This window comes from Populus trichocarpa, chromosome 11 (genome assembly GCF_000002775.5).
Source record: "Populus trichocarpa isolate Nisqually-1 chromosome 11, P.trichocarpa_v4.1, whole genome shotgun sequence".
NCBI lineage: Eukaryota > Viridiplantae > Streptophyta > Magnoliopsida > Malpighiales > Salicaceae > Populus > Populus trichocarpa.
Window position 1 is genome coordinate 13,985,369 of NC_037295.2, and position 72,089 is coordinate 14,057,457.

Consider the following 72,089-nt stretch of genomic DNA (forward strand, 5'->3'; position numbering starts at 1 on the left):
GTCAATGGGAATAGCTGGGGGAGAGCACAATATTATATTCTATATTAATTGAACAAATTCTATGTTAATTTTTAATTTAATATACTCTTTTTATATATATAACCCGGGGTGTCCGGGTCAGCTTACGCGCACCACGACTAATCCTCAGATCCACTGATCACCCTGCAAGTCCAGTAGGTAGGTAAGGCACCGTGAGAGTAACAGACATACACAGAGAGAATCGAACCCGGATACAGAGAAAGGAACAAGTTCCTTCCCCTACGATCTCAAGTGCTAATATACTCTATTTTGAATCTAAAAAGAAGTTGAGAAAAAAGTATATAGTAGATATAAATACATGGATTTAAATGACACAAAGCAGCCGGGAAAGCCATCGGGCCTGGTTTCCCGAGGCGAAGCATGTGACCATCGTATTGATAAAAATCAACGTTGATCACAGTTGTTGTGTGGTCCCTGAAATAAAACCACCAATGTCAATAATTCTAAGGGAATAATGACATCTAACCAACATTTGTGTGAAGCTTTTTAAGAATAAAATATGCATCGACATCATAGTCCATCTACATAATTAACCTCAGTAAAGTTTGTATCAAGTTTTTTAAGGATAAAATGCATCAAAATCATGATCCGATAGTCTAATGGAGCATATATAAATTGTTTTTTTCTTGGTAGTGAAAGATTAAAATATTCAGGTGCTGGATCCAAGGGTAATAGAAAGGCAATCTGCCTTTAGTATCGAATCCAGGAAAGATACGAGATTGGCTTAAAATATAAAAATTCGTACCATAAAGGTTGATGTATATAATTATTGGGATTATCAGATATGGTCAACAATCAACTCATGGTGTTTTCCGACTTGTGATTTCATTTCTTAGTTTAGTGTGAATCTTTTCACCAACAATTCCCAAATTATATATATGTTTTAAAACTAGTTTGATTACGCTTGCCATACTATGAGATGAAGCATTCTTTTTCTCAACATCACAAAAACAAAAAATAATGCAGGCGTTGTTCAGGTTTTTTTATCGTTCATAAAATTTTTAATTAATTTTTTTTTTTAAAAGAGAATAACTACTGCAACCCATAAGAAAACAATATTTTTATCGTATTTTTAATATTTTTTTCATATTGTTTTGGTTCACATATTTATTATTCCAAATACGTTTGGTTTACTGAGGATTAATTTTGCAAAACTAAACTATAATTTTTAAATGAAAAGTAAAAGGAACCTATAGAAAAAAGGAAGGAGGAAATGGTAAAAAAAAACTTGACGTGGTTAATTATATATATATAAACACTATTTTCACCGCCAAGTTCTTTACTATATAGTACAATTTCTATCAAATAAGGTTTAACTTTTCAAATTTGGAAGAAATGGCCTGTTCATTTGTTCATTTAGAGGGTGTTTGGGAGTGTGGTAGTGGTTGCTTTTCAAATAGCTTTTCGTGCCGAAATACATGCCAATGATGTTTTTTTATTTTTTAAAAATCATTTTTGATATCAGCATATCAAAACGATCCAAAAGGTACAAACCGCACTCAATTTTAGCAAAAACAAAAAAAAATTGAAATTCGCTGAAAAGCAGGTTGAACAGCAGAGCCAAACGCTCCCTTAATGTAGTAGCTAGAGGTGGATGCTATTATTCCATTTATACATTCTTTTCCTTTTTAATTTCTAACTTTTCCAAAATCTATGTTTTAGTTTCTTTTCAATTTTGAAAAATCTTTAATTCAGAACTTTTCTTACTTACAATAGTTATGTTAAGTGTTAAAATGTTGTTGATCCTTAAAAATTTATTTTAGTTATGGATTCCCATCTTGTCTTTGTTCATTTAATGTAGTAGCTAGAGGTGGATGCTATTATTCCATTTACATATTCTTTTCCTTTTTAATTTCTAACTTTTCCAAAATCTATGTTTTAGTTTCTTTTCAATTTTGAAAAATCTTTAATTCAGAACTTTTCTTACTTACAATAGTTATGTTAAGTGTGAAAATGTTGTCGATCCTTAAAAATTTATTTGAGTTATGGATTCCTCTCTTGTCCTTCTTTTTTAAATTCTAGCTTTTCAAGATTTAGAAAGGAGTTATGGATTCCTCTCTTGTCCTCCTTTTTTAAATTCTAACTTTTCAAGATTTAGAAAGCAGCGTCAATCAAATTTTAAGGTTGTTAGTTATAATTAATTGGTTTTTCTGCAATTTATATCAAAAATAAATATTTACATGTAGACTAAGTAAAAAAATAGTTGTTCACTGTCAAATAGAAAAATAAAAGCTCAAATAAATCAATAACAATGATTGATTAGAATTAATTAAGATTCCATAATGATAAGAGATGATAAGAAATAATTGATAAAGGAAGATAAAAGTCATTATTGATCATAAGAGTTAGACGTCATAATCGACTAGGATATGGTAATTTACCATAAAGTTAAGAGTTGATGTGATTGACCAGAAGATAAAGTTACACTCTAAATAAAAGTCTGTTAAAGATTGCACTAGCATAAATTATAAATTAGCTAGGAAATATATGATTGCTAGGAAGAAGACTTATTGATTGGGATATAAATTGTATCATGATTCATGTTGTGAGCTCCCAGTTTGCTATAAACAATTTGTATAGGGTTATGAAAAGTAGTTCAAATAATATTCCATCTTTATAACAATATAAAAAGGCTATCCAGATACTGAAAATGATGGTCAACACATATACATAATTTATTTATGCAATTTACCTTTATTTTGCAATTTATCATTAATTTATCGCTTTCTTTGATTCCATTTACAACTTTTATCTTTATTTTTTATTGCTTTATTTTTTATTTTTTTCCACACTATTTCAATTGTATTTTTTTTTCCAATCTGTTAAAATCAAGTAAGTTTCCTTACATTCTGTTTAATTTGCGAGGTTGCTATCTTTTTCTGCTCGAGATTCAATTATTAATTATAGTTTCTTTTCATTGGAAGGAAAAAATGAAGAACATACATTATTATTATTGATGAACAATCAATATAAGCAACTGATAAAGGCCAATTACATGTCCATGAAGAATTTGACAACCAATCATCAGCTTAGGGGGGCAATTGAACAAGCCTAATTAGACATTCCACGATATGATTTTTCATCATCTAACTCTCTTAAGTAGCAAAGAGTTACATATGGAAAAAGTCATACTGCACCTATATACCTATATAATTTATATGTTTGCCATTATTTTCAACATCATTTACTTCACTAGTTTCTAGAGGATATGATACTTCATCAACACAACAATATGCTTACCCTCTTTTAAGGATTGATATTGTAGTTAAGTGGATATAACCATTATGGATAAATTCAAATCAGCAACCTATGACTTCTCTTGAAAGATCATTTTTTATCACTAAACACATTTATCTAATCCTAATTTAAAACCATGTACTCTATGGTTGATCAACTCAATCAAATTTAGAATGAGTTGAGAAATAATTGATCTCTTTGGAAGACAACCAAAAGGTAAGTTTAGGGTATCTTCCAATAACAAATGCTTTAATAGGGATGTATAAGAGTTCTTAACCACATCATGGGTATTACATGTCAGTGTAACAAATACAATTGCAACCTATAATATGGGTGTACATGTAGTTTTAGGCCAAATATATGGCTTAACAACCTTATTTGCAGAGAACCCAACCTTTTTTTGGATAATATAATGCCTCACTTGTTACCTTCCAACAAGGCAATATCAATCATTATCTACCTCAATGACATTTTATTGAATAATAATTAAGAGGAAGGATTTATAGGATTGAATTAGCCCAATACTTATGAGAAATGGGACTAGATAGTTGACATACAGCAAGGCTTGCATACCATCATCATTTATTTAAGTAGGCAAATTGACTCCATTCAATTCTCATAAGAATAAAAATTGTTGATTTTAAACAATTCTTTAGGAAAGATAATGAGTCAATGAGAGGACATGTTACTAAATTTAAAAATTAATATAGAGATGGTATTGTTAATTTCTTTATGAAATTAAAGCTATTTGGTTCTTCATTAAAGGAGTAGACTTAGAAGGCAAAGTTAAATAAGTCACAACTCAATAATAGGCTAAGACCGTTAAGCCTAAAAGACTTGTTGTTATTGATGGCATAAGAATCAACCACACTTTAAATGACCCTAACCTAGTAATGAAGGTAATGGTTTGGTTACTAACCACTAACATCTCTTGTACTTAGAAATAAGGTGGAAGACAAGTCAATTATCCAAAATCTAGTTTAAGAGAATATAATGACTAAACATATTAGGTTAAAGGATAATTCAAAATCATACATCTTACCAAGAAAATAGGTTTTGGATATAGTTAAAAATAGTCATGTGGTCAATGACTAATAACTTTAAACACCTTTTAGGTTGCTAAAACAAGGCAAATAAGATCATCACTAATTAATTCTGGATAGGATGGCCAAGCTTACATAAACTAGTAGTGTTATGCAATAATTATTTTTTACTAAAAGTAGGATAATACTATAAAAAAAAAACCTTTATGGAAAGAATGAAGAAAGTTCCTACAAAAACATTATCTTCATTCACTCAAAATGTTGTTTTAGATATTAAGCAGTTGAGACAAATATCTAAAGAAGTTTTAAGAAAGTAGACAATGGTATCATTAAGATAGTTGATAAATTTGTAAAAAACAACCAACCATCTAATGACAACACTAAGGTTAGTGTTAGTGTCAATTATAACCTAGAAGTCATCCAAAATAACAAACAAAACAAAGTTGTCCAACGTATTAAGCTTACATTTGAGGAACTTGAATATAACAAACAAGTAATACAATATCGGTTTATGAGACTAATCTATTTTTTTCTTAAAAAAACTTAATTGAATAAATAATTTATAAATTTTCTTATAATAAATAATTTTAATAAATTTGGTTAACCATGTGTAGACAAAAAAAACATTAGTAACATTTAAATATATTATTAACAATAACCAAATAAGTTTAAAAATTAATAAAAAGTATTTTTAAAACATATTCCTTCATAAAATAAAGTGTTCCAACACGTTACTAACAAAAAATTATGGTATGTGAGAATTTATATGCAATGAAAAAATTATAATTACAAAATACTTGATATGTTTATAAGTTACAAATTTACCATTACATATACTGTATGTATGTAACATATGACACTACCAGAAAATTGGAAAATATAAATGGAATCACTGAAAAAAAATTTAATCGGTAGATTACGGTGAATTGTACTGATAGAATATTTCCTCGTTGTATCCATTTGTGTTTACCAAGGGAATTATTATGGGAAAAAAATGAATGAATTATAGTGGGAAATTTTTGAATATTCCTTCCTACTACAAATTCAGTCACCCTAACACTTAATTTGTCAGCATCCTTATTATGATTCAAATTTTATTGAGGATTCTCCACTTCAAGTAAGCAAAACTATCCATTTATTTATTTAAACTCAATTTCAAAATGTTAATTTTTATTGTAAATTTTTGTAATGTATTTATTTTGTTTGGGGTGTTTACTTGTTTTAAAGCTTTTTCCCATCGAAATTTATTGTATGAATGTATGATTTATACATGTTAGGGTTTGTTTGAGATTTTGTAAAATTGCTTTAGTTTGTAAATTGATGAAATTTATTTCGAACTTGTGACTTGGGTGTTTTGTGATAAAATGAATAATGACTTATTTAACGGGTCCGTTTTATATTTTGTCAATTTTATTATTGAGTTAAAATGTATAGAAATTTAAATTCATGTAGATAATTGATAATGAATCAAGAGTACTATTAAAATAGATTGAGTAAATTTGAGTTAAATCAATGTTTGCAAATTTATTTAGTTTACATAATTATTTAATACATGTTGTTATCAATATTTTATATAGATTTGTTATAAATAATGGATGATCGTTCATGGATGTATCGAGATTTACCCGAAGGGTTGCATATGATGGATTATTATAATGAAACCTATTGGGCTACGATACCAGAAAATTGACATGTGTCCAAACTTCTGCATGTTGTACTCCATTGAAAATACATAGTTAACTAAGTATAGAATATATGGGCATGCCCATTATAAACCCAGAACTGGCAAGGAAAGGACTCTTGTCGCACATAGAAAACTTAGATACTTTTCAATCACACTTAGACTGCAAAGGTTATTCATGTCATCAAAGACTATTGAGTACATGACATGGCATCATTCACATGATACAGTAGATAGAGTGATAGTGTACCCTTTTGATGGTGAAGCCTATAAACATTTTAATAGGGTGCATCCTCAGTTTTTTTAATGGAATCAAGAAATGTGCATCTTGGGTTATATATAGACAAACTCAATCCATTTAAGTTATTTGTTGCTCTTTATTCTAGTTGGTTGGTGATACTCATGGTTTACAACTTGCCACCGGGAATGTGTATAAGATTAAAGTTCATATTTTTATCTACGATCATACCCGATCCTAATAGTTTGAGTCAAAATATAGATGTTTGTCTTCGACTGATGATTAATGAATTGAAGCAGTTTTGGTCATCCAAGGTTTTGACTTATGATGTATTGACGAAACAAAATTTTTAAATGAAGGTAGCTTTGATGTGGAATATCAATAATTTTCCTGCATATGGAATGGTTTTTGGTTAGAGCATGCATGAAAAACTAGCATGTTTATACTGTATGAAAAATAATAATGTCTTCAAGTTAACAAATGGCGATAAAGCATTTTTTTTTATTGCCACCAACAGTTTTTACCAACAGATCACAAACACATAAAGGACTTCTTTGTTGGCAGAGTTGAAAGGAATGTTGCACCGCTATTATAGTCAGGTGAAGAATTGTATAATATGATGTTGAATTACATTGACATTGTGTTTGGTTTTCAATCCGGTAAGTAGAAGTTTTTTGATTTTGGTTTGACCCATAATTAAGTAAAGCAAGATATTTTCTAGGAGCTTCCTTTTTGGAAGAGCAATCTCCTATGTTATAATCTTGATGTTATGCACATTGAAAAAAACATGTTTGAAAATATTTTCAACACGCTTATGGACGTGAAAGGGAAGACAAATAACAACACCAAGACTAAAATGAATATATCTTTGTTTTGTCACTATAAAAATATGGAGTTGGTTTATGATGGCTCACGGATCGCAAAGCCCAAAGCCAATTTTTCCTTAGACAAGAATACACAATTATATGTCGACCAATGACTTAAGAGTCTACGTTTTCCTTATGGACATACTTCGAACATATCAAGGCTAGTGAATTTGGAGAATTACAGATTGTATGAAATGAAGAGTCATGACTGCCACATGTTTATGCAAACACTCATTCCACTAGCTTACCAGGATTTATTGCCAAATAGGATATGAGATGCATTCACAAAGATCAGTCACTTCATTAAAGATATATGCTCCAACAAGTTACGGACACAACATATGAAAAGGTTTGAAATGAATATCGTCTAGACAATCTGCAAACTTAAGATGATATTTTCTCCATAATTTTTCAACTCAATAGAGCATTTACCTATACATTTACTGTCCGAGGAAAACGTTGGAGGCCTAATCCAATATAGATAAATGTATTCATTCAAGAGATTTACACATGCATCGTAATTAAAATTCTATTATCTTTTTCTTAAAATTCAAAACATTCATTTAATTCCATGAAGGTACTTGTTCAACCTTAGGAAAAAAGTAAAAAATAAGGTGCATGTTGAGGCTTCGATATGTGAGGCTTCTATTGTTGAAGAGATCTCAACATTTATCTCGTACGATTTTGAGTCTCACTTGAAAACAAGCATGACGATAGGAGGAACTTGTCAATATTCTCCCATCCTGAATAACCCGTACCAAAAATTATTGTGTGGGGAAGATATTTGATAGAAATAGAATTAAGACAAGCACATAATTATGTACTATTTAACTGCAATGAACGGAGACCTTTTATTTAGTAAGAATAATACTTAACATGTTGTTACTATTGAACAATTTATATCTTATAATATCATAAACTAATAGATTGTTGAATTCCTCATAGGCAACATCTTCAGTTTTTATTGTTCCAAAACTCACAGCTGACTGAATCTCAAATCTTTCGATTACAAGATGAATAATTTATCATATGGTTTAGAACACATGTAAGGAAGGTTTAATTAATTATTATGATCTATCATGATACTTAATCTCATTACACATTTCTCATGAACTATTAATGGTTGTAATTCATATACCAAGTTTATCAATTAGGAGGGAATGATAATGTTACTTTGTATTTACTATGTTTGGGTCCTGAAAGAAAGGTGAAGTGCTATAACAAATATTTCATCAATGAACATGTGTTTCATACTAAAAAAGTATGGTCAAGGTAGAAAGATATATAATAATGGAGTTTGTGTTAAGGGATCAACTTCTAATGAGTATGAAGTTGACTACTATAAGAAATTAGAAGAGGTTATTAAATTGTAATATCATAGCGAGCATAATAAAGTCTTTTTATTCAAATGATATTGATATGATACCACTAACAGAGGAATCAGAGTAGATCTCTATCATGGTTTGATCGAAATTAATACAAAAGCTAGACTCTGCAACGTTAACGATGTCTTTGTTTTCACCAAGGAATGCCAACAAGTTTATTACACCTACATTCCATCTTTTAGAAAGGATCGTTTAAGAGTTGATTGGTTATCTATAGTGAAAACCAAACCCACGGGTCGTGTCGAGGTTATTCAGGATTACAATAATGAGTTAACTTTAGGAGATTATGTCTTTCAACTTGATGAGTTAGTTGATCCATATCAATTCGACTGTTCATGATGTCATTTTCAGATGGTAGCACCGATAGATTAAGTCTGTAATTATATTCTAGAGAGCTTTGGAAATATTCATTTTTCAATTACATGTTCATGGTGTCATTTTCAGATGGTATAACCGATGGATAAAGTTTGTCGGTATATTACAAAGAGCTTTGGAATTGTTCACTTCTTAATTGCACTGTTAATTAATGTTATTTACAGATAGAATCACCAACATATTAAAAAGTCATCAATAATATTTGGGGGGTTTCTGAAAATGTTTCGATTAAATTGAAATTTTCAACTAGATGTTTCAGATGGAAACACCACAGAAAAATTTAAAATATTAATATTTTATTGGTCGTAGGAACATCCGTTAGTAAAGTTCCCCCAAATTAAAATACTATAATCCCTAATTTCATAACATACAGGTAAAATACATTCGTTTGTCTTCCTCTACGCCTTCTTATGGCTTTTCTCTCCTCTATGTTTTCATCTTTCTTTCTCTTCTCTATCCTTTCGTCAACTCGTTCTCTCATCTTCTCTTCTTCTCTAACTCGGGTTTGTCTTCTCCTCTTGTGTCCTCTCCTCAATTCTATTTTGTTTTTTTTTTTTTGCTATTTAACATAATTTTAATGAATTTTTGTTTTTTTTTCATGTTCTCAAGTTCACTCACAACTCACATTAAGGTAAGATTCTTCTTTTTCCTTCTTTTTTTTTGTGTTTTCTTTTGCATCATCTTTTTTTTCAATTTTTTCTTCTCTTAATAATTGTATAAATGTTGTTGGATTTTTTAAAAAAAAAATTCAAGTTTTTTGTTCTTTAATGATTGAAAATCCTCGAATTAGGAAATTAGGGTTTATGTGAAATTTTTGCATTATAATATGCAATTATTTGAATGGCATGTTTAAGGAGTTTATTGAAGAAATTGAAAACCAATCATGGAAATTGAAATGTTAAAATGGTCGACCATGATTTGACATTTGGAGGAAATCAAAAATTAAAATTCTATTATGTTGGTTTTGGTATTTTAATGATGTTGGGAATGTTTTAAATTAATTTTGAATGATGTAATGTCGATTACAAAAAAAATTACTTATTGTTGTTATATGTGAGAAAGATGAAAATGCATAAATTGGACTAAATCATATTGATTTTAATGTTTAATATAATTTTGAGGGAATGTTGAGATTGATTTAGAATATTATAATGTAGAATAAATTGGTTGATGTTGGTTGTGTTGGTTAAATATGGAAAAAAATGAAAATACAATAAGTGACAGGATTGTGTAAGTTTTAGTGTGTTAGCTAATGTTGTTATGATTAAATTTGATTGGTGTGAAAATGATAATGTGTTTAATCTTGATGGTACTTTAAGTTGAATAAGTAGTTGATATTGGTTATTTGGGTTAAATTAGTTGAAAATTGAAATAAAATCAATTAGTTTGTGGCAATTTATTCAAATTGTTGTGTATTTGCAAGTTTTACAAATTTTGAGTAGTCTCTCGTATAGGGAGGTGCTGTCATTTAAAAAAAATAGAAAGGGTTTACAATATCTTAATCCTTTAATTTGTGTAGATGTCCAGGAAAAAGTAAATAGCACGTCGTACGAACATGATCGATGCTAGTTCTTCTAGCAACGATTCTCATGACTATAATTTACTAGGTGCCGACCAAGAACAGGCACCTAAGACACAAACATCCACTCACGATGCGAGCTCATCAAGTGTGATCCCGCCACATCGAGAGGAGGTGTCCCTTCACAGCGGGATCCATTTAACCAGAAGTACCAGGATCAGTGGAAGAATGACTTTTCAATGTAAGTTTGTTTTCTATTCACAATGAGAAATTAACTATTTTTTTTAAAATTTAGTCACTGTTTCATTGTTTTCCAATTCGGTGATGAAATCAATGATAAAAATTTAATTGTTTCAAAAGAGTCAGGTTTTCAAACACCCTGAATGGAAACCTATGATTGACACATGGTTTTCAATGTTTAAGGTTAGTATTAACTTAAATATTTTTTTATTATGTTAATTTAGTTACTTTATTAATATTAATAAAAGTTTCTTTTACAAATTTTAATTACAAAGAAAAAATTGAATAGGATAGAGCTGACAATGTTATTGCAATGAGGGTTTGGGAGAATCATGATGCAACTAGGTAAGATTTTAATCAAAATAAAAAAATTTAATATTTTATTCAATTTTATTTTCATTTACTAATAGATAATTTATTTTTACTATATAAGACTATAAGTTACGTGATTTTTTGTACAAGGTGCTAAAGAAGGCGAAACATTATATGAAAGAAAGAGAACTTCCAAGTTAGAAGAACATGGCAGTTTGAAAGAATTTCAGACTGCTGTAAGTCTCGGAGGTTGTGTGGGAGGAATATATTCAACACGTTACGTCTAAGTGGTTCATACGAGGCTAACACTCCAGTGCGAAGATTTAGAAAAGGTTACAGCAGTTCGTGAATAACCGAACTCAACACTTTATAATATGTTAATTTTCAACCTTTTTTAAGTTTTTTTTAAAATTTTTCTAATTGTTTTTTAAGGATACATATAACATCCAGTTGAAGAAGAGATATAAGGAAGATCCTTCAACCTATTTGGATCTCGATCAAGATTTGTGGTTGTACATAGGATCGTCCGGTGGACCCAATAAAAATTGGGTGTACAATCTCTCTAACACTACAGCTGAGAACTTGTGAAAGGCCCATAGTGTTTCCATCGTTGGATGCTCACAATTGGTTTTGAGCACTGAAACTCTAGAGTTTGAGACGATTTTAGACCAACGAGTATAGGCTCGGACAACTCATCTTGCTGATAAATATGAATGACTCACTGCTGAGACGGCCAAACTCCGTCAATTGATAATGGAGATAAGATCACATATGGATGATACATGTGCTCCCTCTTACTATCCCCACAATCCCAACAAAGACCTGTCACCTCATCCTCATCCTCTAGCGTCTTTTGTCTAGATTAATTGTATTTGAACTTATAAATTTTTTAATTTGTAATAAATATTTGACTATTATATTAATTTAATTAAATTTAATTTTTTTTCTCCTTTGGTTTAATAGATTTTTTTAAAAAAAATCTAATTTATTACTGATAGGGTTATCAAAGGACTTAGTCCATCGGTATATTCCAAAGAGTTGGAAAAGAATTACTGCAAATACCACTATTATTATTTAATTACTAACAGAATTATAGATGGCCTTTTTGTTGCTTATATTTCAAATTCACCGATGAAAAATTAACTGATGGAATCACATATAGTTTTTCTGTCAAGGATATATCATATTTGTCAATGGAAATACCAAAGAATGAAGTAGGTAAGTTTTTATTTTTGGCTTGTTTTTGCTGTCAGTAAATCTATTAGTAAAATTATTATCAACAAATTCACCGATAAATTACAAAGCACCAACAAGAGTTTTTTTAACGAAGTATTTTTATCTATAAACATGTTGGTAAAATAAGTATCATCAGGTACAAATATAGTCCTTCCATAAATAAAAAAAATCTAGTAGTGTAATTTATATTGTGGTTCAAGTAAAACCAAATAATAACCTTACGATAACTTCAAATATTTTTTAAAATTTACTCTAAAATACTAGCAAAAACCATTTTTTCTGGAAAAAAAAAAAACAATTTATTGAGATCGAATCAAACCACATACATTGAATTTGAATACCAATCCCTATATAAGGAAATTTCCAGTAACCGCAGAATGCCCGAGTATAATTTCTATAAATGAATTTAATGGCACACACTCGACCCAAGTTTGACAGGCGATCCTAGTATCACTGAGCTAGGCTAGGGCTTGCTTTAGATGGAGCCCAAGGACAAAAAACAGATAAATATAGAAAAGCTAAACCGAAGTTAAAACCTATGCAAATGGGTTGGAATTTGGGGCCTGGTCCAAGTCTAACCAGTCTTGTACTATTTTGTTTAATCAATTGTTGTTAGGTTATGGAGTACAGATTTAGATAACGACAGCACATCTGGATTTATACCTTTCTTCCCGAGCATAACGAGAAGCCGATTGTTTTTTCCTCATTAATTAACAAAATTATGGTCTCCAGTGACCATTCAAGAAAATTAATTTCTTAGCGCTTATAAGTGACAGTATTGGCGACACAATGACCCATATACCTTAACATATTAATTTACATTCCTTTTAAAACACAAGTAATCAAAATTGATACCTTAATATATATTTTTTATCTGGAGAAACAGAAGTTTGAGTTGGGATATCAAGTATGGAGCAATCGAGTGGGATTCATTGATTCATACTTGAGTTCTAAAACCACATTCAAGTATAATAATTAAGACAATAATATTGTTTGAAGTAACTCAACTTGCCCATTATCATTGTGCTTGATTATAGAAAACACTAAAACTTTTGATGTTTCTTGAAAAAAAAAAAAAAAAAAACCACTATGCAACATTGTTCACATACTCACAAATTACTGTGAATTCATTATGCATTTTTTAATTTTTCATTTTAGCCATCAAATTTTTATTTTGGATGATTTGATCTTAATTCAAGGCCAATTACTTTTGATTTTTTAAGTAAATAAATTAATAATTGAAAGATAAATGATCGAAGTGAAAAAATTGACATTCGATCCTCCATCTTAACAGATAATGTCATTTAGGTACATTCAAATGTCAAAAATTTAATTTTGTTACACAACTTTATTTTTCTAATTTTTGTAGTCTTTGGTTAGAGAGAAGAAAAGGGGCTCATCAGATTTCAGCGATAAAAAAAGAGTTTTCGTTGACAATGATTCCAAGAAAAAAAAATTAATCTTTGATTCTACAAGTTTCATTTGATGAATGAAGTTTAACTTGGGTGTTATTTAACCCTAAAATTGCATGAGGAAGTAGATCTTTAGGTTTCAGGTTGGTTTTTTATTTTGGACTGATTTTGGGTTGTTTAAAGGCATAAACAAGTTTATTTAGATCTTCAGACAATTTTATATGTCTTTTAGGCCAAAAAATGGTTGAAAACTACTTTTATTGGTTGAAAACCCACTACCCTCTTGCTGCCTTGTTTTTTTGGTGACTCTCCAGTCACTGGATTCTAGGTGTAAACACCAGCCTGGAATCCTTAAACTCAAAGTTTAATGGTGTATTCCCAACCAAAAAATAATAAATTAAGAGGAGAAATTTTATAATTGGAGAAAAATCTCTAGGTAATTGGAGAAAAATCTCAAATGAAATAAGAAAATAAATATATAGGCAAAAAATATTAATGGTCAGAGATTTGACCGAAATAACATGTAGTCATTTAATAGAGTGGCATTGTTGTAAATAGAGAAAAATCCTTTTCCCCTTTTAAGAATAAACTTGTCAACCATTAAAGTAAAAATGCTTGAAAAAATTTTCTTTCCACTATTTTTATCAAAATTATCTTAATTTTTGAAAAGTATTAAGTTGGCTGCATAGGCAGGGGCTATAGGTTTTTTAAAGGAATTAAGTCTGATGCATGAGCGAAAGCTATTGATTTTTAAAAAGAATTAAGTCGGCTGCTTGAGTTAGGGTAATGTTTTAGAAAATAAAATCATCCGCATGAGCGTTATTTTAAGAGAGGTTAAACCAGTCATAAGAGTGATGGATATGTTTAATTGTTAACATTAGCCTTTCTGGCGATAAATAATTGTGTTAAAGTATATTCGGGTATCCTGGTAGGAATTAGTTATGTTAAGGAATGTTATTAACTGTAATGATGGAACTATGTTAGAAAATGTTATTGACCTTAATGACAAAACTATGTTAGGTAATGTTATTCACCACAATGTTGGAGTTTTTGGTTCAAATGGAGTCGTAACTTTTTGTTTATCCTTTTGTATTATTGATTTTTTTAATTTTATTTTTTAATATTTAATTTATTAAGAATTGATATTCGTGATTTTTTTATATATAATGTTTTTAATCAAATGACTCTTGCACGGGTTTTATAAGCTAACAAGGATTTATATTATTTTGTTTTACTTATTTTTGTCCCAAATCATAATTTGACATTGGCTTAGTTTTAGTTTCGATATTTCAAAGGCAATTGAAGACAATATTCTTCATTAATAAAAATAATTTGATTATGATGATAAACCATGAATATTTTATTTTGTTATATATCATTCATCATATAAAATATATAAAACAAATCTCAAATTAATTAGAAAAATATAATAAATTCTTATCAGTAATCTAAAAACCTATCATTTTGATGATAAAGTTTAAATATTTTATTTATATTATTTTAATGTGTTGATATCTAAAATAATTCTATATAAATAAAAAATTAATATATTTATAAAAAAAAATATTTTAAAAATCAATTGTGTAGCTCACAGTCCAAACACCCCAGCACCCACAGATTGCATGTCTACGTGATAAAACCTTGTGCCTTTAATATTAACGACCAAACAGCTTGACCAAGCTCAAGTACATTGGTTTTTTCAAAGACATCATCATAGACCAATCCTGATTCGTCCATGCGAAAGCCAAGGGATAGCTCTCATTCAAGATCGATTGGGCAGTACACAGCATGCAAGTTACATTTCGTGACAACCGAGAGTGTTGACCCAAAAGAACTGGATTGGCATTTTCAACTTTACTCTCAATTATAAATTAGGCACCCTGTTTTTTTTTTTCTTTTTTTTCCCTTTTTGGGGCACCCAGTTTATATGTTTTCTACTTTTCCTCACCGGGCCGACTTATCTACCTATCTTTTGACAATTTTATAATGTTTTGTTGAATAAAGAGAATCCAAGAGAGTCCTGTAGGAGATGTTTTAAAAATAGATAATATTAAAAATTAGGCATTCTATTTTTCTTTTCTTTTCTTTTCTTTTCTTTTCTTTGGAGCACCTAGTTTACTTGTTTTCTTTTTTTCAGGCCACCTTATTTACTTTAAACAATAATTAGGTGGCACGCGCTATGCAGCGGACCAACCTTTGTTTTGACATAAAAATATTAAAAAAGATAAATATTTTTTTAAAAAAATATAACATTCAAGTAATTGGTTGGAGTGAGTTTAATAAATTCTGTTAATTTAATAATATCATTAGAAAATAAGATATCGACAATAAATAAAACGGAAAAAAACAATAATTCAATGCAAAAGATGATAGCTTGCCAAAAGTATGGAAATATATCTTCATAATATTCCAAAAACATCTCAATGATCTTATTTGTTAACAAAATAAAAATTAAATAAGAATAGAAAAATTTCATAGAAAGAAAAATAAAAATATAAGACAAAAAAAGTAAAATACTGTTAACTTTTTGAATCATAATCTGGGTTATAAGACCGAAAGCATTGTATATGAAAAAATCATGAGGGTTAAAATCACATAAAAACAACACAAAATATACAAAAATAAAAAATAAAATAAAAATAATGAATGTTAAAATTGCAATAAAAAATAAATCAAAAGGCAACAACAATTTTTAAATTTAAGAGTTAAATTGAAAAGAATAAAAACATTAACAAAAGGACAAAAATGAAAAGAACAAAAAAAAAATGCACTATAAACTAGGATAGAAGGGTGAAACTAAAAACAATGAAACTTTCATAAAAGATTCAAGGAAAAAAATAAAAAAAAAATCATAAGAATAAGCATCAAATCCTAAACATCAAAACATAATAAAAAAATGAATATACAAAATTCTTATCATGTTTTTCACACTGAAAAAAACTTCTAGATGTAAATCAAAAAACTTATGCGCGTATCTAATTAAACAACCCAATAACCATGATGTAAAGCAATGAAAAACAATTCATCAACAATAAACAAAAATTAAATTGAGAAACCAAGCAAAAAATAAAGATCAAGATATCTAACATCGCAATACAGGTAATTTACCTGATTATATTTAATAAATTCCTCTATCAAAATAAATTTTTATAGAAAAACATATAAAATTTGTAATAGAAACTGACACATACATAGAATTTATTGAACAATAATTAAAAAACAAATGCAAGACTGCACATATAAAAAATATTATAAAAAAATCAATATTTAAAAGAAAATTTTAATCTATATAAAATTAAGAAAAAACCACAGCTGAATCATACCTATCTCTGTCAAAAAAAAAAAAACACACCCAATATCAATTAAAAATAATCACAATATAATTAAAAAATAAACCCAAAATTTATTTGAAAACATATGCACAAATAATGAATTATTTTTTAAAAAATTGAAAATAAAAATAAAAAATAAAAAAAAACGCCTAGCCCAATAAAGCAATGGTCCACGCCTGGGCCTGCACGGCTAGGCCCAAGTGCGGGCCTTTATTTTTTAAAATTTTAATGGGGCGCATGATGCGTCATCCGCCCCAAATATTTCATAATAAAAAAGGACGTTTTGTTTGTGTCAACAGACGACACGTCGCTTAGAAAACCCAGAACCCGGCCACTATGGTGGCCGGAAAAACATGTCCTTCATTTTTTCCTAATCAAAATCTCATTTTCAACCCATGTTTTACCCAAAAAAAAACTAGAAAACACCTTAGACACCTTGCTAAACTAATCCATGGCCACCAAAAATCCAACAAACCACACCAAAACTCGAAATCCACCAGAAACAAAAATTCTTCTTAAGGTCAGATATATTTTTTTAGGTGTTTTTAAGGTAAACAAAATCACCTAAGCGTAACCCCCTCATCATATAAAACCTTTTGACACAAAAATCAACCATTTTGGTGGTCAAAATCTTCCCCAATAGCCATTTTCTCTCTCTAGGTCGGAATCCAGCAACTCCCTCTATCTCCTCCCAACAAAAAATAACTAAAAAAAAGAAAAATAAAGTTAGGTACCAAAATATATTGTCTTGAAATTCAAGGGACTGATCACCTAATATATAAAAAATATGGGGGATTAAAATTAATGTTTCAACGAAACTTTCAACCCACCCCACATGTTACCCGGGATTTTCACTTCAGTCCCTTATCTTTCAATTTAACCCTCCCTCCTAAAAATATATGTAATTGGGGGTCAATTTGGGCTCAAAAGGGTCATATCGCGCAAAATAAAAGTTTGAGGACCAAAATAAAAATTACCAAAAATTGCACTGCTCCAATCCACAGTGTATTGTGAGAGAGTAGACAGTAATTCAAGCATAGTAAAAGGATGATGCCTTTTAGTTTATAGTTAATGGTCTTATGTATGTAAATTAGGAGTTAGGGCTAACACATAGTTTGGTTGACTTTTCATTAGAATTTAATTGCAAATTAAAAATAAAGACATTGTTTTGTGTGGTTAAAGTGACATATAATCTCAAACAAACTCTGATTTGGTTGGGAATAGAAATTAATTAGAACATTTATAAGAATTTACGCTTCACAACATACTTTTAATTTTAAATCCTAACAAGAAAAAACATGATATTTTCTCATTAGGCCGACTTATCTACCTATCTTTTGAAAATTTTATAATGTTTTGTCGAATGATCTTAGCTTCTTAACGCCAAAACCATATGATTATTCTCATTTATATAAAATTACATAAGAAGTTTGAAATGCTTTTATACATGATAATAGAAATTCAAATACAGTTAACAATTATCTTCTAAAATATATAAATGTTTATTTATAGCATTCAATCATGACTGGTTTGGTTGACAAGATAAGGAGAATCCGAAAGAGTCTCGGAGGAGATTTTTAGAGTGGTTTGAATCTTATGGTTATCATCCCCTGCAAGCTAATAGGAAGAGAAACCAATATTAGCTTGTCACGAAGCTGAAAAAACCGTGTTGAACTAAGTCCCTTTGTAAAGATTTCATCAATTTTATTATAAAAACCAATAAATTGAAGGGAGATATCCCAATTAGCAGCTTTCTCACGAATAAAGTGAAAATCAATTTTAATATGTTTAGTGCGAGCATGAAACACAAGATTAGAAGCAAGAGCAAGGGCATCGTTATTATCACACTAAACAGAGTAGCTATAGGTAAAGAAATATGGAGTTCTTTGAGGAGCATACGAATCCAATAAAGCTCAGCATTAGCAATACGAATCCAATAAATCATACCTTGAGATGAGACCATTGGAAAAGGTCTAGAGGACTACAATTCATCCTCATCAATAAATGTGTTCCCATTAAACACAACATGCTGTGAGATTAATATTTTTTTTTGTGACAGGATCCAAGCATTTATATCCACTTTGATGGGAATCATAGCTTAGAGTTATACAATGTTTGGATCTAAACATTAATTTGTGAGTTGTATATGGTCATAACAATGGGAAACAAGCACAACCAAATGTTCATAGGGAGGTATAATTAGGATACTTGCCAAATAATTTCAGATATAGTGTTTGATTATCAAAAGTGTAGGAGTTAACAATCTATTAATGAGAAAGATGGATGTTAAAAAGGCATCAAACCAGAATTTAGTGGGAAAATATTATTGAGCTAATATAAATAGTCTCATTTCCACTATATAATGGTGTTTGCACTCAGCAACACCATTTTATTGGAGTGTATGAGGACAAGTTAGGCAATGTTGGATTCCATTAGAGGTAAAAAAAATGATTGAAATTGGTTTGACATGTATTCTCCACTTCTATCCGATTGTAAATGCTTACTTTTACAGGAAAAATGGTTTTCAACTAGTGTTTTAAATTTAACAAAACAAGCAAACACATGAATACCAAACATCAGTATGAATTAACTCCAAAATAAAGGAGGAAACATGAGTAAGGGTTAGAAAAGAAGTTGTTTACCTTTGCCAAATGGACAGGGTTCACAAAAATGCATTTTATTCATTGGTTCTTCAATAGGTAAAGAATGTTTGTTCAACAACTGAGATACATTAGGAAGATATGCATTGGTCATAATCTTTTCTCTTAGAAATCTATTTGATCTTCTATGGAGGCTAAATATAAGGCTATTGCTAATTCTGTTGTTAAGCTAAGATAATTCACCTCTTTATTGTCTGAACTTGGTTATTTATCTTTTTCTTCCTCTATCTTATAATGAGATAATCTTAGAACCACTTATCTCATAACTAATCTAATTCTTTATTCATATATCAAACATGTTGAAATTGATTTTATTTTGTTTATGATATGATTACGAAAAAGAAATTATAGTTTTAGTTTATTGACATTGATGATTAAATAACATATATTCATATCAAACCATCAAACTCTCTCTATTTTGCTTTTATCCGATCCTAGTTAGTTGTGTGTTCTTGTCCATAACAAACTTGCAATAACATATTAGAGCCAAATACTTTTGAGGAGGTCCATAAGACTTCCTAACAATATCTGGTTACTGATTAGCTTCCATTGCATTTGAAGTTGCCTTGTCATAAGCCCTAGTTTATAAGAAAATGAAGATGAAATTATATGTTAGCTTTTGAAAATTATAAGAAATGAGCGAAATCCTTCGGGTTTAGCTTAATAATTTGTTTTAATTTATTTTTTATAAGGTTATCGTGGTCTCAAGCAAAATTACCCAGCATGGTGCTCAATTTTTTAGTGTCTTTTTTTATAATATAATTAAATAAAATATAGTTTCACAAAAAAACAAAGTAATTAATCCTCATGGAGTCCATGACCTAAATTACGGGTTTAGTGAGTTAACCTTAGTAACTTGGATCAATCTAATATATCGTTGTTTTAATATTTTTTTAGAAAGATATCATCTTGAAAAAAAAATCAAATCATGTTTTAACAAGTCATCTGTGTTGCCTTTTGACCAACCAAATTGAGGCAACTCCTAAATAATTTAATTTGAAACCCAATCTAAATAAAAATTCAGGTCAGGTGGTTTAAAAGTTAACCTGCTTGACGAGTGTAATGTCATTGTCAAAGAATTTTTTGTTGTTTTGATTTTTTTTTTTATATTTAAATTTTTTCTTGGATCAATCTCCAACATAGTGAGAGCCAATTATATAGTGATTTCTAACTACTATACCAAAACAAAAATTGATTATATAATTATAAAAATATTAAAATGTATAATTATTTGGAAAACACTTTAGTTATTATATATTGTTGATTTGCTATAATATAATATGATAAGGTTATGATGCCCTCCACTCTATTTTCCAAGCAAATTGTTGAAACTCATATTCAAAATAATATTAATTAAATTACTACTTCGTATGAGGAATATTAATTTATATTTTAAAATGTTTTTTTGATTATTTTAATATAATAATATTAAAAAAAATATGTTAATAAATTTTTAATTAAAAAGGACTTTTTTAAAAAAAATCTTGCACGTTACCAAATGCACATACACACACTATTCCTTAATTTCTTGGTCGTGAATGGCCAAACAACTTGATCAAAGACGCAGACTCTTTTCTTTTCTTGTTTTATTTTATTTTATTCCTTTACATGCGCAGGAATCCAAGATATTTTTGAAGGGGAGAACTGTTTAAATGAGAGTTCACGAACTGTTTAAAAGCGTCAATATGGACCAAAAGTTAGCTGTCACTTTGACCAAATTCAATTTGAATCCATCCTTGAGATTAATGTTTCGGATCTCTTCCAGCTTGCAAGCAATCTGCCATGGGAGAGACATCTTCTCTTTTATTTTCTTTGAACAGCCGAATTTCCATTAGAAAGCGATCAGCCATAGACACAAAGCCTCAACCTCATAAAAAAGGTAAATTCATGATAAAAATGGAGTGCTTCCACAATTTCCTTTTTCTTTTTAGAAAAAGCGATTTTAACCGAAAACTTATCGGGGAAATTTAGCTAAGCTAATCTAAAATACAAAGACATAAATTGTCCGTTGAATTTATATAATTTACTTTTGGAAAGAGAGGTAGTAAGTATCTCTGTCCCTTTCAGCAAGCATGGAGCTAATGCTATCCTTATCTGCTTATAAAAGGGATCCTTCTGCCCTGATAAATATCCACACTATCTACAGCTACCCAGCAAGCCGAAATTTAAGTATGTCAAAATTGTTTTCTCTATGTTTGCTCCTATCAATATTCTTCATTGCCCACTCTACTGTTCCTCCTTCTTCAACATTTCAGTATGTCAATGAAGGAGAGTTTGGCTACTACAGTAGTGAGTATGCTCCAGATTATCGTCCACTGCCCCAAGGCACTTCCCCATTCCAACTTATGTTTTATAACACCACCCCTAATGCATACACTCTAGCTCTACTTATGGGTACTAGGAGGTCAGAATCAACAAGGCGCTGGGTTTGGGAAGCCAACCGAGGCAACCCAGTTCGCGAAAATGCCACTCTTACCTTTGGAAAGGATGGAAACCTTGTCTTAGCCGATGCTGATGGCAGGGTTGCTTGGCAAACCAACACTGCCAATAAAGGTGTTGCTGGGTTCGAAGTGTTGCCCAATGGTAACATGGTGCTTCGTGATTCTACGGGTAAGTTTATCTGGCAAAGCTTTGACTCTCCTACTGATACTCTCTTGGTGGGTCAATCTCTTCGGGTCGGAGGTGCAACTAGACTTGTGAGTCGGGCCTCACGGGAGGAGAACTCTGATGGCGCCTATAGCCTGGTCATGGAATCCAAAAGATTGGTGATGTACTATAAGAGTCCGAATTCTCCTAAACAATATTTCTATTACACGTTCGGAACACGCCAAGATCGTCTACAAAATGCGACTCTAAATTGCAACCCAGATAGTTATGACAATTCGGCCAGCGAGGTGACTTTGGATTTATCTTCTGGTGGTTGGAGCGTATACGCCAGACCTAAATTCAATGCTACGTTGTCATTACTTAGAATTGGGATAGATGGGAACCTTAGGATCTACTCTTTCAACAATAAGGTGGACTACATGGCATGGGATGTGAGCTTCAATCTCTTCTCCAGGGATGGTTTTCCAGAGAGTGAGTGCCAGTTACCAGAGAGATGTGGTAAGTTTGGGTTGTGTGAAGACAGCCAATGTGTTGCATGCCCATTACCAAGTGGTCTTCTGGGCTGGAGCAAGAATTGCGAACCTGTAAAGCCACCAGCCTGTGGTTCTAAAGATTTTTACTACTATAAATTAGAAGGCGTTGATCATTCCATGAGCATGTATGCAAGTGGGAGCGTAGCAATGAAGGAGGATGACTGTGGAAAAAAGTGTTCAAGTGAGTGTAAGTGTATGGGTTACTTCTACAACAAGGAGACATCCAAGTGTACGATTGCTTATGATCTCCAAACCCTAACCAAGGTTCCAAATTCCACACATGTAGGTTACATAAAGGCACCAAAACGTTAAGCCTGGTCATCCTGTGTTGACACTTCCAAGACTTTTATGCCGTCCAGTATAATAATAAAGTGGCATTATTCCCTCTATCCAATTGAGCTCGCGTGTCTTCTTGTTCTTATAGATCATATTTTCAACATATGATCCATACAAATTCGTTAAAAAGAAAAAATAAAACCATCCATATATATATATATATATATATATATATATATATATATATGATCATTTTTAAATACTAATTAATTTTTGTATTTATTTGAAAAACATATATTGATCATTTAATAATTATAATTCATTATCAAGTGAATGCTCATATTTTATATTACAAATTTATTATCAACTATTTTCTTACATACATTGCTTCTACAAGTAATTCCATTACATGACCATCTACTGCTAAGTTGTGCGGGTCTATGGTTTATTTCAATTTTTGATGTTGAGTTCAAGATACGAGGCATGTTTCTTTTCTTATCTCATATTTCATGCTTTATAAAGGGCACTATTTAAGGAAGATCCAATGAATTCCTTATAAGCCTAATTAGAGTGAGCGGTGTCTAGATTACTCGTATCATTTTCATAATTTGCAACGGACTCAAGTCTAATATTAATTATTCATCATTTTAAATTAAATTTCTATTATGATACTGATAGTCTTGGAGTCCTCGAAAACATTTTAGATTTCACACGTTAGTTTTATATTTTCGGTTTTTTTATCAAAATTTTAATTTTTTTTCTAGATTTGTTTTTTAATATGTTTTTTAGTCTTTTCTAGTAGCTTTCAAGTTCTTTAAGTTTTCAAAAGATAAGGTTGTGACTATAAGATAAGGTTGTGAGTATGTTTGGTAAGATATTTTGGGTATCATGTTATCCTAATTCTGAGCCTATCCAAAAAGAAGTGCCTACATAGTCTATATATAGTCCTAGAAATCTCGAGCTAGAAAGTGTAATGTGGTGCCTCGATGGTGCATTGACAGGCAGATTTACAATTTTTCCAAGAGATGCTATAAGTCAAACGATCAGTTGGGAAACTATTATAGGCGGGAGGGAGTTGGAATTATTAGAAAAATTGGGACTTGTCCCCTGGTAATTTGTTCTTATAAAGCTATAGCTTGGAATCTCTCCATGCTTTTCTTATTATTATTGAAATTCCATTTTGGATTTTGTTTTTACCTAAATTGATTATTTAGCTATAACTTATTAATATTAGACATTGATTTTTATACGCATGTTTGGGAACGTGGTTTGCACCGCGTTTCCTCAAATTTTGATTTTTTTATTTAAAATTTATATTTTTTTATGTTTTTAGATCGTTTTGATATATTAATATATAAAATGATTTTTAAAAAATAAAAAAACTTTGTTTTGATGTATTTATTAACAAAAACCACTTTGAATCATAATCGTTACCACATTTCCAAACAAAACTAAGGTGGGATGGAGGGATTACCGTGGCTAAAATTTTTAAATATAGAGGTAGTCAGGAACAAATTGAAATTACAAGAGTAAATATAACAAAATAAGAAAACCAAACCAGAGCATATATTAAACTCGTTAAATATTAATATATGGTCTGCAATCTACATGCAAATTAAAAATAGAATAGAACATTATACACACCTTTTATTTTTATTTACTTATTTATTTATTTAATAAAACAAGGTAACATATTATGAATGTACATAGAAAGAGGGAGAAAGTATTGGTAATAAATATTAAACAAACAACTTGATCAATTATTACACGGGTTGTTCTCAGTATTTTCATTTACAACATGGCTTCAATCAAAAAGATATTTGGGAAGGAAAGAGGCAAGCAGATGCCAATTGTCAAATGAGGAGCAAGTTATACAAAAAAGTTGTTTAAAGGCAACAATATGGACCAAAAGTTTATCTGTTTGACCAAAGTTAACTTTAATGGCGGCCATTACTATTTCTGAAACTTCTGCAGGTTGCAAGCTCTCATACAAGAGACTAATTCATCTCTGTTTTTCCTTTGAATGACTGAATTTCCGTTAAGAAAGCCACACATAAGCACCAAAGCTTCACCCTGTCATAAAAAATGGTACGAGAAAATTGTTAGTTTATATCATAACATTATTTTATTTATGTAGAATATATTTAGTTATATTAAATAAAAACATTATTTAACTTTAATATTTAATTATTTATATTTAATTTATGAATTTAATATTTGTTAAATAAATCTAGAGTAAAGATAAACTTCATGAAAAAAACACTTTGCAAATAAAATTATAAAGATATTATAATTATGGAATTTCAATTACATCAAAATATTGTTCCTAAATGTTCCTAAATGTTCTTAGTTAATTCTCTCTTAATAATAGACATTTATTAGAGTTGTTGAGACTAGTACATATTATATTTTTTCATTTATGAAATGAAGTAGTTGATCTCATAAACTGAGATATAAGGGATATCTAGAACTAATATGTAGATGTTTGTCAGATGACATGTACACTAAACTGATCCGCATGAGAATTCCATATGGAGATATTACATGTGTCCATGGAAAAACTCACATGAAAATTATGTAAATGATCTTTAGACTTAATACCACTAAATTATCTTTTATAAGAAGTGTTATGTTCTGATCCTGTTACACGTTATCTTGGTAAAGGTAACAAATGAGCATACATTGAATATAACATAAATTATATAAAGTTTTTGAGTGACCAAGAGAGGATTTATTACTCCAGGTGAATTAGAAAAAATATTCTACATGTTCTCAAATAGTATTGATTGTTAAATTCTTGTGTAAAGTGGAATGAGATTTGAAAAAAAAATTCAAATTTTATTTAGATAATCAATGACTATAATGTTATGAACAAATATAATTTAACATGACAGGCACACTACAAGCTAAAATGTTTAAATCAAAATATTATTGATGAAAGGATAATAATTACCACTACCAGATTTAACAATTTTACTTATAAAAATTTCCATCGATATTTACACTTACAATTCATCGGTAAGTATTTAAAATGTCTAAATAAAAACTTGTCAAGGCAAAAAAAAAATAGTAATTAAAAGAACATGTATTAATTAGTTTGATAGGAAAAATACAAAGGAAGGTGATATCAAAAAACAAAATCAATTTAAAAAATGACTCAAAATAAAAAAAATAGCAATCAATAGAATGATGATCAAATTTGAAAAATAAAAAAAATCTAAGAAGGGTGGAATTGAAAAGGCAAACCAATTTTATAGATTATTCAATAAAAAATCAAAATAAAAAGAAAATGGACCAAATCTGAATAACCAACAAATTAAAAGGTTGTTCTTAAATTTTTAAGGGGTTGTCGCAAAAATCTATGTGGGGAGATACAGAAAAAGAGGGAAAATAAATGGTTGTCAACGCCAAACCGTTGTGAATGGTGGCACACACACCACCTCATGTGGTTGGGGACGCCAAAACCTTTCAAATTCTGCCCATGAAGTCAGTGTTTGGTGATTGAATGACCCTCACACACAACTAGAATAGCGTGAGGGCTGCCCACACGCTAGCACGTACTCCGCATGCGCGTACTCCGCATGCGCCAACATATTTTTTTAATATCTAATATATGATAATTACAATAACACCCCTGAACAACTTTCAAAATTATAATAAAACCAATGTAAAATGACCAAAACACTATTATAAGAGAGTTATATTTATTTTTTTTATAAGAGCATTAAAGTAATTGCAATATTTCTAAGAAAACAAAAGTACTTAAACACCTTTAAACCTAAAGCATAAGAATTTTTTAATTCAAAGCTAAAGTAGTGATTTTACTATGCGGAGAAAAAAAAAAAGACAAATCTAACCCCACCCAATATTTTAAAGATAATTTTATCATGCTAAAAATACAATCTTGCCCCAATTCCCTAAAGCCAATGGATTTTTCTTGCAAGGCCAGTTTTGTACTTTCATTACAATGAATAGTAATCCATATCTTAGAGCAGGATTGCTTTTATATATATATATATATATATATAACAAGAAAACTCAAAAATGCAATATTTTATTGTTAATTGGGCTCTTCGAAACTATTACCAGATTCCTAAGATAATTGGGCTCTGTGGATTTCTTGAGAACTTGAAGCTTTTCTTCAGCCTTGAAAATTGCCAAGATGATTTACACTTGAAAATTGCTAAGATGCTTTACACAGTCTCGATCCACCTTCTGCCTGTCATTTTGCCAACACCTCTTTTCGTCATTAAATTCCGAATTTTAACAGCATCATCCCATCAGCCAACCACCCTGTAGACATTAATTAATTAAATAAACATAGCTTAAGTGGTGGTCAGGTTTCAATTCCATTACTTTCTTTGCAATGCTCTCTGCAATAGTAGAGTGTGAACTGGCTATACAAGCACCAAGATGGGTCATCTCTGCAATCTGCGTTCTCTATCAAATTTTCTGCTTCTTCAAGCATACCAGCATGGCCTAAAAGTTACTTCATGCAATTTTGTTGCTACATTCCTGGTTTAATGTCATATTCCTCAGTCATTGCGGCAAAATATTTCAGCTCTTAGTCAACGAAACCAGCATGACTACAAGCAAAAGGAACCCCAACAAAACTAGCATAATCAGGCTTAATCCCTTCTTTAATGGTCTCATCAAAAAATTGAAAAAGGCTCCTCTTACAGCAGCACTCGGGATGTTGAATCAATATTTTCTCAAATAAACCAATTCACCATGCAATAAAAAGCTTCTCCTCCAACAGCACTCGCGATGTTGAAGTCGAGAGGGAGGCAAAAACAGTAGCTTTTAGATCTGGAGTGGTGAAGTTGAGAGACGAAGCAACGTTTGAGGATAGAGGTTTTTAAATCTGTGAGAGAAAGTAAAAGAGAAGAAGTTGGAGAGAATGGCTGATTATAAGAGTTGATGATGGGGGCATGCTGTGATCTGTAGAACATGCTTGAACTTCGTAAAATTTATTGTCATATTCTTTCATTGTGTACACGTTCTGGGACTTTATTATTATGAATTATAATAATAAAATATTATAAAGATGATATTAAAATAATATAAGATGCTCTTACAAAAAACGAACCATTTTATTGAAGATTAATTTATTTAATTAGCATGATTACATATGCTGGTTATTTGGTACAATCTTCATGATGAATCTTACACGTATATATCAGTATAGCTTAAACAACAAAATATTTCGTCTGCTGATCAACCAATTTGTGGAATATCTTTCACAATTCCATATTTATCAACCCAAACTCGGACCCTGTCGCAACGGAAATCCATGGTCACCATCATTCCTTCCTTCACAATCCCAGCACGAACCTTGGGATTCTCTCTTACGATGATTTTTGCTGCCACTTCTCCGTTTATTCCCACTAGCTCCGGCCACGAGCTCTTTCCCGCATCTAAGATTAACAAGAATTATAGTTAAATGTATCAAAAAGAATGGTTAAATTGAATGTATAACCATATATATATAAACTCATTGGCATGGTTCTCATGCACTGTTGTATAAACACTACAAGATTTAACAGTTTTACCGACGGAATTTTTCCGTCGGTGTAAGACACATATTTCATCGGTAATTACATTACCGACGGAATCAAAGACAGAAATGATCCGTCGGTGAATCGTTCGTCGGTAATGTTTTGTCCGTCGGTAAATCCGTTGGTAATAGAATTACCGACGGATTTACTGACGGAACAAACGCGTCGGTAATAATTTTTTTATTACCAACGGAATTACCGGAATTACCTTAATAATATATACTCAAAATGCTTGGAAAAAAAAATAAGAAAATCAATTCAAACAAATTTGCAACAAATAAATAAAATAAAAAAATTAATTCAACTAAAAAATTAATTCATATGAAAAAAATGAAGTTGCAATTGCTAAAAATTTAAAAATCCTATAAATAAATCTACTAAAAATTAATCTCATATGAAAAAAAAATCTCACAACAACATTTATACAATTATTAAGAACAAAAACAATTAAAAATAAAATAAAAAACAAATATAGTGAAAAAAATCATGAAAAAAGAAGAAAAAAGAAAAATCTTACCTTAATGTAGTTGCAAGTGAAGCTAAGGAGAGAAAAAAAATTTCATTAGCATATTAATTAAAAAAAAAAACTAAGAGGATAAAAGAAGAAAGAAGAAGAAGACATACCCAAGCATGGAGGAAAAGAGAAGGAGATGAGGAGAGAAAAGAAGAGAAAGAAATAGATAAGAAATGATGTTTTTTACATAAAGTGAAGAAGAAGAAGAAGACATACCTTAATGATGTTTTTTACATATAGTGAAGAAGAAGAAGAAGAAGTAGAAGAACAAGAAGAAGAAGAAGAAGTAGAAGAAACGGGTTTGTCTCTTGTGAAATAAGGGCATTCAGGCTTTTTATTGGAACGCTTTACCGACGGATTTACCGACGGATAATTAAATATTAATATTTTTTAATTATTCCGTCGGTAATTCCATCGGTAATATTTAATTTAAATTTTCAATTTCGTAAATTTTTTTCAGAAACCGCCAAAAAATTACCGACGATTTTTCAATCCGTCGGTGATTCCGTCTGTAATATTTAAATGAAAATTTTAAATTAATTGAATTTTTTCAGAAAACCGCCAAATAACACCAACGACTTTTCAATCCGTTGGTGATTTACTCTCTGGAAAATACCGATGGAATTTTCCGTCGGTGATTCCCTTTGTAATTAACATTATGAACAGTGTTCACAATTTACCAACGGACTTACCGACGGAATCACCGACGGAATTCCGTCGGTAAGTCCGTTGGTAAAAATAACACGTCATTATTTTTTTTGCTTTGTTTTAATTTTTTTTCCCACGGTAATTCCCTCGGTATATACCGAGGGAATATTTCCGTCGGTAAAATCCCTCGGAAATTTACTGACAGAAATATTCCCTCGGTATTTCTGTTTGTATTCATCAATTTTCTGGTAGTGAAATAAATAAGCATATTACAATAATCAATCGCTTACCAGGGCAAACATCTGTCATCTTTCCTTTCTCTTGCGATGTGATGGATTAAGGGAAGGAGATGGAACTATATATAGGGGAGGCGAGGATAGTTTTCAGCTTTGAGAGCTTTTATCTATCCATTTGTCTGTTTGACAATGAAAATTCTCAATAGTCGACTTGTTGAATGCTAGCCAATTGCCAGCCACTATGTTTGAAAGTCTGTGCTTACACGTAAGGTCCACTGTTGAACTTATTTTTCAGAAATTAATTTAAGCAATCAATCGGAACCCTATAGAGTGATGTCTACAATGTTGGAATGTTGGAATGAGTAGTTGATGACGAAGACGACGACGACAACGAGGGCGGCCTATCCTTTAATATACAACAGTTAAAATGTGGACATAGTATATAAATGCTCCACCCCTCTAAAAAAAAATATTATAAAAATGATATTATAATGATATACATTTGAGATAAGGAAGTAAAAGAACATTTCTTTTGCGTTGAACTACAAGCATCAAGGTAGACCATGTGTGTACCTAAAAACTTGACACAGTCCGTTAGGGAAAAATTTACATATTAATTTACCATAAATACGTACTATCAGATTGTGATGGAATTAATATATCATAAACGGCTATAATATATATTTTTTATTTTTTTTAAACATAAGAAAGACCGATCTAATTTTTTTTAATAAAAATACACTTGGAAAACTTTTCAGAATTTAACTGAATGCATGAAAACAAGATATTTTTTATTTTTTAAAAAGAAAAATTAATTTAAAAGTTTTGGGATTTTTTTTTGAAAATTTTTAGAAATATTTCGAAGAAAATTAGGTATTTTAATACCAGATTTATATCTTATAGTTTAAATAGACAACTTGATATTATATAAAATTGATAGAAACATATGTGAGAAAATCACAATTATTTTAAATGGATTAATGATTTTTTTTTAATAATATATAATATTATTATATTATAATTAAATATATTGGCTGGGCAGTCATCAGTCCAGCATATTTGGGCTAATCGTTTTTAGGGTGGGCCGGCCGGCATGGGCTAAGCCCATCAAAAACTTAAACCGTGGACAATGCATGTAGAATTTATGCATGCAGTGGCCGGGGTGGGGTGTTTGGGTGAGAAAAAGATGTGGTTGTCTTGCCTGTACGGGGGAGAAGAAAGACTGGAGGCATTCCTGGTGTTTTAGGGAAGATCTTTCACGGTGGCTAGAGGTGGTGGTGTCACTGAAGGTGGAGAAAAGGAGGGGGAAAGTGAGGCCAGCAGAGGAGAAGAAAATTCTTGGTACCAAAATGATTTTTTACAAACTTTGCACACTGATTTCTTCCCCCTCAAACAACGAAATGCAGATCTATTTATATGGGATGGAAGAGAGATATTTTTTTTTTAATGATGTCAAATCTTGACCCTTAGTTCAACTACAAATGATCTCAACCATTGATTTAAAGTAGGCATTTTGAGTCGTTAAATCTAGCAGGAAAAATACCAGTAAGGTTGGTCATTTTAGATTGGCACTATTGCTGTTGTGGTGTCAATCAACCTAAACGGACCATACTGGGGTGAAGTCAAATGTCAATTGGTTATTTTTGTGCAAGTTTTGTCAAATTTAGTGAAGGGTAGAGGTATTAAATGCACCTGCAAAGTAGCCTTCTAAGCAGTCTTTTCATAGAAAAATTTTAAAAGATAAACAGTAATTAAAACGATATTGTTATGGTAAAGTTCATTGTAGTCCTTTAAATTGTGATTTCTCTCAATCACACCCCTGATTAATTTAAAACTTTTAATTTTATGCAATTGTACCCCTTACGAACTTCAATTTCAACCCTAGAATGTAGCCTTTTTTTCACATTAGTTTTTGGGTTCGGATTTATGCAATTTCATCTTCAATTTACCATTAAACTTTTAATTTCATTCCTATAGTCTTATAATCCATCAGAACCTATAAAGTGATTTCTACAATGTTGGAATGATGATTATGAGGGCGACCTATGCTTTAAAATACAAAAATTAAAATATATATGTACACAGTATATAAATGCACCACCCCTTTAAAAAATAAAAAATAAAAATATTATAAAAATAATATTATAATAATATACATTTGAGATTAGGAAGTAATAGAACTTCTTTTTTTTCCGTTGAACTACATGGAGCATCAAGCTAGACCATGTGTGTAGCTAAAAACTTTATACAATCCGTTAGGGAAAAATTTACATATTAATTTACCATAAATACGTACTATCAGTTGTGAGGGGATTAATATATCATAAAAAACATTTGATGCAGCCGAGTCCCTTAAAATTAAAGGATAACCAGGTAAAAATCTATCATAATTATATAGCGATTTATTCCAAATAAAATACATAGATAATCTAGCAAATATTTTATAAATTAGTGGGACATGGGTAAGCCCAAGATGATATCTGATTGTATTAGACTAGTATAATGCTTAGAAGATGACATAATTTTTTATTTGATCATTGAATTAAATTTAATTTTTTAAAGAAAATTTCTGAGGTTTAGTTCCACTAAGAACTCGCTTTGCTTGTTCATCCACTACACTGATTTCCTAAAATAAGTCTCAAAAAATCATGTTTGGCTAATTTTCCTTTATTTCTTTGAATTCTTGTGTTATTTTCATTTTATGTTATTTTCTCCTTTACGTTATATAGGATTATGATTTTATTATCTGGTATAGGTTGGTTTCCATATTTATTTAAAGGTATTTTAAACCTCTTTAAGAGGCAAAATTTATTTATTTTATTTCCAGAGAAATAAACTTTGAATTTAGAGTTCAAGCTTGCAGCTCTTTTCACTCATCAAATTTGTTTTTTTTATGATTGTTTTATTGTATTTATGCTTCTACTTACATCAACTTTATAATTATATTAAGAGATTTAATATAGTGTTAACTAGGTTAGGTGGCAGCACTTCACTGCGGGGCCAAACTATCTTTTTTCACAAAAAATAATGTCCAGGTGCCCTAAGTGTATTTTTAAAAAGGACGAAAAATCTGCGGCTCGGGTTATAGACTCGAATGAGTCAAATAAGTTGTTTTTATTTTAATTAGAGCAAAAAAATAGAAAAAAATATTAGATTGATCAAATTTAAAAAGAATAGTGATCAGGATAACTTATGAAAAAAATAATTTTTCAAAAATAAACAAATGATGCAACTCAATTCACAACTCATTAAATACATAATAACAAAATAGGATAAAAAATACATAAAAAATCAAACTTAGTCAATTTGAGTTAGCATAACAAACCTATAATCCTGGGAACCCGGGCTGAGCTAGCCTAGGATATTTCGCCACACTCGCAGCCTATATTATGAAAATTGAATAACCAATTTAAAAAAATAAAGAGAATTATAAAACTCATTTTTAAAAAAATTATCAAATCATGTTAATTTTTCAAACATATGACCAGAATCATTAGACCTAAAGCACTTTATCTAGAAAAACCATTAAGCCCAATTCCCAAAAAATGATTTCAATTATACAAAAGGATTTAAAAAATAACAATTAAAGGAATGAGGATCAAAATTTAATATATATTGGATTGAAGGGTGAAAAAAGTTAGAAATCAAAACAATGAGGACCAAATTGAAAAACATAATACCATAAATTTGAATTGATGGATGAAATTTGAAACGTATAAAACTTTTATAAAATAGCCAAAGAAAAAAAATTAAAAATCAAAAGAATAAGGATCAACTTGAAAGAAAGAAAAAATTTATGTCAAATTGGAATTTATGGATGTAATTGAAAATAAATAAAATTTCTATAAAAAAAGTCAAGAACAAAAATTAGAAATCAAAAGAATAAGGATTGGAGTTGGAATATCAACAACAAAGATGATCAAACTGTACTTTTTAGGGGTTGAGAGAGAAAAGAAAAAAAAGGTCTGCTGGTAACAAACCGGACCACTATAACTGACACACGTCACTCTACCAGGAAAAAGACGTGGCGACGCTTCCAATGAAACGACAGAAGGGTATTTTTAGACATGGGGAGGCACCGCACGTGTCGATCAAAGGGCTTAGTCGCCTCTCACGCATCAAGGAGGGCGCTTCATGTGCCTAACCTTTTTGTTTTTTTGTTTTTTTAATTTAGTAAAATACCAAATTTCCCTTAAGCCGAATTAATAATAACAAAAAAATCATTAGTTTTAATTTTTTTTTTTCTTTTAAGAGCATTTTCGTTGTTTCATTGTACATTTTAATTATTTATAGTTTTTTATATTTGATAAATACCAAATTGCCCCTTAATTGACATAAAAAATATGAAAAATCATTATGAAAGTATAAAAATATCTTTTAACACCAGTTATAAGTTTTTTTAACTTTCAATAATATTTTGGTTATTTCACTATGTAATTAATTAAGATAAGAGAATACTTATTGTTGCTGAGATGGGTATATATTCAATTCATGATTTTTTGAAGTGTTATAACATGAAGGATATTTCTTAAAGAAGTTGCAAAACGAGAGTGCATTGGGGTTAGTTTGGTGATTTTCAAATGTAAAAAAAAAAAAAAGAGCAGCAACCATTGGCATCTCTCATGTGCTCGTTCCAAAAAAAAAAAAAACAAATCCAACACTTTAATTTCTCTTAACAAACTACTACTATTAAAATTTATTAATAAATAAAAAATCAAATATAATCCCAACACTCCTCTCCAGCTTCAGCTCCCACTTCGCACTTTATTAATTTTCTTGACAACATCTATATTTTACCTAGACACACACATATATGCACCCTAAAATATTCTAACTGTATTATTATTTCTCTAAATATAGTTCATCAAACTCAATTATTACACTGCAATCAACAGTGCTAGCATAGAGGGATTCAATTAACTATTGTTGCAGTGAAGAGACTTCATTCATTATTCTGTTGAAGTAGAGCGACATTTGGATTGTAGACACTAAAGGTGTGTTCTGTAACATGAAAGGAAAAAAAAAGAATTTTACTATGTATTATTTTTACCATAGCTTCTCTTCGAAGAAGCTGTTTAGCATTGTGTTTATACATGTGTTTATGTGTTTAGATGTGTTTTAAAAATGTATTTGATATAAAAAAAATATTAAATTGATTGTAACAACCCCAATACTTGGGATAAACACATTTTTAATTTTGAAAATATTGTAATTTTTTTATGTGCTTTATTGCATTTTCTAATAAAATTTCAGTAGAGCTTCCCCTATACTAGAATATTTCAAGTTATTGAATTAAATATATTTCACTTTTATACACGTTCTCAATTCATTGATCCAATCATCCTGAAATATAATCAATATCAATCAATTACCATTAATTTCAATTCATCTGGTATAACATCCAATTAATTATATCACATTTTAATCATAAAATTGGATAATTTGTATTGAATCTAGCATGCATAATAAAGATGTATAAGTTATGATTCATGTGTCTACAAACAAAAGTGAAGCATTAATTATATTTACATGCTTAAAACAAAATACATTACAACCCAAAAATTAATATTATATATCTAATCTATGTGAACAAAAGAGATAAGATAAATCTATTTCTGATGTTAGTGTGATGGCACTGAAAAGTGCAACAAACAAAACATAAACTAGTGGAAAAGTTAATAAATAATTATTACACCAAAGAATATAATTAAATTCCCATTTTATTTTCATTTCCAACTGAAAAGTAAGGCATTTTATCATGGATTCCTTATCATTTCATTATATTTCTTATCCTAGCTACCAACATTAACATCATAATGTTATTAATCCCCTATAGCTTGGGTCGACTAATCAATTTTGATATCAATTCCAATTTGATATCATTCACCATCACCTCAAGTATGGTTAATCAAAGGTATACCGATATCAATCCACTTGATATCATTAGTTTTCATTATATTGGATAGCTAATCAAGTTTTCAAGTACATATCAATGTCAATATGCATCAATAGCTTTCTCTATTTTTAGGATCGAGTAATCAAGTTCATTTCCACATATTCCTTTCATGCTGATACCAATGAATGTCATTGGTATCATTAGTCTTACGTACTAGAAATGACTAATCAAGTTTAGATAAATAATGATACCAATTTAACCCATCGGTATTATTAATCTCACGTACCAAGAATGACTAATCAAGTTCACGTAAATGTTGATACCAATAAGACATATTGTTATCATTAGTCTCTCGTACCAAGAATGACTAATCACGTTCTGGTAAATGCCGATACCAATATAACCCACTAGTATCATTAGTCCTCTGTACAGGGAACGACTAATCAAGTTCTTTACAATACTTTTAATTTTTCATTTGATAATGTCAATGTTAAAGAACTCATTGACATCATTAACTTTGATTTTTGGTATGGCTAATCAAGTTTCCATCCATTTATTTCTTCCATTAAGGTCACCGCCGATTTCAAACCAATTTATGCCATTAGTCTCCACAAAATAGATGACTAATAAAATCTCAATTCTTCTTTCGTTTCTTTCATTATCCATCAATTCATTTATTTTTTTCAATATCAAGTTTAGAAATCATAAAGAAGTAAAATTAACAGTTATACTAGCATATTAATTAACTAAGGATAGGTGTTAGACATTTATTTGTCGTACGTGATGATCATGTACCTCTTTTGGCTTGTGGTATAACTACTGAAATATCCCCAATCAATATAGGACTAATTTAATTACTATCATTTCCATAAAATTAGGAACCATATCTAAGTTCTAAAATAACAATCCTCATTGTTTCTATATAATACATGCAATAAATACCTTTTTCCTAATTTAATTTACATTTCCAACTAATTAAACACATTACATGACACATTTATAATTAAATGAAAAGTTCCAGCAATCACAAAGAAATTCACCATGCAAATCCTTGATCGAATACACCCCTTCTATTTTAAGAAACTATGTGTTTCTTTTAAGTTTTTCTTCAACTTCTTTTTCTTTATATAAATCAATCTGTCTCATCACATACACAATTTCAACACAATTCCACACAACAGTTAAATCAATTTCACCCCTCCTTTTAAGGATTCCATTGGCTGAACCTATGCTACCAAGAAGTACACAAGTTTTTCTTCAAGTTCTTATACCATTTGCTTCTTTTCCTTTTATTTTATACCTATACTAACACAATTCATAACAATTAAAGTAATTAAATTCATTTCCCTATTTGTCTGGGCTAAAGTTCACCCATCAAAAGGAGAGACATGTTTTCTTTCTAATTTTCCACAATTCTCACTTGACCCAACCCTTATTCTTATCCAAAAACATAATTTTAAGTTAAAAATATATTTCCAAACAACACAACACATTATACTCAACTTTCCATAATGTATACATAACATAATATGCTTATAAACACATCAAAACTTCAATAGATTCAAATTAAGGTTCCTTACCTCTCAATGATGATAAATCAATGGGGAAATTGCAAAGAAAACTCAAGTTTCTCCTTCACTCTCCACTCTTCTTTTTTACTTCTCAAAACCCTTAGTTTACACTCTTAAAACCCTCAAAATCTCAGGTTTTTCTCTTTTAATCCACTCAAAAGTCATTTAACCCTTTAAATCTATCCTTTTTGGTGTTTTCCTATTAAGAATTTGGAAGAGAAAGAAAAAATCCACTTCATTTTCTATTTATGGTGTTGCCGGCCATAAGCTTCTTTAAGAAGCTATATATATATATATATATATATATATATATATATATATATATATATATATATTCAAAGTCCACAATGCTTTTATATCTTTTTCATGTATTTTTCATTTAATCAGAATCTAAATATTCATTTATTAGAAAATTTCTTTTCAATGATTTATTATTGTTTTCATTTTAAGTATTTAATTAACCTATGTTGTCATTAAGTTTATTTTTCGATATTGTTACTAACATAGTAAAATTATACTCGGGTTTATCGTCCACACCATGGTAAAGCAATTTAACATACCTAATCCTTCATATTTGTTTTACTAGGGCTTTACATTGATGCTTTTTTTAGTGCTTCGCAATGGTTATGATATGCTAATATTAAAAAAAAATCAAAAAATAATTATTTTAATATATTTTTAATTAAAAGATATTATTAAAAAGTATCATTCATCATAATTCCAAACACACTGATATATCTATGCAGCAGTTTTCTTCTTAACAAAAGAGAGGAGATTGAAGGCAGTTGTGCAACCGTTATTTCCAAAGTAAGAGGAATTAGAGGTAGCTCCAATAGAAAAACAGAGGGGAAACCGACCCGAGTAGCAGGTATGATTAATTTTATAGCTTCAACAGAAAATCACGCCTTTCTCTTAAAATCAATGTCCATCCCTGTTTATTTTAATTAATGTGTTTTAATTTATTTTATATTATATAAGAAAAAAGGTCAACTTATTTAAGTGACTAAATGAATTTTGTTCCCAATTATTTCTCATGGAGACATTTACTTAGGCCCCGTTTGTTTGCTGGAAAGTAGTTTTCTTTTGGAAAGTGAATTATTTTCTGATGTTTGGTAGTGTAATGGAAAATAAGTTTGAAAATATTTTCCAGTGTTTGGTTATGTTATGGAAAATAAATTGGAAAATAACTTATTAATATTTTATTTTTCTCAAGTTTATTAAAATAATGAGGAACAAATCTTACAAATTAAAAACTTGAATGAGAATGAAATTGAAAAAAAAATATAATTTCATAAATTATCTCTAATAAAATAAATAATAATCAAAATAATAGAGATTAAATCTAAAAAATTAAAAGATGAAGAAATTAAAATAATAATAATTAAAATTTTATAAATTATTTCAAATAAAATAAGTGTCAATCAAAAGAATAAGAACCAAATTTGATAGATAAAAAATTTCAATAAAAAAATGATAAGGGAAAAGCAAATAACAATTATAAAAATGAGGACCAAAGTTAATATAAAAATTAAATTTTAAGAGATGAAATTGAAAAATAAATATTCAAAATAATATATATATAGTAATCAAAAGTTTGAGGACCAAATTTGATATAATCAGCAAATAATATGACATTTCTAAATTTTTCACAACTTCCGGAAAGTGTTTTCCGTCCAAATTAACCAAGTCAAACTTTTTTTTGACTGGAAAGTATTTTCCATTAACCAACTTTCCTAATAACAAATAAAAACAGAAAAGTTTAAAAAATAATTTTTCAAAAAGTAAATTTCAAGAAACAAACATAACCTTAACTGTGAGCCTAATGAAAATTTCTGGATGGAGAATTTGGATAATGTTTTATCCTTCGGCATTTCTGCTTGAATCGGATGGTCCCCAGGACTTGAACATGCACCCCTGTGTTTGCAAGCCCAAGACTTCGTGCAATGCCCCCTTAAGCCCAAGTTCTGGATGGAGAATTTGGTATCCATATTTAAATATAATCATAAGCATGCGATTCTTGATTATTTAAATATATGTAAATCTGGAATTATATTTTTTAAATAAAAATATGTAGATCAATTGATGGAACTCATCTTGCTGCTTGGTCTCCTGCAATAAAAAAAAAAAAAATCATGGTAAAAGAGCTTCGCCTGTGAGACAAAATGTCATGGCTGCTTGTTCTCGTATGATGTTCATATTTGTCAATAGTGGTTGGGAAGGAATAACTAATGATTTATTTGCATTTATGGATGCATTATCTTCATAAGGAAATAATTTTTCCATGCCAAGTGGTGCTAAGTGAGCACATGCAACATTCAAATAATTAATTTTTGTACGTATTATGACTAATAATGGCTATCATAATATTCCTGATGTATTGCATATTAGAGCTGATCGATTATTTATAAAATTTAATAGATAAAGATTAAATTTTTTAAATGAGGACGGTACTAATACGGTACAAGTATTTAAATAGATACAATTCTGAGGGGTGTAGCTTAACTGGTTAAATCATGAGTTTGCTCTCAAGAAATCACCAGTTCGAGTTCCGCAAAACTCAGAGTTACTGGAGGTTTATATGGTCGTTAACTTCAGGGCTCATGAGACTAATTGAAGTGCATGCAAGTTAGACCGAATACTCATATTAATAAAAAAAAATATTCAAATAAATACGCCTCGACAACATTAAATTAATTTGATCATGAATGTCATTGCAGATTGATTATGGAATAATTATAACAATCATTAAGAATTATAATTAATATATTCATGAGTGTAAAACTTTATTATTAATACACTCTAATAGTGAAAAGTATTATAGTTTTATGTTTATTCTTCCATTTTATTCAATTTAATTAGGTGAAATATTTATAATGATAAATGATTATAAAAAAAAATATTTGTGTATTTTAAAAAGTTAACAATATCATATTTTTTCTCAAATGAAAAACAATATAACAAGAACACATTTTTCTAGTTTTATGGGTTAGGAAAATATTCTGAAATTTTCAGAAATGAACACTTTTTTTTTTTACTGAAGAAGAAAAGAAAAGAAAACTAAAAAAGAAAAAAGAAAAATTGTTTTGTATTAATTAACAGTACCCAACAATTTGTCTTGTTAGCCATCGTATTCAAGAAGAGGATAAGGGCGCCGAGTCCCAAGCTATTGGCTATATACGGATAACTTTGTTTAAACACGTCAGCTTTGACCACAGGATTTCTTAGGTGTTACTGTTTGACCAGAAGTCGAGCGCAATCTATCATTCAATGTTTCTAGTTCCTGCCATGTTCAAAGCCGTCGTGCGATTTACATTTTTTTATTTTGCATAAAGCAAGCTTCACTCACTTGCATCATAATCAAGAGTACTTTTCGCACTGTCAAATGATTAACTTTTGCCAACTATGTAATATTAAAAAAGTATTTGGTGCTGTATTTACATTGTATATAAAACTATTTCTTAAAATGTATTTGAAATAAAAAAAATCGTCCAAAATGGTGATTTTTTTGAAGTGATTTAGATTTTCAATGTTGATATTAAAATAACAAAAATTATATTTGATATTTTTTTAATTTAAATGTGTTTTTATTATACCATAATTTTTAGATTTATAAGGGAATTTTTTATCAATATTTATATTATTATTCTGTTAGTAATTAATTTATCAATAAAATTACTAACAAAAATACTCTATCGGTTAATCTTTTACACTCTATTACTAAATTTGCTCATTTATTAAAATCAGCACCAAATGTTAAAAATGGTATCATGTAGATCAATTTGTAGAGAACATATTTTGGTAATATTTCCACAGAGCATCGCTACGAAATTAAAAGGAAAACAAAATTATCGAGAAAAAAAAAGAAAATAGAAAAGGAAAGAAAAAAAGAAGCCACCCCACCATTATCACAGATCAAGGAAAATGATGCGCTACATCCCATCAAGCTTCCATCCCCATTATCCTCTGTTTTCTTGAACAGCAAAGCGCCCACCAAGAAGAATCTTTGATTTATTATAGAAAATGGTGGGCTTTCAATTACAAAAATGCCATCCTAAACAGCTTATAAGAGGCGACCAGTCTCCGCCTTGGTTTCATATCAAAGCCACCTAAATCAAGCAAGCAAGCAGAAATAAGTGTCCTCCAATCCAATGGAACTGCCATTGTTTTCTCTTTGTCTTCTCTTCTCAATATCCTTCACTGTCCATGCTACTGTTCCTCCTTCTTCAACATTTAAGTACGTCAATGAAGGAGAGTTTGGGGAATACATTTCGGAGTATGTTCCAGATTATCGTCCACTGCCCATAGGTACTTCCCCTTTCCAACTTATCTTTTATAACACCACCCCAAATGCATACACTCTTGCTCTGCGTATGGGCACTGTGAGGTCAGAATCAACAATGCGTTGGGTTTGGGAAGCCAACCGAGGAAACCCAGTTCGCGAAAATGCCACTCTCACCTTAGGGGGGGACGGAAATCTTGTCTTGGCAGATGCTGATGGCAGGGTCGCTTGGCAAACCAACACAGCCAATAAAGGTGTTGTTGGCTTACAATTGCTGTCTAATGGCAACATGGTGCTTCATGATTCCAAGGGAAACTTTATCTGGCAAAGTTTCGACTCTCCTACAGATACCCTGTTGGTGGGCCAATCACTTCGTGTTGGAGGTGTAACTAGGCTTGTGAGCCGAGCCTCTGAGACGCACAACTCCGATGGGGCCTATAGCCTGGTCATGGAACCTAAAAGACTGGCCATGTACTATAAGAGTCCGAATTCCCCTAAACCATATATCTACTACGATTTCGATTCAGTGTACAACGGTCGTCTACAGAATGCGACTCTAAATTGCGCTCCAAACGGCTACGACGATCTTGCTAATGACCTGACTTTGGATCTCTCTACCGGGAACGCAATGACACTCGCCAGACCCAAATACAACAGCACGTTGTCGTTTCTTAGAATTGGGATAGATGGGAGCCTTAAGATGTACACTTACAACAATAAAGTGGACTATCAAGCATGGGAAGAGACCTACACTCTCTTTTCCAGAGATGGTTTTCCGGAGGGAGAGTGCCAATTACCCGAGAGATGTGGTAAGTTTGGGCTTTGTGAAGACAGCCAATGTGTTGCTTGCCCATTGCCAAGTGGACTCATGGGCTGGAGCAAGTACTGTGAGCCAGTGAAGCCTCCAGCCTGTGGTTCTAAGAATTTTTACTACTATAAACTAGAAGGTGTTGATCATTCCATGAGCAAGTATGGAAGTGGAAGCGGAGCAATGAAGGAAGACGACTGTGGAAAGAAATGTTCAAGTGATTGCAAGTGTTTGGGTTATTTTTACAACAAAGAAATATCCAAGTGTTGGATTGCTTATGATCTTCAAACCCTCACCAAGGTTGCAAACTCGACGCATGTGGGTTACATAAAGGCACCAAAGCAATAAGGAAAGCTCGACCTCCTAGTATCTTTAAATTAACTCCAAACTTCCGAGTTTTCTCGTTAATGGTGGTGATTTCTTATAATTATGCTTTCTTGTTCTTATTTCCGAGTGGAAGAGTGAAAACTGTATACTGCTGAATAGTGATAATAAAAGACGACTGTATACTTTAGTTCTCCACCAAAAAGAAGGTGTCCCTTCTAAAGTGCTGCTCGATGCCTTTCAAACTCTCCATAATTATATTATATATTATATTGATGATTTTTATTAATATATGTCACACAACACCCGAGTATTTATTGAAATCAGTAATTACTATATTACTATTTATTGAAAATTAAGAAAGGAGAGAGAACAGTTTTCTAAATCCAGTCGCTGCACCAGTTCAAAACACCATTAAACTAAAGAGCTCATTTAAAATAATTCATAGATATAAATTAAATAATTTTATCGCCAAAATTAAGAGTTATTAGCATTTGAAAGTTTTTAATCATAAAAGTATAAAATTGAAATTTTGAGTTAAATAGTTGTTCCAAAATGCTTTCCAAGTTAGATAATTTGTATTTAGAAGGTGCTAGATTTTGAGAATTGTTTTATCTGTTAAAAACAAATGCTCGAGGGATGCAATCATGTTTAAAAAAAGTAAATGGACCCTACTGAGCAGGAAAAATAAACTAGTATAATTTCATTAGATAATAAAAAATAATTAGATAATCATAATAAATGGAGCAGTTTAAACAAAATATATCATGAAAACCTGAAAAACAAAAAAAACAGTTGTTGAAACAAAAAAGGCATTAAAGCTAAGATTCCAACAAATCAAAAAGAAAAAAAATTAAAGAAAAAAAACCGACGTGAGTCGATCAGATGAGCATGTCAAATATGCATGTCAGGTAATAAGACCGGAATAAGTTAACATAAAGCACAAAAAAAAAGAAGTTGAAGTACAACTCCAAATAAGTCTAACGTGAAAGGATAAAATTGAAAAAAAATATATCAATTAAAAAATATTAGCAAACCAGACAAGCCTACCAAACTCTACGACTTAGATCATTTTTTTCCCCCAGAAATGCAGGGTATACCGGCTAGCTTTCACACACCAGACTAAGTCCTTACAGCCCAAAACTAGCTTTTACACCAGGTGTCTTTCACCCTGCGGCCTTTCATCATTTAACATTTGATTTTTTTTAATTTAGGAATTGTGGTTTTTCCAAATTTGATGCTTCCAATCAAATGGCTTGGGTCACTGGTTTTATAAGCTGGCATTACTTGGTGTTGGTTTTTTATAAAATAGGCTTCATGGTTTTCTTTGTTTTTCTTTTTATAGAGTCAACCCAATCTCAAGACCTTGTCGGAGGGTTTAACGAATTAATCTAGGTGGTTCACGCTTTTTTGCCTTTTAATAACTTTTTTTTTTACCCTTTTATGTTATTGATTTTTTTAATTTCATCTTTTAATATTTAATTTATTGAGAATTGATCTTCGTAGTTTTTTCATAAATGATGCTTCTGATCAAATTACTCATGCATGGGTTTTATAAGCTAACAAGGTTAGCATAGTTTTTTTTTTACTTATTTTTGTTCCAAATCATAATTCAACATTGGTTTTTAAAAAAAATTAGGTTTCATGATTTTCTTTGTTATCCTTTCGTTATATGGTTATCCTGATCTCATGATCTAACATGTGGGTTTGGCGAGTTGATCTAAGTGGGCTCAAGCCTTTTTTAACTTATAATTGCTATTTTTCTAATCCTTTTCATCTCATGATTCAACATTCAACATTGGTTTTTTTTAAAAAAAAAATATTAGATTTTATTATTTTCTTCGTTTTACTTTTTATTGGATTATCCCGATCTCATAACCTGACCCGTAGGTTAGGCTGATTGGCCCGAGCAGCCTCAAAGTCTTTTTAACTTATAATTGTTTTTTTTCCTTTTGAATGTTTGATTTTTTTCAATTTAATCTTTCAACATTTAGTTAGTTAAAAATTAGACTTCAAGGTTTTTCCAAGTTTATCGCTTTTACTTAAATGACTCGGGTCATGAGTTTAATAAGTTAACACAAGTTAACTTTGTTTTTTTTGCTTATTTTCTTTTTCATTCGACATTGTTTTTTTTTTAATCCGCTTTTGTCAGCTGAACATTTTTTTTCTTCAAATTTTGTTTTTATTCAACCTGCAGCTGAATGTAAGTTACATAGCCAGTAGAGCATATGAACTGTAAGGGACAAAGAATTAGTAAAAGTTATTTTACTTTTAGACCGACCTTATTAAAGATATCAATCGATCGGAGTTGTTCTTATTTTGAACAATACTGGCAGCTCATTCTAATCGCTTCAATTCTAAAACTTCAAACCATACCGTCAAGATTCCTACTCCGACTGAAGCAAAGAAAGATAGCAAGCATGAAGAAGGATAAAATTCTATAAAAAAAAAAATTATGAATTCCAATTTAAATTTTTATTATTTAATATTTTTCCTAATCAAAACTTAATATTATAGATCTTCTAATCTACTTATATATTAGAGAAAAAATATCATAAACAAAATTAAAAAAATAACAAAAAACCTCTAAATAACAAGTAAAAAAATAAGACAAATCTTGAATAATAACTTTAGATTTTATTTAAATACCTTTCTGATATCATACAAATTTTAACCATATTTAAAATAGAATCTCTAAAAAACTATTTTATTTTAATCTCACAATTAAATTATAATTTATACCTAAAGCTACAATTTAAGAACAAAAATCTAGCATCACATCAAAATAATATAAAAACAAAATAAACTTACTATTAAAGTTTTAAAAACATCAAGTCTTCATTCCATAGTCGAAGGCAAACGACAGTGGCGTGATGGCTTTGGAATTTTGACGATTTATCCTAATTATTTTGATAAAATCCAACTTTATATTTTAAGTCGTAGGTAAAAAAGCAAGATGGGATTTGAACCTGTTATTCGAGTGTGGTTAAAAATATGATTGTGGTTATTTTTTAAAGTGTTTTTTATTTAAAAATAATTTTTTTAAAAAATATTTTTAAAATATAAAAATAACATAACTTTTAAAGAGTTAATTAACACCAGGAAAACAGTCGGTTCCGGCGGAATTAACACCCACAGATTGCATGTCTACGTGATAAAACCTTGTGCCTTTAATATTAACGACCAAACAACTTGACCAAGCTCAAGTACATTGGTTTTTTCAAAGACATCATTATAGACCAATCCTGATTCGTCTGTGCGAAAGTATAATATTTTCTCAATTCTATTTTTTGAAAATTTTATAATATTGTGTCTAAAAATATTAGCTTTTTAATGCCAAAAGCACATGACTATTCTCATTTATATACAATTATTGAAGAAGTTTGAAATGCAAAAATATATAATAATAGGAATTCAAATAGAGTTATCTTTTAAAATAGATGAATATTTATCTATAGCATTCAATTATGGTTATCTAATGGATAAGATAAAGAGAGTCCAGGAGAGTTTTGGAGGAGATATTTTAAAAATAGATAAATATTATAAATTAGACAACCTGTCTTTCTTTTCTTTTTTCCTTTTAGGGCACCTAGTTTACTTGTTTTTTATTTTTCTTTTTGGGCCACCCTGATTACTTTAAACACTAATTAGGTAGCTCATGCTATGATGTGGATCAATCTTTGTTTTGGCATAATAAAATATAAAAAAAAGATAAATATTTTTTTTTAAAAAAAATATAATATTTAGGTAATTATCTCGAGTGAGTTTAATATAATCTATTAATTTAATAATATCATTAGAAAGTAAAATATGGACACCAAACAAAGCAAAAAAAAAAAATTATTATTCAATGCAAAAGATGAATTCTTGCCAACATTATGGAAATATATCTTCATAATATTTCAAAAATATCATAATGATCTTATTTGCTAACAAAGTAAAAATTAAATAAGAATAGAATAATTTTACAGAAAGAAAAATAAAAAAAAATGTGAATATAAAAAATAAGATAAAAAATTCAATTACTATTAACTTTTTAAACCATGACCTGAGTTATAAGACCGAAAGCACTGTATATGAAAAATTCATGAGGGTTAAAATCATATAAAAACAACACAAAATAAAAAAAATACAATAAAAATAAATAATGTTAAAATTGCAATAAAAATAAATCAAAAGGCAACAACAAATTTTAAACTTGAGAGTTAAATTGAAAAGAAAAAAAACATTAAAAAAAGAGTAAAAATCAAAAGAACAAAAAAATATATATATATACTATAAACTTGGATAGAATGGTGAAACTAAAAACAATGAAACTTTCATAAAAGATTCAAGGAAAAAAATAAAAAAATCATAAGAATAAGTATCAAATCCTAAACATCAAAACATAATAAAAAAATGAATATACAGAACTCTTCAACGTGTTTTTTTACACTGAAAAAAACTCTTAGAAGTAAATCGAAAAATGCACGCATCTAACTAAACAACCTAATAACCATTATGTAAAGCAATGAAAAAATATTCATCAACAATAAATAAAAATAAAATTGAGAAACCAAGCAAAAATTGAAGATCAAGATATCTAACATCTCAATACGGGTAATTTACCTAATTATATTTAATAAATTCCTCTATCAAAATAAATTTGTAATAGAAAAACATATAAAATTTATAGTATAAACCAACACATACATAGAATTTATTAAACAAAAATTAAAAAAAAAATGCAAAACTGCACATATGAAAAATATTATAAAAAAATCAATATTTAAAAGAAAATTTTAATCTATATAAAATTAAGAAAAAAAACCATAGTTGAATCATACCTACCTCTATAAAAATTAAACACACCCAATATCGTTTAAAAATAATCACAATCTAATTAAAACATAAACCCAAAATTTATTTGAAAAAATATACACAAATAATGCATTATTTTTTAAAAAACTGAAAATTAAAAAAATAAAATAAAATAAAGCGCCTAGCCCAATAAAGCAACGACTCACGCCCGGGCCTGAAGGTCAGGCCCAAGTGAAGGCCTTCATAAAAAAAAAAAGGATGTTTTGCCTGCGTCAAGAGATGGTGGTCACCTGGAAAACCCAGAATCCGGTCACCATGGCGGGAGAAGAAACAGGGTCCTTCGTTTTTTCAACTCAAAATCTCATTTCCAACTCATGTTTTACTCAAAACACCTAGAAAACACCTTAGAGACCTTGTTAAACCAATCTATGGCCACTAAAAATCCAACAAACCTCCCCAAAACCTGAAATCCATCTGAAACAAAAATTCTTCCTAAGCTCTGATATGTTGTTTTAGGTGTTTTCAAGGTAAAAAACACCTAAGCATAATCCTCTTATCATATGGAATCTTTTAACACAAAAATCAACCATTTTGGTGGTCAGAATCTTCCCAAACAGCCACTATCTCTCTCCAAGCCAGAATCCGGCAACTCCCTCTCTCTCCTCCCAACAGAAAATGACTAAAAAAAGAGGAAAATAAAGTTAGGTACCAAAATATATTGTCTTGAAATTCAAGGAACTAATCACCTAATATCTAAAAAATATAGGGGATTAAAATGATTGTTTCAATGAAACTTTCAACCCACCCCCCATGTTATCCGAGATTTTCACTTCAGTCTCTTAGCCTTCAACTCAATCCTCCCTCCTAAAAACATATGTAAGTGGGGGCCAATTTGGGCTCCAAAGAGCCATATCAAATAAAATAAAAGTTCAAGGACCAAAATAAAAATTACATTGCTCCAATCCACAGTGTATTGTTAAAGAGTGAACAGTAATTCAAGCATAGTAAAAGGTTGATGCCTTTTAGTTTATAGTTAATGGTATTATATATGTAAATTAGGAGTTAGGGCTAACATATAATTTGGTGGACTTTTCATTAGAATTTAATTGCCAATTAAAAAGAAAGGAATTGTTTTGTGTGGTTAAAGTGGCATATAATCTCTAACAAACTCTGATCTAGTTGGGAATAGAAATTAATTAGAAGATTTATAAGAATTTACGCTTCACAACATACTTTTAATTTTAAATCCTAGCAAGAAAAAAAAAGCAAGATATTTCCTCGCTAGGCCGATTTATCCACCTATCTTTTGAAAATTTTATAATGTTCTATCGAATGATCTTAGCTTCTTAATGCCAAAACCATATGACTATTCTCATTTATATAAAATTACATAAGAAGTTTGAAATGCAAAAATACATGATAATAGGAATTCAAATACAGTCAAGAGTTATCTCCTAAAATAGATAAATGTTTATCTATAGCATTCAATCATGACTGGTTTGGTGGAAAAGATAAGGAGAATCCAAAAGAGCCTCGAATGAGATATTTGGAGTGGTTTGAATATTATGGTTATCATCCCTTACAAGATAATAGGAAGAGAAACCAGTATTAGCTTGTCACGAAGCTAAAACAAACTGTGTTGAACTAAGTTCCTTTGTAAAGATATCATCAATTTTATCATAAAAACCAATAAATTAATGGGATATATCCCAATTAGAAGCTTTCTCATGGATAAAGTGAAAATTAACTTCAATATGTTTAGTGCAAACATGGAACATAAGATTAGAAGCAAGAGCACCGTTATTATCACACTAAACAGAGGAGTTGTAGGTGAAGAAATATGGAGTTCTTTGAGGAGCAAACAAATCCAATAAAGCTCAGCATTAGTAATACGAATCCAATAAATCATACCTTGAGATGAGAGCACTGGAAAAGGTCCAGGGGACTACAACTCATCCTCGTCAATAAATGTGTTCTCATTAAACACAACATGTCATGAGATTAACATTTTTTAAGTGAGAGGATCCAAGCATTTATATCCATTTTGATGGCAATCATAGCTTAGAGATATACAATGTTTGGATCTAAACATTAATTTGTGAGTTGTATATGGTCATAACAATGGGAAACAAGCACAACCAACGATGCGTAGAGAGGTATAATCAGGATACATGCTAAATAATTTCAGATATAGTGTTCAATTATCAAGAGTGTAGGAGTTAATAGTCTATTAATGAGAAAGATGGGTGTTAAAAAGGCATCAACCTAGAATTTAGTGGGAAAACGTTATTGAGCTAACATATATAGTCTCATCTCCACCATATGATGGTGTTTGCACTTAGCAACACCATTTTATTGGAGTGTATAAGGACAAGTTAGGCAATGTTGGATTCCATTAGAGGTAAGAAACGATTGAAATTGGTTTGACATGTATTCTCCACCTCTATCCGATTGTAAATACTTAATTTTACAGGAAAAATGGTTTTCAACTAGTGTTTTAAATTTAACAAAACAAGCAAACACATCATGTTTACTTTGAAGAGAATAAAGCCATAGGAATAATGAAAAGTCATCAATGAATATAACATAATAATTGCATCCACAAAGAGATTTAGTTGAAAAGGATCAAACATTAGAATGAATTAACTCTAAAATAAAGGAGGAAACATGAGTAAAGGTTGGAAAAGAAGCTGTTTACCTTTGCCAAATGGGCAAGGTTCACAAAAATACATTTTATTCATTGGTTCTTCAATAGGTAAAGAATGTTTGTTTAACAACTGAGATACATGGAGAAGATATACATGACCTAATCTAGAATGCTAAATAAAAACTAGTGCTTTAATTCCTACAACAAACTAAAGTATGTGATTTATTGATGGAATATAATTTATTAATGGACATTGACTACAAATGGATTGGATAAAAACCACCTTCACTCTTGTTTTCTAATTGTGTCACCTTGATTTGTATGCCATTGACAAAGTAATGAGTATCAATTAGAATAAAGAAGCAATTATTATCAAACTATAATTGATTTATAGAAAGTAAATTGGTTAAAGCTTGAGGATAATGAAGGACACATTTGATTTATAATAAAAATAATAATATTTATAATATTAATAATAATATTAAACTTGTCTCACCCAAGTTTTTATAGTTTTTAATCCATTCAAATCAAATTTATGGTTTTTCTTCAATAGTAATAATATTTTTTTCAAATAAGATGATGATGATAATGATAATTAATTTTACCCTTCAAATCAAATATATGGTTTATCTTCAATAGTAATAATATTTTTTTTCAAATTTAATAATAATAATAACAACAACAACAATAATAATAATAATAATAATAATAATAATTAATTTTACCTTTAAAATCAAATCTATGGTTTTTCTTCAATAGTAATAATAGTTTTTAAAAAACTTTCATAATAATAATAATAACAACAACAACAACAACAATAATAATTTTTAATTTTACCTTTCAAATCAAATATATGGTTCTTTTTCATTAGTAATAATATTTTTTAAAACATTTGTTGATAATAATGAAAATAATAATATTTATAATATCAATAATAATATTAAACATGTATATCCAAATTCTTATAGTTTTTAATTTTATCTTTCAAATTAAATCTATGGTTTCTCTTCAATAATAATAATATTGTTTTTCAATTTTATTATTATTATTATTATTATTATTATTATTATTATTATTAATTTTACCCTTCAAGAGACTTGGGCCAGGCAAGGGTGCCAAACCCAAGACAAAAAATTAATTTTTTTTATTTTTTTCTATACTTTCATTTATTTTTTATATTTTCAAATTATTTTAATGTATTAATATTAAAAATAAATATAAAAAAATATTATTTTAATATATTTTTAAATAAAAAATACTTTTGAACAAAAACTATATCGGTAACAGCCATAAAATAGAATTTTTAATAAAGGAATAAAAAATTAATAAACATAAAAAATGAATTATTTCAATGGGAAGGTATGATTTAAATTTTTAGATCTAAAACATTAAATTAGATTTTTATGATGTTTGTTGTTTATAATTTATTTATACTTTGTTTATAAATAATTTTTTGACTCACGTTACTTAGGTTTGACAAACATATCGGACCCAAGTTTACTTGAAACATAACAATAATAATCATAACAACAATAATAATAATAATAATAATTATACTAACAACAACAATAATAGAAGATATAATTTCTATTGAAGGAATAACAAATTCATAAACATAAAACATGAATGATTTCAATGGGAATATATAATTTGAATTTATAAATCTAAAACGTTAAATTAGATCTTTGTGATAATTTGTTTATAATAATAAAAATATATTTGTTTGGGTCTGACAACCATGTGTGATGTCAAACCCAGGCGAGCGGATTTGCAGTCAGACGAGTAGGTCTAGTTCTAGTGCTTAGGATATGATAGACATACCTAACCCCAATACTAGATGTATGGCAGTCATGTTATTCCCTACTGTCAGACCCTATAAAACCTGAATGGATTATTTTGTCCTCAATTATTTTTTGTAATTTCATGTATTTTATGAAAAAGACAAATTCACCTTAACTAAACTCAACTAAATGTTTAATAAGTTTCTTTGACAAGACCACGTCAATATACTGCTCGAATTTGTAATGCTCTGTATTTTGATTGAACAATAGAAGAACAACTAGTGAAACATTGAGCTCCTTTACTGTGTGTATATATATTCAAACTGATATTATTCTGAAAAATTCCTCTCTCTAGAGTTAATCGCAGTAAACCGAGCCACATTAAAACAGCAATACATGCTTGACTTGAGATGCATTGTACGCAAAGATGTACGAATAGTCAAAGAAGTTCGACCTTGAAATTACTAAACGCGCCACCCTCATCTGCTATAAGAAGGCGTTGCCTGCCTGCCTGGTTTTACACCAAAGCCACTCAAATTCTAGATAGACAAGCAGAAGTTAATTTCTTCCATTCCTATGGAACGGCCATGGTTCTTCTCTCTTTTATTGCTCTTCTCCATATACAACCTTGCCCAGTCCACTGTCCCTCCTTCTTCCAGATTTAAGGAAGTTAATACTGGAGACTTTGCGGAAGCCCTTTCAGAGTATAGTTCAGATTTTCGCGGCCTGGACCTCTCTGTTTCCATTTTCCAACTTTGCTTTTATAACACCACCCCTAATGCATTCACTCTCGCTATACGTATGGGTACTAGGAGGTCACCTGCAATGAGGCGTTTTGTTTGGGAAGCCAACCGAGGCAACCCAGTTGGGGAAGATGCCACTCTCACTTTTGGTGAGGATGGTAACCTTATCTTGGCCGATGCTGATGGCAGGGTTGCTTGGCAAACCAACACTGCCAACAGAGGTGTTGTAGGCTCGCAAATGCTAACAAATGGTAACATGGTGCTTCATGATTCTAAAGGCAATTTCATCTGGCAAAGTTTTGACTATCCTACAGATACTCTTTTGGTTGGTCAACCTCTTCGTGTTGGAGGCGTCACCAGGCTTGTGAGTCGAGCATCTGACAAACAGAACACAAATGGAGCCTATAGCCTGGTCTTAGAACCCGAAAGATTAGCCATGTATTACAAGAGCCCAAACTCCCCCAAACCATATGTCTACTACACATTTAGTAAACAGAAAGGGCGTCTGCAATATGTGAGGCTAAGTAAAACCCCAAATTCGCAAGCCCTGAGTCTTGAGTTCTCTACAGGCGCTAGAACCTTGCTCTCTAGGCCCAAATTCAACAGCACAATGTCATTTCTTCGACTCGGGGTAGATGGGAATCTTAGAGTCTACACTTTCAATGACAAGTTAACTTCTGCTTCTTGGGAAGTGACTTTCACTCTTTTCTCTAGAGATGCACGTATTTGGGAAAGTGAGTGCCAATTGCCACAGAAATGTGGCAAGTTTGGGCTTTGTGAAGACAGTCGATGTGTTAGTTGCCCATTACCAACTGGGTTTAGGAAATGGACCAAGAAATGTGAACCAGTGAAGTCATCTGTGTGTAACAAGAATTTCTATTACTATAAACTAGAAGGGGTTGATCATTCGATGAGCAAGTACGGAGATGGAAGTGGACCGATGAAGAAGACTGATTGTGAGAAGAAATGCTCCGGTGACTGCAAGTGCTCAGGCTACTTTTACAACACAAAGACATCGATGTGTTGGATTGCTTATGACCTACAAACGCTGACCAAGGTTGCCAATCCTACACATGTGGGTTACGTAAAAGTACCGAACCACCAGTGAGAGCTGGCCTGCTTGCTTCACCAATGCAAGTAGTAAAGCAAAAAAAAAGATCTTATTATAGTTTTCTTATATGTACTGTATGTGTTTACCTTGGTGCCCCTAGTTTATTGCTTGCTGACATTTTGTGGAGCAGTGCTTGCTCCTCGCAATTTACTTTACTGTTTCTTTCAGTAACAAAAAATAAAAATAAAACAGTTGGGCACCTCTTATTTTTCCCTTTTCACATTCGATTATAGCATTCTTCATATATATATATATATATATATATATATATATATATAAAACACCAAAATGCATTACATATTTCATAACTTAATTTTGGATCCTAAAAGGAGTAAATTGAAGAACCTAAAAATCAAGGATCAAGAAGAAAGAAGAAAGAGAAGCGCACATTCAGGGACTAAAATTGATTAAAATCAAGGATAAATTTAAAGAGATTGGAAGTTTGATTGGGGATGAAATTCAAGACATCCAAGACTGAGGGTCCAAATTTACATAACCAAGTTATTCAGGGCCATATTAAAAATGGAGCTGAAAATTAAGGGTCCAAATTTACATAACCAAGACTTAATCGAAAGAAATCTTGAGAAATCAACCTAAATTGCCCGAATTCAACGAAGTTGAAAGATCAAGGCCCCTTTATAAAATGAACAAAACAGTGCTATTTTAGCACCACTATTCATTTTCTCCTTCATTTCTCCCGTGAGGGAGCTAGCTGGGGTTCCTTTTTTGCAGAGCATTTAATGCTCTCTCACGCCACAGGTAAAACAAAAGGGACACTTCTCTAGTATCCTTGACATCGTACTACCTCCTAGTATGATTCCCGCAGAGTGGCTCCTCCTATATATAGCTGCTGCAACACTGGTCCAAAACCACTAACTCGACCAGCCTTTGACAGCCTAGTTTGAGAGTACCAGGTTACTGGCATGGCATCAATGGCTAGGATCATTCCAAGGGGGTTAGGAGATAAGTCACGAAGGATTATATATATTTATATCACCTCCTATAAATAAGAGTTTTGTTTAGTTAAAAAAAAAAAAGGGGGATCTCGGGTTCTAGTAAAAACAAAACACCATTGTTCTCCATTGTTTCAACCAACAACGCCATTTCTCCTCCTCCATCATCTTCAGCAACCGGATACCAGCCATAAAAAAAAATTAAAAAAAAAGAGCCAGAATTATTCAATCCAACCAAAACCAGCAGGGACTCTCCCCTGTTCCAGTTGCGAATACCTCTATCTCACTGTATAGTCAAGAATTCCAGACCTCTATCCCATTACCCAGCCCAGAACGCTGCATAGAAACGCCTATTCCAACAGTTAGCCACATGTTTCTTCTTCTTCGTCATACAAGAGGAAGCCTTCAAAAACTCCCATTCATTTGCTTTAACCTTTGTTAGTTCAATAAACAGAGTCTGTTTTCTTTGGCAAAACATAGGTTGCCAACGTTGAATGAAGGAAAAAGTGTGTCCTGCTACCGGGAATATATCACCTAAACTTTGAAGAAGCATCAAAAGCTATTCGTGCTTCAGCATCAACAGCACCTCCCGTCCACGTATAACTCCATGTTATGTTGGTTATGAAAAGAATAGTGTTTAACGTTTTTCTTGATGGACAGTTTTAATCCTAGTTTATGCTTGTTGAAAGTAATTGAGCTGATAAAGCATGAATAATGTTGTAATATCTGGTGGCTTGAGATGCATGTTCTTGGGTTTACATGTTTTTGGGTTTAAATATGAACATCAGATGAACAATATAGAGGGGTTGTGATTGTTATTGTTAAATTATCCGTGCAGATCCTTTGCCATGCTTAAAATCATGTTTGTAGTTGGGCTAGACCATTAAAAATCTAAGACCATGTTTGGCTTGATAAGTATGGTTAATTGAGAAATATTATGCATTATAATATCAAATACATATTACTAGCTTGCCCCCTTACACCATATCTTACATTGTTAAATGACACAAGTCAGTTGTTCACAGCATGGATAAAACAGTAACATACATTTTGGTCTCTGAGATTTTCCAAAACTATTATTTTGGGCCATGTATTTTATCTCTCTTACGAGTAAGTAATTAGATGTTGTTTCTGGTTCTCTTGTTTTAAAATAAATGCAATTTAGTCCCTAAATGATTTTTTTTCAATTAAATACCTAAAGCTTAACCTGGTAGCATTTTTTGACCAAGTTTAAGATTTGAAATGTAGGGACTTAATTGAAAAAAATCATTCTAAGACTAAATTGCATTTATCTTCAAATAAGAGGACAAAAACTTCAATCAAGGACTTACTCTTAAGAAAAACAAAATATATGAACCAAAATAAAAAATATAATGTCCAAGATTGAGATCAAGATAAAAAAAAAAATGTTGAAAGATGTTTTGAACATTGTTTATTTTCTTAACACTTCTGATATCTATATAAAGCTTTTCCTGAATGCATTAAACAGGAACAATTACAATATCAGTTGAAATAAACCCGATACCTGATTTTGGAGCAAAGTCATAATCGAGGAGTAATCGTTTAGTTCATGAGGGTTTTCCAGCTTGGGGCAATGCTGATTCAGCTTTGTGCTGGGAAATTGTGGATTCTTACGAGAACAAAGTTGTCAATGCCAACATATTTGCCTCTACCTGCCATGAATGATCAAAGTTTAATAAATCCAGAAATAAAAAATAAATTGGGACATCTTCTGTAATAAAAACACAGAAGTGCTTACAAAATATTCAGAAAAAATTTTATTTTTTTCATTCATCACCACAATAATCCCGATTCAAAAAAATAACAAGTATGAGATTATCAGTTCGAGTCTCATAAATTTTAAAATTACTGAAGACTTATATAATTATTAATTTTAGAAATTATAATCCCAGATATAACTGACAATTGAGAAATAAAGAAAGACTTGCATCATTAAAGCATCTTGGCAAAAAAATCATAATAATAATAAAAAAAAAAATTGTCACTTTCATTGGCTGGAAATCTTCTTCACGAACCAAAATGCGAAAACAAAGCTTAAGCTAGAACAGCAAATGAACCATATCATGATCATGGTTTTTTAAAAAGAAAATCAAAGTGAACTGGTTCTTCACTGCGAACAAAGTTGATCTTTACAAACCATTTATGATTGAGCAAGTTCGTATATCCATTATAGGTAATCTTAAAAAAATCAATATCATAATTTTAAACGGTGTAGCTTAATTGATCAAGTCCTGAGTTTGCTTTCTAAAGGTCACTAGTTCGAATATCACAAATCTCAGGACCACTAGAGGCTTACATGGTCGTTAACTTTAGGGTCTCGGAGGATTAGTTAAGATACGCGTGAGCTAGCTGAGACATCCACACTTAAATAAATAAATAAATAAATAAAATAAAATCAATATCACAACCTACAACGAACGTCAAAACCTTCCCTTCCATCATGAAAGGATACAGAACAGAAAGCTAAAAATGAAACACACATGACATTAGCTGTCTCACTGTCAATGCAATCAAAAACGGAAAAGAAACCTCATTAATCAAGTTTCCTTCTATTTCTTTCATTTCCCAGACATGTAACAATCTCTACCAAAAGAAACGTTTTTTGCAATTTTGAGTCTATAAAGTCTATAATGGCACTTGTAAATCTTCTTTTAATAAAGTCTACAAGGTGACTCTTACAAAAATTTCTGTGAAATTGAACTTAGAATGCTATTGCAAATCTTTCTTATATACAGTGTCTTTAAGAACTCTTGTAAATCTTTTGGTGATATTGAGTCTATGAGAGCTCTAACAAATATTTTTTATTTTTAAGTCTGTTCTTGCAGATCTTCTTTTCAACTTTTAAGTTTTAGAGAACTTTCACAAAACTTTTTATGATATTGATTTTATTATGAGAGCTCTCCTAAAAATCTTTACTTTTGAGTCCCTGAGGAACTCTTGCAAATCTTTCTACAATATTAACTCCTGAACAATATTAATTAAAATTCTTAATGATTGTTATAATCATTCCACAATTAATCTGTAATGGCTTTCCGATCAAATTAATTTGTTGTTGAGGAGGCGTATATATTTGAATACTTGTACCATAGTACCGTCCTCATTTAAAAATTTTAATCTTTCTCTATTATATTTTATAAATAATCGATCAGCTCTAATTAATCTGCAATACACCAGGAACATTATGATAGCCATTGTTAGTCATAATACAAAAATTAATTGCTTTACCATGGTGTGTACTGTAAACCTCGGGTAGAATTTTACTATGTTAGTAAATTATCAAAAATTAAATTTAATGACGACATGGTTTAATTAAATACTTAAAATGAAAAGAATAATAGATCATTGAAAAGAAATTTTCCAATAAATGAATATTTAGAATCCGATTAAATGAAAAACACATTAAATAGATATAAAAGCATTGTGGCCTTTGACTAAAAAAAAAAAAACCTTCTTAAAAAAGCTTGTGGTCAGTAACACCATAGATAGAAAAGGGAGTGGATTTTTTTTCTTTCTCTACCAAATTGTTAACAGAAAAACACCAAAACAGATAGATTTAAGGGGTTAAATGAGTTTTGGGTGGATTAAAAGAGAAAAACCTGAGATTTAGAGGGTTTTTAAGGGTGTAAATTAAGGGTTTTGAAAAGTAAAAAAGGAAAGTGAAGAGTGAAGAAAAAACTTGAGTTTTCTTTGCAATTTCCCCATTGATTTATCATCATTAAGAGGTAAGGAACCTTAATTTGAATCGATTGAAGTTTTGATATGTTTACGAGCATATTATGTTATGTACATATTATGGAAAGTTGAGTATAATGTGTTGTGTTGTTTGGAACAATATTATTAACTTAAAATTATGTTTTTGGACAGGAATAAGGGTTGAGTCAAGTGAGAATTGTGAAAAATTAGAAAGAAAACATGTCTCCCCTTTTGATGGGTGAACTTCAGCCAGACAAATGGGAAAATGAATTTAATTACTTTAATTGTTATGAATTGTGTTAGTATAGGTATAAAATGAAAGGATAAGAAGAAAATGGTATAAAAACTTGAAGAAAAACTTGTGTACTTCTTTGTAGCATAGGTTCGGCCAATGGAATCCTTAAAAAGAGGGATGAAATTGATTTAACTGTTGTGTAGAATTGTGTATGTGATGAGGTAAATTGATTTATATAAAGAAAAAAAAAGTCGAAGAAAAACTAAAAAGAAACACATGGTTTCTTAAAATAGAAGGGGTGTATTCGGTCAAGGACTTGCATGGTGAATTTCTTTGTGATTGCTGGCAGCTTCCATTTAATTATGAATGTGTCGTGTGATGTGTTTAATTAGTTGGAAATGTAAAATAAATTGGGAAAATGTATTTATTGCACGTATTATATAGAAACAATAAGGATTGTTATTTTGGAACTTATATATGGTTCCTAATTTTATGGAAATGATAGTAATGAAATTAGTCCTATGTTGATTGGGTGTATTTCAGCAGTTATACCACAGGCCAAAGGAGGTACATGATCATCACGTACGACAAATAGGTGTCTAACACCTATCCTTAGTTAATTGATATGCTAGTAGAACTGTTAATTTTACTTCTTTATGATTTCTAAACTTGGTATTGAAAAAAATAAATGAATCGATGGATAATGAAAGAAACAAAAGAAGAATTGAGATTTTATTAGTTGGAGACTAATGTCATAAATTGGTTTGAAATCGCAGTGACCTTAATGGAAGAAATAAATCAAAGCTAATGATGTCAATGAATTCTTTGACATCGACATTATCAAATGAAAAATTAAAAGTATTGTAAAGAACTTGATTAGTCGTTTCTTGTATAGAGGACTAATAATACTAGTGGGTTATATTGGTATCGGCATTTACCAGAACTTGATTAATCATTCTTGGTATGAGAGACTAATGATAACAATATGTCATATTGGTATCAACATTTACGTGAACTTGATTAGTTATTCTTGGTACGTGAGATTAATGATATTGATGGGTTATATTGGTATCATTATTTACCTAAACTTGATTAGTCATTTCTAGTACGTAAGACTAATGATACCAATGACATTCATTGGTATCAGCATGAACATTAAAGGAATATGTGGAAATGAACTTGATTACCCGATCCTAAAAAATAAAGAAAGCTTTGATGTTAATGTATATTGGCATTGATATGTGCTTGAAAACTTGATTAGCTATCCAATATAATAAAAACTAATGATAATGATATCAAGTGGATTGATATTGGTATACCTTTGATTAATCATACTCGAGGTGATGGTGAATGATATCAAATTGGAATTGACATCAAAATTGATTAGTTGACCCGAGTTATTTGGGATTAATAGCATTATGATGTTAATATTGGTAGCTAGTATAAGAAAGATAATGAAATGATAAGGAATCCATGATAAAATGCCTTACTTTTCAGTTGGAAATGAAATTAAAATGGGAATTTAATTATATTCTTTGGTGTAATAATTATTTATTAACTTTTCCACTAGTTTATGTTTTGTTTGTTGCACTTTTCTAGGCCATCACACTAACATCAGAAATTGATTTATCTTATCTCTTTTGTTCACATAATTTAGATATACAATGTTAATTTTTGGGTTGTAATGTGTTTTGTTTTAAGCATGTAAATGTAACTAATGCTTCACTTTTGTTTGTAGACGCATGAATCATAACTTATCCATCTTTATTATGCATGCTAGATTCAATATAAATTATCCAATCTTATGATTAAAATGTGATATAATTAAATGGATGTTATACCAGATGAATTGAAATTAATGGTAATTGATTGATATTGATTATGTTTCAGGATGATTGGATCAGTGAATTGAGAACGTGTATAGAAGTAAAATAGATTTAAGTCAATAACTTGAAATATTCTAGTATAGGGGAAATTCTACTGAAATTTTGATAGAAACTGCGATAAGACACATAAAAAAATTACAGTTTTTTCAAAATTAAAAATGTGTTTGTCCCAAGTATTGGGGTTCTTACAATCAATTTAATATTTTTTTTATATCAAATACACTTTTAAAACATATCTAAACACATGTACAAACACAATGCTAAACAACTTCTTCGAAGAGAAGCTATGGTAAAAACAATACATAGTAATTTTTTTTTTCAAGTTAAAGAACACACCCTTAATGTCTACAATCCAATGTCGCTCTACTTCAACAAAATAACTAAAGAACACACCCTACATGCTAGCACTGTTGATTGCAGTGTAATAATTGAGTTTGATGAACTATATTTTAGAGACATAATAATACAGTTAGAGACATAATAACACAGTTAGAACTATATTATAAGCTTTAGAGACATAATAATACAGTTAGAATATTTTAGGGATGCATATATGTGTGTGCGTCTAGGTAAAATATAGATGTTGTCAAGAAAATTAATAAAGTGCGAAAATAGGAGCTGAAGCTGGGGAGGAGTGTTGGGATAATGTTTGATTTTTTATTTTTTAATAAATTGTAATAGTAGTAGTTTGTTAAGAGAAATTAAAGTGTTGGATTTGATTTGTTTTTTTGGAGCCAGCACATGAGAGATGCCAATGGTTGCTGCTTTTATATATATATACATTTAAAAATCACCAAACTAACCCTAATGCACTCTCGTCTTGCAACTTCTTTCAGAAATATCCTTCATGTTATAGCAATTCAAAAAATCATGAATTGAAAATTCTTTTCCGTATATACCCCTCTCAGCAACAATAAGTTTTCTCTTATCTTAATTACATAGTGAAACAACCAAAATATCATTGGAAGCAAAAAAAAACTTACAACTGGTGTCAAAAGATATTTTTGTATTTTCATAATAGTTTTTTCATATTTATAATGTCAATTAAAAGGCAATTTGGTATTTATCAAATATAAAAAACAATAAATAATTAAAATGTATAGTGAAACAACGAAAATGCTCTTAAAAGCAAAAAAATTAAAACTGGAGTCAATGGACTTTTTGGTTTTTTTCACAATGATTTTTATTATTATTATTAATTCGGCTTAAGGGCAATTTGGCATTTCACTAAATTAAAAAGTTTTCAATTCCATCCATAAATTTCAATTTGACATAAATTGTTTTTTTTTTCAAGTTGATCCTTATTCTTTTGATTTTTAATTTTTTTTTCTTTGGCTATTTTATAAAAGTTTTATATGTTTCAAATTTCATCCATCAATTCAAATTTATGGTATTATGTTTTTCAATTTGGTCCTCATTGTTTTGATTTCTAACTTTTTTCACCCTTCAATCCAATATATATATATATATATATATATATATATATATATATATATATATCAATTTTGATCCTCATTTCTTTAATTGTTATTTTTTTAATCCTTTTGTATAATTGAAATTATTTTTTGGAAATTGGGCTTAATTGTTTTTTCAGATATAGTGCTTTAGGTCTAATGATTTTGGTCACATGTTTGAAAAATTAACATGATTTGATAAAAAAAAAATTTTAATGGGTTTTATAATTCTCTTTATTTTTTTAATTGGTTATTCAAATTTCATAATCTAGGCTGCGAGTGTGGCGAAATATCCTAGGTTAGCTCAGCCCGGATTCCCAAAGTTATAAGTTTGTTATGCTAGCTCAGATTGACTAGGTTTGATTTTTTATGTATTTTTTTATCCTATTTTGTTATTCTGTATTTAATGAGTTGTGAATTGAGTTGCATCATTTGTTTCTTTTTGAAAAATTATTTTTTTCATAGGTTATCTTGATCGTTATTCTTTTTAAATTTGATCAATCTGATTTTTTTTCCTATTTTTTTGCTCTAATTAAAATAAAGACAACTTATTCGACCCATTCGAGTCTATAACCCGAGCCACGGATTTTTCTTCCTTTTTAAAAATACACTTGGGGGCACCTTAACATTATTTTTTGTGAAAAAGATAGTCTGGCCCCGCGGTGAAGTGCTGGCACCTAGCCTAGTTAACACTATATTAAATCTCTTAATATAATTATAAAGTTGATGTAAGCAAAGCACAAATACAATAAAACAATCATAAAAAAAAAAAACAAATTTGATGAGTAAAAAGAGCCCCAAGTTTGAACTCTAAATCCGAAGTTTATTTCTCTGGAAATAAAATAAATAAATTTTGCTTCTTAAAGAGTTTTAAAATACCTTTAAATAGATATGGAAACCAACCTATACTAGATAATAAAATTATAATCCTATAACGTAAAGGAGAAAATAACATAAAATGAAAAATAACACAAGAAATTCAAAGAAATAAAGGAAAATTGGCCAAACATGATTTTTTAAGACTTATTTCAGGAAATCAGTGTAGTGGATGAACAAGCAAAGCGAGTTCTTGGTGGAATTAAGCCTCGGAAATTTTCTTAAAAAAATTAAATTTGATCCAACGATTAAATAAAAAATTATGTCATCTTCTAAGCATTATACTGGTCTAATACAATCAAATATCATCTTGGGCTTACCTATATCCCACTAATTTATAAAATATTTGCTAGATTATCGATGTATTTTGTTTGAATAGATCGCTATATAACTGTGATAGATTTTTACTTGGTTATCCTTCAATTTTAAGCGACTCGGCTGCATCAAATGTTTTTTATTATATATTAATCCCCTCACAAATGATAATATGTATTTATGGTAAATTAATATGTAAATTTTTCCCTAACGGGCTGTATAAAGTTTTTAGCTACACCATGGTCTAGCATTTATATACTGTGTCCATATATATTTTAATTGTTGTATCTTAAAGGATAGGCCGCCCTCATCGTCGTCATTCCAACATTGTAGAAATCACTCTATAGGTTCCGATGGATTGTAGAACAGTAATCAATTCATGGAAATTAGGGGTGAAATTAAAAGTTTAATGGTCAATTGGAGATCAAGTTGCATAAATCCGAGCCCAAAAATCAATGTGAAAAAAAGGCTAAATTCCAGGGTTGAAATTGAAGTTCGTAAGGGGTACAATTGCATAAAATTAAAAGTTTTAAGCTAATCAGGGGTGTGATAGAGAGAAATCACAATTTGAAGGGCTACAATGAACTTTACCATAACAACGTCGTTTTGATTACTGTTTATCTTCTTCTTAAATTTTTCTATGAAAAGACTGCTTAGGAGGCTACTTTGCATGTGCATTTAATACTTCTATCCTTCACCAAATTTGACAAAACTTGTAAGAAAATGACCACTTGACATTTGACTTCACCCCGGTATGGTCCATTTAGGTTGATTGACACCACAACAGCCACAGTGTCAGCCTAAAATGACCAACCTTATCAGTCTTTTTCCTGTCAGATTTAATAGCTCACAATACCCATTTTGAACTAACAGTTGAGATCATTTACAGTTGAATCAAGAGCCAAGATTTGACACCATTAAAAAACAAATATCTCTCTTTCACCCCGTATAAATAGATTTGCATTTCATTGTCTTGGGGGGGGGGGGGGAAGTTTGTAAAAAATCATTTTGCTACCAAGATATTTTTTCTCCTCCACCGGCCTCACTTCCCCCCTCCTTTTCTCCACCTCCGGTGACACCACCACCTCTAGCCACCGTGAAAGATCTTCCCTAAAACACTAGGAATGCCTCCGGTCTTTCTTCTCCCCCGTACAGGCAAGACAACCACATCCTTTTCTCACCCAAACACCCCACCCCGGCCACTGCATGCATAATTTCTACATGCAGTAGCCAAGGTTTAAGTTTTTGATGGGCTTAGCCCATGCCGGTCGGCCCACCCTAAAAACGATTAGCCCAAATATGCTGGACTGATGACTGCCCAGCCAATATATTTAATTATAATATAATAATATTATCTATTATTAAAAAAAATCATTAATCCATTTAAAATAATTGTGATTTTCTCACATATGTTTCTATCAATTTTATATAATATCAAGTTGTCTATTTAAACTATAAGATATAAATTTGGTATTAAAATACCTAATTTTCTTCGAAATATTTCTAAAAATTTTCAAAATTTTTCAAAAAAAAATCCCAAAACTTTTAAATTAATTTTTCTTTTCAAAAAATAAAAAAATATCTTGTTTTCATGCATTCAGTTAAATTCTGAAAAGTTTTCCAAGTGTATTTTTATTAAAAAAAATTAGATCAGTCTTTCTTATGTTTAAAAAAAATAATAAAAAAATATTATAGCCCGTTTATGATATATTAATTCCATCACAACCTGATAGTACGTATTTATGGTAAATTAATATGTAAATTTTTCCCTCACGGACTGTATCAAGTTTTTAGCTACACACATGGTCTACCTTGATGCTTGTAGTTCAACGCAAAAGAAATGTTCTATTACTTCCTTATCTCAAATGTATATCATTATAATATCATTTTTATAATATTTTTTTATATTTTTTTTTAGAGGGGTGGAGCATTTATATACTATGTCCACATTTTAACTGTTGTATATTAAAGGATAGGCCGCCCTCCTCGTCGTCGTCGTCGTCGTCATCAACTACTCATTCCAACATTCCAACATTGTAGACATCACTCTATAGGGTTCCGATTGATTGCTTAAATTAATTTCTGAAAAAGAAGTTCAACAGTGGACCTTACGTGTAAGCACAGACTTTCAAACATAGTGGCTGGCAATTGGCTAGCATTCACAAGTCGACTATTGAGAATTTTCATTGTCAAACAGACAAATGGATAGATAAAAGCTCTCAAAGCTGAAAACTATCCTCGCCTCCCCTATATATAGTTCCATCTCCTTCCCTTAATCCATCACATCGCAAGAGAAAGGAAAGATCACAGATGTTTGCCCTGGTAAGCGATTGATTATTATAATGTGCTTATTTATATATACAACAGTGCAAGAGAACCATGCCAATGAGTTTATATATATATATATATATGGTTATACATTCAATTTAACCATTCTTTTTGATACATTTAACTATAATTCTTGTTAATCTTAGATGCGGGAAAGAGCTCGTGGCCGGAGCTAGTGGGAATAAACGGAGAAGTGGCAGCAAAAATCATCGTAAGAGAGAATCCCAAGGTTCGTGCTGGGATTGTGAAGGAAGGAATGATGGTGACCATGGATTTCCGTTGCGACAGGGTCCGAGTTTGGGTTGATAAATATGGAATTGTGAAAGATATTCCACAAATTGGTTGATCAGCAGACGAAATATTTTGTTGTTTAAGCTATACTGATATATATACGTGTAAGATTCATCATGAAGATTGTACCAAATAACCAGCATATGTAATCATGCTAATTAAATAAATTAATCTTCAATAAAATGGTTCGTTTTTTGTAAGAGCATCTTATATTATTTTAATATCATCTTTATAATATTTTATTATTATAATTCATAATAATAAAGTCCCAGAACGTGTACACAATGAAAGAATATGACAATAAATTTTATGAAGTTTTATTGTTATGAAGTTCAAGCATGTTCTACAGATATTTTTCCCACATGTTTTAGCTTTATATATAATGAAATAGAAAAATCATGTGAAAAAACACCATAGCAATCTACAACATTTTAAAGGAAAAAAAAATTACAAAGCTAAATTTTTAACCAACTCAATATTAAAAATATAAAATTAACAAACATAATTTAAAAAAAAAACGAAAAAAAGAGACAACATTGTAGCAATCCACAGTAACATGTGAGGAAAGCTACAATACTTTCCCCACATGTTTTAACTTTATGTATAATGGTTTTTTTATCTGAAACTATTGTTTTTAACTATATGGGATAAATGATAACAAAGTCATGTTCAATTAAAAAGAAAAAAATCTCACAAAACTTCTAAACCGGAACAACTTGGGTTACTCTAGCAAATAGATAAACCATTTTAACCTTGTAAAAAGGCAAAATAAAAAGAAATAAATTAAAAAACTTAATTTTCAATTACATCAATATTTTAAAAAATTAACAAAAACAAATTTTAAAAAAAAAAAAAAAAGTGAAAAAACAAAAAAACAAAAAAGTGACAAAAAAAAAAAGAAGAACAATGCAATGGGTGTGGGTGAACAATAAATTCCCCATACTCTTTAGCTTTTGTGTGTGTGTGTGTGTATAAAGTAATCCTCCTATAAGATATAGATTACTATTCATTGTAATAATTAAAGTACAAAACTGGCCTTGCAAGAAAAATCCATGGCTAAGGTAATGGGGGCAAGATTGTATTTTTACCATAATATAATTATCCTTAAAATATTATGTGGGGTTAGATTTGTCAAATTTTTTTATGCATGGTAAAATCACCACTTTAACTTTGGATTAAAAAATTCTTATGCTTTAGGCTCAAGGGTGTTTAAATACTTTTGTTTTCTTAGAAATAGTGCAATTACTTTGATGTTCTTAGAGGAAAAAAAAAACTCTCATAATGGTGTCTTGGTCATTTTGCATTGGTTTTGTTGTAATTTTAGAGGTTGCTCAAGGGTGTTATTATAATTATCATATATTAGATATTAAAAAACATGTTGACGTGTGCGGAGTACGTGCTAGCGTGAGGGCCGCCCTCACGCTATTCTGGCGGTGCGTGAGAGGTTATCCAATCACCAAACACTGACTTCATGGGCTGAATTTGAAAGGTCTCGACGTCTCCAATCACATGAGGTGGCGTGTGTGCCACCATTCACAACGGTTTGACGTTGGCGACCATCCCCCCCCCCCACTTTTTCTTTTTCTCCCCACCTAGATTTTTGCAACAACGCCTAAACAATTCAAGAACAACCTTTTAATTTGTTGGTTCTTCAGATTTGGTCTATTTTCTTTTTATTTGGATTTTTTATTGAATAATCTATAAAATTGGTTTGCCTTTTCAATTCCATCCTTCTTAGATTTTTTTATCTTTCAAATTTGGTCCCCATTATGTTGATTGCTATTTTTTTTATTTTAAGTCATTTTTTAAATTGATTTTGTTTTTCGATTTCACCTTTCTCTGTTCTTTTTTCCTATCAAACTTAATACATGTTCTTTTAATGACTAATTTTTTTGGCCTTGACAAGTTTTATTTAGACATTTTAAATACTTACCCATGGACTATAAGTGTAAATATCGATGAAAATTTCCATCGGTAAAATTATTAAATCTAGTAGTGGTAATTACCATCCCTTTTATCAATAATGTTCTGATTTAGATATTTTAGCTTTTAGTGTGTTTATCATGTCAAGTTATATTTGTTCGTAACATTATAGTCATTGATCATCTAAATAAGATTTGAAATTTTTTTCAAATCTCATTCCACCTTACACAAGAATTTAACAATCAATACTATTTAAGAACATGTAGAATATTTTTCCTAATTCATCTAGGGTAATAAATCCTCTTTTAATCACTCAAATACCTTTATATAGTTTATGTTATATTCAATGTATGCTCATTTGTTACCTTTACCGAGATAAGGTGTAACATGATCAAAACATAACACTTCCTATATAAGATAAATTAGTGATATCAAGTCTAAAGATCATTTACACAATCGTCACGTGAGCTTTTTCATGGACACATGTGATATCTCCATATGAAATTCTCATGTTGACCAGTTCAGTGTACATGTCATCTGACAAGCACTTACATATTAATTATAAGAATCCTATAATTATGACATCTTTATAATATTATTTGTAATTTTTTTTCATGAAGTTTATCTTTACTCTAGATTTATTTAACAAATATTAAATTCATAAATTAAATATAAATAATTAAATATTAAAGTTAAATAATGTTTTTATTTAATATAACTAAATATATTCTACATAAATAAAATAATGTTATGATATAAACTAACAATTTTCTCGTACCATTTTTTATGACAGGGTGAAGCTTTGGTGCTTATGTGTGGCTTTCTTAACGGAAATTCAGTCATTCAAAGGAAAAACAGAGATGAATTAGTCTCTTGTATGAGAGCTTGCAACCTGCAGAAGTTTCAGAAATAGTAATGGCCGCCATTAAAGTTAACTTTGGTCAAACATATAAACTTTTGGTCCATATTGTTGCCTTTAAACAACTTTTTTGTATAACTTGCTACTCATTTGACAATTGGCATCTGCTTGCCTTTAAACAATTATTTTTATTAATACATCAAAACAATTTGAAAACATAAAAAAAATATTAATTTTAAATAAAAAAAAAATCAAAATTTAATTAAAGAAACATGATTCTCGGACTGCCTTACAAAACATGCTTATAAAAATGGATGCCTAGTATCAATAAGTTATAGCTAAATAATTAATTTAGGTAAAAAACAAAAAGAAAAGGAAAAAGGAAAAAAATCCAAAATGGAATTTCAGTTAAAAAAAAAGCATTGAGTGATTCCAAGCTATAGCTTTATAAGAACAAATTACCAGGGGACAAGTCCCAATTTTTCTAATAATTCCAACACTCTCCCGCCTATAATAGTTTCCCAACACTCTTGGAAAAATTGTAAATCTCCCTCTCAATGCACTATCGAGGCACCACGTTACACTTTCTAGCTCGAGATTTCTAGCACTATAGACTATGGAGGCACATCTTTTTGGATCTCAGCATTAGGGATAACATGATACCCAAATATCTTACCAAACATAGTCACAACCTTATCTTATAGTCACAACCTTATCTTTTGAAAAAGAACTTGAAAGCTCCTACAAAAAACCAAAAAACATATTTAAAAAAAATCTAGAAAAAAATTAAAATTTTGATTAAGAAAACTGAAAATATAAAACTAACATGTGAAATTTCAAATGTTGTTGAGAACTCTTGGATGGAAAGGGGTTTAAAAAAATATTAGGACATCTATAAAACCAGTTTAGAGAATTAATTAAACAATGGTTATTTTCTTAGTTCTCTAAAACTATCGGTATCATAATAGAAATTTAATTTAAAATGATGAATAATTAATATTAAACTTGAGTCCGTTGCAAATTATGAAAATGATACGAGTCATCTAGACATGCACCACTCACTCTAATTGAGCTTATAAGGGATCCATTGGATCTTCCTTAATTAGTTCCCTTTATAAAACATGAAATATCAGATTATAAAAGAAACATGCCTCATATATGTTTTTCAAACAAATACAAAAATTAGTTCGTATTTAAAAAAGATCATACACACACACACACACTAGACAGAATTTCAATTTTCTTTGAAGTTTGCCTTATCGCTTCATATTACTTATAAAGATTATTTTATTTTTTCTTTTTAACGAATTTGTATGGATCATATGTTGAAAATATGATCTATAAGAACAAGAAGACACGCGAGCTCAATTGGATAGAGGGAATAATGCCACTTTATTATTATACTGGACGGCATAAAAGTCTTGGAAGTGTCAACAAAAAGGCTTAACGTTTTGGTGCCTTTATGTAACCTACATGTGTAGAATTTGAAACCTTGGTTAGGGTTTGGAGATCATAAGCAATCGTACACTTGGATGTCTCCTTGTTGTAGAAGTAACCCATACACTTACAGTCACTTGAACATTTTTTTCCACAGTCATCCTCCTTCACTGCTACGCTCCCACTTGCATACTTGCTCATGGAATGATCAACGCCTTCTAATTTATAGTAGTAAAAATCTTTAGAACCACAGGCGGGTGGCTTTACAGGTTCGCAATTCTTGCTCCAGCCTAGAAGACCACTTGGTGATGGGCAAGCAACACATTGGCTGTCTTCACACAACCCAAACTTACCACATCTCTCTGGTAACTGGCACTCACTCTCTGGAAAACCATCCCTGGAGAAGAGATTGAAGCTCACATCCCATGCCATGTAGTCCACCTTATTGTTGTAAGAGTAGATCCTAAGGTTCCCATCTATCCCAATTCTAAGAAATGACAGCGTAGCATTGAATTTAGGTCTGGCGTGAACGCTCCAACCCCCAGAAGATAAATCCAAAGTCACCTCACTGGCCGAATTGTCATAACTATCTGGGTTACAATTTAGAGTCACATTTTGTAGACGATCTTGGAGTGTATTGAACGTGTAATAGAAATATTGTTTAGGAGAATTCGGACTCTTATAGTACATAACCAATCTTTTGGATTCCATGACCAGGCTATAGGCGCCATCAGAGTTCTCCTTCTGTGAGGCCCGACTCACAAGTCTAGTCGCACCTCCAACCCGAAGAGATTGTCCCACCAAGAGAGTATCAGTAGGAGAGTCAAAGCTTTGCCAGATAAAGTTACCCTTAGAATCATGAAGCACCATGTTACCATTGGGTAGCACTTCGAACCCAGCAACACCTTTATTGGCAGTGTTGGTTTGCCAAGCAACCCTGCCATCAGCATCGGCTAAGACAAGGTTTCCATCCTTTCCAAAGGTAAGAGTGGCATTTTCGCGAACTGGGTTGCCTCGGTTGGCTTCCCAAACCCAGCGCGTTAATGATTCTGACCTCCTAGTACCCATACGTAGAGCTAGAGTGTATGCATTAGGGGTGGTGTTATAAAACATAAGCTGGAATGGGGAAGTGCCTATGGGCAGTGGACGATAATCTGGAACATACTCCGAAATGTATGGCCCAAACTCTCCTTCATTGACGAACTTAAATGTTGAAGAAGGAGGAACAGTAGAGTGGGCAATGAAGAATATTGATAGGAGCAGACACAGAGAAAACAATTTTGACATACTTAAATTTCGGCTTGCTGGGTAGCTGTAGATAGCGTGGGTATTTATCAGGGCAGAAGGGTCCCTTTTATAAGCAGATAAGGATAGCATTAGCTACTTTTGGAAAGAGAGGTAATAAGTATATCTCTGTCACAAGGAGCTAATTTTAGCTCGACAGAGATACTTATTACCTCTCTTTCCAAAAGTAAATTATATAAATTCAACAGACAATTTATGTCTTTGTATTTTAGATTAGCTTAGCCAAATTTCCCCGATAAGTTTTCGGTTAAAATCGCTTTTTCTAAACAGGAAAAAAAAAAAAAAAACGGTTTATGAGAGGTTGAGGCTTTGTGCCTATGGTTGATCGCCTTCTAATGGAAATTCGGCTGTTCAAAGAAAATAATAGAGAAGATGTGAGATGTCTCTCTCATGACAGATTGCTTGCAAGCTGGAAGAGATCCGAAACATTAATCTCAAGGATGGATTCAAATTGAATTTGGTCAAAGTGACAGCTAACTTTTGGTCCATATTGACGCTTTTAAACAGTTCTCCCCTTCAAAATATCTTGGATTCCAGCGCATGTAAAGGAATAAAAAAAATAAAACAAAACAAGAAAAGAGTCTGCGTCTTTGATCAAGTTGTTTG

General features: G+C 30.4%; 4 protein-coding genes across 4 annotated transcripts; 2 read left to right on the forward strand and 2 right to left on the reverse strand.

Moving 5' to 3' along the window:
- Positions 1-21,608: 21,608 nt before the first annotated feature.
- Positions 21,609-43,033, forward strand: LOC7455947 (epidermis-specific secreted glycoprotein EP1). The gene is made up of 2 exons (XM_002316823.4): positions 21,609-22,128; positions 41,948-43,033. Exons 1-2 carry the CDS (start codon positions 21,648-21,650, stop codon positions 42,847-42,849), a joined length of 1,383 nt encoding a protein of 460 aa, XP_002316859.2. The 5' UTR covers positions 21,609-21,647; the 3' UTR covers positions 42,850-43,033.
- Positions 28,066-30,149, reverse strand: LOC7472349 (inhibitor of trypsin and hageman factor). The gene is made up of 2 exons (XM_002317424.4): positions 30,002-30,149; positions 28,066-28,408 (listed from the first exon to the last, which is right to left on the reverse strand). Exons 1-2 carry the CDS (start codon positions 30,018-30,020, stop codon positions 28,209-28,211), a joined length of 219 nt encoding a protein of 72 aa, XP_002317460.1. The 5' UTR covers positions 30,021-30,149; the 3' UTR covers positions 28,066-28,208.
- A 9,521-nt stretch (positions 43,034-52,554) lies between the features above and the next one.
- On the forward strand, positions 52,555-54,116 carry LOC18103363 (epidermis-specific secreted glycoprotein EP1). The gene has a single exon (XM_024581031.2). The coding sequence runs from the start codon at positions 52,630-52,632 to the stop codon at positions 53,902-53,904; it is 1,275 nt and encodes a 424-aa protein (XP_024436799.1). The 5' UTR covers positions 52,555-52,629; the 3' UTR covers positions 53,905-54,116.
- Positions 54,117-70,114: 15,998 nt separating this feature from the next.
- On the reverse strand, positions 70,115-71,514 carry LOC7472351 (epidermis-specific secreted glycoprotein EP1). The gene has a single exon (XM_024580973.2). It carries the CDS (start codon positions 71,463-71,465, stop codon positions 70,185-70,187), a length of 1,281 nt encoding a protein of 426 aa, XP_024436741.1. The 5' UTR covers positions 71,466-71,514; the 3' UTR covers positions 70,115-70,184.
- Positions 71,515-72,089: the final 575 nt, after the last annotated feature.

What these genes read in the sequence shown, in the direction of transcription:
- LOC18103363 (XM_024581031.2), top strand. Translation starts at nt 52,630, where the DNA reads ATGGAACGGCCATGGTTCTTCTCTCTTTTATTGCTCTTCTCCATATAC.
- LOC7455947 (XM_002316823.4), top strand. Translation starts at nt 21,648, where the DNA reads ATGGAGCTAATGCTATCCTTATCTGCTTATAAAAGGGATCCTTCTGCC. An exon ending in AACCAACACTGCCAATAAAG is followed by an intron (nt 22,129 to 41,947) that starts GTGTTGCTGGGT and finishes CAGCCAATAAAG; the next exon opens with GTGTTGTTGGCTTACAATTG.
- LOC7472351 (XM_024580973.2), bottom strand. Translation starts at nt 71,465, where the DNA reads ATGTCAAAATTGTTTTCTCTGTGTCTGCTCCTATCAATATTCTTCATT.